Source organism: Platichthys flesus, chromosome 5 (assembly GCF_949316205.1).
Source record: "Platichthys flesus chromosome 5, fPlaFle2.1, whole genome shotgun sequence".
NCBI lineage: Eukaryota > Metazoa > Chordata > Actinopteri > Pleuronectiformes > Pleuronectidae > Platichthys > Platichthys flesus.
This window is the reverse complement of record NC_084949.1, coordinates 10,593,937-10,654,884: the sequence shown is the minus strand read 5'-3', so window position 1 is coordinate 10,654,884 and position 60,948 is coordinate 10,593,937. Positions and strand designations below refer to the sequence as shown.

The 60,948-nt window shown below is 41.1% G+C and overlaps 1 protein-coding gene across 1 annotated transcript; it reads left to right on the top strand.

Annotated features, from left to right (window-relative positions):
• Positions 1-17,089: 17,089 nt before the first annotated feature.
• cxcl12b (chemokine (C-X-C motif) ligand 12b (stromal cell-derived factor 1)) lies at positions 17,090-30,733 on the top strand. The gene is made up of 4 exons (XM_062388738.1): positions 17,090-17,210; positions 19,537-19,654; positions 24,826-24,909; positions 27,354-30,733. Exons 1-4 carry the CDS (start codon positions 17,144-17,146, stop codon positions 27,391-27,393), a joined length of 309 nt encoding a protein of 102 aa, XP_062244722.1. The 5' UTR covers positions 17,090-17,143; the 3' UTR covers positions 27,394-30,733.
• Positions 30,734-60,948: the final 30,215 nt, after the last annotated feature.

Genomic DNA, 60,948 nt, shown 5'->3' with positions numbered 1-60,948 from the left:
TTAGAAGTAGCTGGACCAGAGTACCTGTGGGATGGAAAAGATCGAGGAGCATTATGTGTCGGACAATTTTTGCAGATTCTAAGGGAAACTTGTTGTAAAATATATCCTTATACCTCCCAGCCCCACTGAGTCACACTCCACTCTCCCATATCTTCTTCTCTACATGCTCTAATACACTTTATCTTAACAACACAATCCTTTGTATTTGTCTCCTCAGCTCACAGACACACACACTCACACTCCGGAGGTCACAGGAAGATTTCGTTTCAGTCTTGTCTCAGGGCACTGGATCTTCTGGTTTTTACACGCCTCCTGAAGTCTTGGTAAACTTACAACCCACGATGCAATTCTGTTCTTTTCATCTGCCAATCATTTATTTCACTGGTTTTCCTGCAGACGACGACAAAGTGTTATTTTATTGATCCCCAGAGTCGAGTCATTTTTTCTTACTTGCTCCGACTCAGGGAGGTCGGACCACAGGATGGGCTCTGGACCAGCAACCCTGGAGCTGGTTGCTCAGGAACATTTCAGCAGGGCAGATGGTTAAAATCGAGATGCCAGTGTCATCCAGTCTGCCAGATGACACAGACTGCTGCTCTCACTATTGGTTTTCTGTTATGATAATATAAACATATGGATGATATTTTTAAATGTACAAACATTAGATGATGATTCAGCTGTATTTAAGGATTCTCCTGATCAAGGAGGTCACATCAACCAACCCTGTCTGCTAGAAGTGATATTAAACTAAGTAGAGTTACAAAACAGAGGACATATTCATTTTATTAACATGAACAAAAAAAAGGAGTTTGTAGCCGGTATCTAATCTTGTGTAAATTAACTGCAGCAAAATAATTCCTTTACTGAAAAAACACTTTTTCAATAAAGGAATTATCCATACATATTTCCTTCAGAACATAATTGTCAAAACAATGTCATAAGTGTAATCAAAGAAGTAAAGTTGATTGATTCCAATGCCTGAAAACACATTTTCCAAATTGGAACGTGACCACTGAACCTGAATATAATCAATGAAGCTGATGATGCATTTGATCAATAAATAACTGATCTTGGAACTTGATTTTTTCTATGATTTAACACAGAGATAGTTATATTGTAACCCTCCCACTGTGAACTGCTAAAGTCTCACAAAAGTCTCAGCAACAGGTATTTTGACGCCCGCAATGCAAACACACTTTCAGCTGGAGCGTGTAATCCAGGCAGCTATTTTCTTTGCTCATTCACAAGGTATCTGTGTAAGTGGTGCCTTCGCTGCCACCGGCTCCTGTGTTCCCCTCCGACGTGCTCTCCCTTTGTCTGCCGCTGCACGGTCGATGTGGTGACCTCTCGACCCCTGCGGTGATTGCCTCGCGCGGTTAAGTGCCTCCTGATTGTGGGCAGAGCCGAGCGGTGATAATGCCTACCAGATTCTCCTCCCGTCCCAGACTCTCTGCATACATGCAGCAGCACGTAGGCCACGCAGTTCCACGTGCACCCCCGCACACAGAGGAGACCGCCCCTCGCTCTCCATCCCAACAGTAAACACTCTGGTGATTCATTGATGCCTCAGAATGCTTTCAGATGGCGGAGGAAGCCGTGTCAACACGCAGCCGACGCGCTGACAAGCAGATGTTGAAACATGTCAAGTGTTTTCTGGTGTGTTTGTTTTGGAGGCTGCATGGACCAAACTTCTCCGATGTGCCTCAACTTCTGTAAATGATCATGTTGGTGACATGGACCTCCACTTTGCCTCGGCACCCTCACCGTCTGCAGACATTCATTTAGTGATTGATGGACTGGATGGAGGATGGGGTCGTGTGAGAGTTACAAGCATGTGGTCATCTAGACCTCCACCACATAGAATATACATGTATGCAAACATGCATCCCAGCCACTCAACATCAGCCACTCACCCTGCTCCCTCCCCACACCCCCCGTAACCTCAGCCTTCACTGGAGTGACCTGAGCTGTCAACAGATGGCTGGTCCCACACGCTGAGTGTTGATTCAGTCAAAGATGTGAAAACAAACCAGGTGTCTCCTCTCCTCACCTCTCTGCTCTTTCCTTCCTTTCTGCAGCTTCTCCAGCCTCCCTTTCATGTGGCGATTTCTCTTTCTCAGTGGTGACACTGATTGTATTGAAACTTCTGTAAATGGTGAAGAAACATCACAGGTCGACAACCCACATCTGCATTAGCATCTTCACGGTTTGTTAGGTTCCGAGGCGAGAATGTGTTTTCCTTTGGATACCCCAAATCTACAGAAATAGTTAAATGTTTAAAACTGACACTTTCTATTTTAAATACAAATTAAACTGTTCATATCGAGATCTGATACAGCGTCAGATTTAGAATGCATTTGAACAAGTTTAAATGAGGCCATCATGCTAACATGCTCATAATGCTGATGTTAGCAAGTTTAAAGGATCCATGCTAACATTAAATGAGGACTAAACTCAAAATATTTCACTAAAGACATGGATTCCTTTTGTTAAATAATATCTTAAAATATTTAACCAGGTTTTGCTGATTTTTAAAAAGCAAGAATTTACATTTCATTGAATCTAAAACAGACAAAGAGAATTTTGCTGTTATGAACTGAACTAAAATTGTGAAACCCTTTCCTGACATTCCCAAAGCAATTTACTTTTTTCTCTCTCTTTTTTTTTTTTTTTTAAATAACACCATCTGGAAAGACGAATAAAAAAAATACAAATCCATCAGCTGTAATGAGACCAGTTGACAAATAAAAAGGTAAAAGATTTTCAACAATACAAATACCTCAGCTACCTGGACTTGGGGGGTGCTGCAGAAGCCCCTCTCTGAGTACCTTCTCATGATAGTGGGGCATCTCAGATTTCTAACCTCTGGTACACTATTAGTCTTCCACTGCACCTCTTTGATCCAGATCCTCCTGGTCGGAGCTTTGTAGTCGACCACATGTTACTGATATATAAAAAAGTCACTGTTCACTTCATTGTTCAGTCGGTAATTCCATCTTTACAAGGTGCATCACTGAAAAAGCCAAAGAGCCCATTATTCAAGTTGTGTATTTTTACTCTAACCTCTCTTCACTTCTTTCAGGCCCATGACAAACTGTGTTTTTGAGATTCAGGAACTGACTTGCTCCACTGATGCTTTTTAACTAATTTATGTGGGAACCCATAATCCCCCCTGAGGACTGCCAATGCAATGGAAACTTTCTACCAATAGGCAGATCCAAGGTCAGCCCTTGCCACTATTTTAGGCACATTTTATCATCTGATTCAGATGCGTCGCACTCTGGGAATTAAAAGTTGCAAATCTAATGGAAACTTTGTTTTGGGATCCGTTTATAGAAGCTGCTGAGTACAGGAACAAAGATGGAGCAAGGGAAGGATTTGAATGTCATTTCAGAAGGATTAGTGCAGAAATGATATTTCATATTCACAATACTTCACCTTTGGCTTGCTTATATTTTTCTGTTAATCTGCTTATATGTTATCATCATTTACAGGTGAACCTCCTGATTTCTAGAAAGATGCCCTGTCCACAACAACATTTTAAGTTCTTGTAAATTGTAGATTTTATTTTTCTGTGTATCTACGTGTTCATGTTAATGGAACATTCTGCTTCTCTGTGTTATGAGCATGTGCCAGAAGCATGAACAACAAGGGCAGGTTTGTACCAGTTTCTCCACGTACTCAAACTAGCATTGCAATGTGTAATTAGAAGTTCGCAGCTAATGTAGCGTCTCTGCACCACATCAACACTCACTGGCGCCTGCCTTCCCAAATACTCGGATCACAGATTTCTTCTGTTTTTTGACGGATCATTGAAGTAGACTTTATCGTCACCTACTGGATCGGCATTCTTGTTTGAATATTTGTGGTCATTTTTTTTGTGGCCGTTTGAAATAACCGTTCTAAAAACTATCTGCAGTAGTTTATACAAACTCAGAATCTAATATAAAATCTTGCAAAACAGATTTTCATAGAGGAGCAGCTGCAGATAATCGATAAATAACTCTGTGTGGACGTTCAGTCAAGTCTGTTGCCATGAGTCTGATGACTGTAGATGCAGATGTCAACACAGTATTCCCCTGTAGGGAATCCAGCAGCAGACACGCAACCAGATCTGGATCAGATGTGTGTGTGTGTGTGTGTGTGTGTGTGTGTGTGTGTGTGTGTGTGTGTGGCGGGGCAGTTCATGCATATTGCACAAACACTACAGTATAAGGTTTCATTTAGTAGACTGCTCCTAGATATACAGATACAGACAGAGTGAGATGTTTACAGATACTGACTACTGAGTAGACTATAATGGGCACAAGCACAAGTGAAGACACAAACTTGGAAGGAACCTTCACACACTCAAACACACACCGATGGACGGACACACACACCTGCCCACTCTTACAAGCTTCCTGATCCTGGACGTCCTCCTGAGCTTTTCTTCTCTTCCTTGGACTGTTTTTCTTTTCTTTCTCAGTTTCCATTGAAGCCACCTCTCGACCATCTGCTCCTCTATTCAGAAGGGTCTGCGGCCCCGGGCCTGGCACCGTAGGTCAGAGTGTGTGTGTGTGTGCGAGTGTGTATGTGTCTTGGACAATGACCCGGCCGGACAACCCCCTTCACACACTTCAAACACTGAGACCTTACACCGCGACCAGTCCATAGGCATCTTTCAAGATGGGTGTTAGGTGCATACAGAGGTGAGAGCGAGATGGAACTCATACGAGTGTGTGTGCCCTCCTTCATTTTAAGGGTTTGTGTCTTTCTCTAAATGAGCCCTGCTGCTCACATCCACATATCTATCCATCATTATTTCATACGCGAGAGGATCGGGTCCTTAAAAGCTGCACAGATGAGCTTTTGATCAATATAAACAGTCATCTGCTTGTCTCCTGAGAGTAACTCTATCCCTTACTCTCATTGATTTCTAAAGAAAAGATCATTATGGGTGGCTGAGCTCTAAAACACTTATGGTTTCTTCCTTTTATTTCATGGCTCAGTAGTGGGCAACTCTACCGTTACTGCAGATACACCTTTGAAGGATCAGACACAACAAATAGCTTTTGCGGTGCGTCATTTCACACACCTCATTTGACAAGATTGAAATTGTCTGTATTAACTCTGAAGGTCTTAAAATGCTCACAGGAGATGCTGCATAAATACTATATCTCAGTCTGTTTATTTGAGATTTTTAGACTTAATTCAAATGTCCTCTTCTCTGATTTCTAATGATCACTATCCACTAGTCTTCTTAAGCTTAAGGTACATCTTTGTACATCTTTGTTTTTTGTTCTCAGTGTCAGTGGCGTTTGCACTAAATCACAATGCACACAAAAAACATCATACAGAAGCTATTCTAAATGTTGCCTACAAATGCTAACTTATTTTTATCAAGGTCACGTGACAGACAACAGTTCATTTAATTTTCCATTTTCAAAACCCATAGAATAATGTTGAGCTATTTAAATGAAATCACAATTTCAACATGAGTTTAGAAAACTCATTTATTTAAAGCAGCAGTGGAACTCATGTGTCTTAGTCTGGCCTACTCCAGATGGTTTACAGAACACCTCGACAGTGGCTCACCACACAGTGTGGGCTTTGCTCCTTTAATGGGTTTGTTGAGAGTAAGATTTATTAAGGGCAGATTTATCTCCACACTTGTTGAAAAGCTGATATTATTGCTTCATGTCTTGCTTGATTGATTGCTAATGATTTATGCATTCATGGACATTATACAGTGCATATCTATGCTTTTTCTGTTCAAAATAGATTCATGACTAGTGTGGGACCTTTATGAATAGTGTCACCTTTAAGTTAATAGGATATGTGTATGTGATACAGATACAGACATAAAGATCCACTGGATGTGTGTTCAATGCTTAAATTGGATAATCAAGTCTAGGTTTCCTCCATCTGCAAGAATAACCTCACACTTATCTTTCTTCCCCAGGTATGAGAGTTTAAAAAAAAGAAAAAAGACGCCCAACCTACGTCACCGTTTCAAAGGAAAGGGATGTTGGGTCTCTGTCACGTCACATTTAGCAGGAGGATTTATACCTCTCTTCCATCTGGGAACCATCTTGCTGTTCTTCTGACTGGAGAGATGAAGAAGAAAGAGGAGGAGAGAGAAAGTGCAGTCTTCTTCATGACCCGTCTTTTCGCAGACGGGTCGTGAATCGGCCGCACACAGAGGAGGGGGCTCATATTACCAGTTAACGGGTCTCCACCAACAAAACTGAGTGGACAGAATTGTTTTAGATGCAACAAACTTTTACACTTTAATCCAATGCAAAAATGTGCTGTATTGCATAAAGTGATAAAGATAAACAGTTGATTACAAGAGGGATGTTTACACCAAAGTGTGACATGACTTCCAGTTTTGTATTTATTGCAGAAGGTTTGTTTTGTGGGTCAGGACCTCTTGGACCAGTTTTGTGACATTAATCTTTCTTGTTTTACAGCCCGAAAATACACAGACTCATTCAGAGCATCTGATCAATATCAACTAAGAAATTATATTAACATATCAAAGACTGTGAAAGTTTCATCCATTTTTTTCTGAAACCAAAACTATGAGAGCAAAAATGCAAGGCATGAAGTTGACTGAGTGATTTTTGTTCATACTTAACCAGATTTCCATTACAAACTCTTTTTGCAGAAGAATAATACATTTATTCTGGTGAGATTGAGTGAGATCTGGTGAGATTGTTTTATCAACTACTTTTAAAAAGTAATGAATAAATAAAAAAAATTCATCAGGCCTCATTTTTCTGAAAGGACACTGAAGCTTTTTGGTTCTTGGGTTTACACTTGGAGCCAGAAATAAAAAATTGGTTTGTGTTCAGGCGAAACCATCAGCACGACTTCAACAAAATGTCCTAAAAACCAACAAGTCCTCCAACCTCAATTAAATAGTCGGTTTGTCCCTTTCCTTGGATAATAGGCATACCAGCCTGTTGTCGTCTTATTAACATTAGTAAACATGTGATTGGTTTTAGAGTGGTTTGGTAACGTTTAGGCACAAATATGCAGCTCAAAGTGTTTCACAAAATAAACATAACTGCAGATGTTTACAAAGAATGTTACCACAATAAAGGACATTCAAACAATAAAATGTTAAAATGATGAAAAAATGTAATGTCATGGACATACAGCATGAAGATCTGACACTGGTGAAAACTCATGTTACAGGTAGTTTAGGTTGTGCTTATGAAAAAATAAAATATTGAACTTAATCAAAAGCAAGACCATCAATATTTTGAGTTCCTTCTGTAATATGTTGTTGAGGACTGTTTCAAATCTTTGGTGCATAACGAACGAAAGCTGCTTCACAACTGATTGCAGGTCATGGTGAAAAGAAACATTGGCCTCAACCGGCAAATATCAAGTCAAAGTCACTGACTTCAGTGCTCTGCCCAAACTAACGCTGTGTGTCAGTCAGAGTTTTTCCTTGTAGGAACAAACGAGTGACAATTCGATGCAAACACAGAAGCAGAGAAAGCAAGAAAGACACTTAAAATATAAAAACTCATGATGTAGGGCATGTTTTTGATGCAGAGCAGCTGGACATGTGAAATTGGTTCGATGGTGTGTATAATTGTTCGGTGTACGGACATGTCTGTGACTCCTGTGTATGCATTTCTCTGTGGATGACCAGAGTCTGGCCGGGCCGACCGAGCACACCCTCATCTTTCTCTCTCCAGGATCTGCTGGCAGAGCGGCTCTAAGGTCCTATCATCTGCTGGGTTTCTCTCTGCTGACGGGGAGAAGAAGCTCTAATGATCTGGAAAAAGACGGCTGCTGTGGTCTGTGTGGGGGATAGAATAAATCACTGGTAACATTAGAAGAGGCAGAGAACAGTGGAGAGGCGGACAAACTAAAGAGATTTTAAAAGAGATGGAGAGGTGAAGAGTTAAGTCTGGGAAAAGGACCAAACCAAATGGAAACAGGCGAGGTTTTCTTCAGAGTTGGGCGTGTAAACATCTTCCCAGTCGGCTGCCTCTCACGAATCTGACCATGCTCTTCTAGTTTCATCAAAAACAAGCTGTATGAGCTATTGTTTGACCTGAAGTGTTTCCACACTCCAAGTCCATTGCTTTGCATTTTGTATTGGACCCTTAGTGCTTCCACAACACACATGACCTAAAATGCTTTTAGCCATGCAATGACCTCTGGGTAATCTCAGTAAAGGCTGTATGTGAGTTCACAAATGTCCATGAATATGAGGATCTGTGAATATCTCATCCATTGCGTCTATTTCTGCCTCCATACCAAACAATAAACAATTGATAGATCCATAACTGAATCAATACGTTATGTCCTGCCTCTACACACTGCACCACCCCTCACATTAATGCATCAGGAGATTCCTCTGCTGCGTACTTCATATGTAAAAGGCAAAGGATACTATTGTTTAGAAATATCCTACAGTTCAAAATGGCTCCACCTTCAGGGTCACTGTGCCTCAGTAAGGAAGATGTCAAGTGGCTACAGAGACTTTGGAGTTGTTAAGACATTTTTGACCTTTCCAGCCTGGTCTGAGTCACAAAGTTAACAACCAACAAGCAATGAAACAAATTAGTTTTGATAGTTGTTTTGATTTGAAGTAATGTAATGTGACCACTCTTCATTTACAGTGTATGGACTAAATACAGTTTCCCAAGTATTATTTCCTAAAAAACTGAAAACCTATTCAGTGTCCCCTGACAGCCAGAAGGTTCCAGGTTCTAACCTGCCTGCCAATCCACTGCCTCTCTGTGTGGAGGGCTCATGTTCTCCTTGTGTCTGCATGTGTTCTCCACGGTCTCTCTGGCTTCCTCCCCTTCTCTAAAATGTCCTAAGGTGTGAACGTTAGCATTGATGGTGGTTTGTCTCTATATGTCAACCCTGCGTTGGACTCACATGTTCGATCATTACATGACAACACCTCTGCACATGTGCTCCACCCTCCGTCCTGTGAGAGGGATCTGGCTCGCTGTGGTTTCTATGTTTTTGGTTAGTTTTTCCTCACTCTTGTTGAGGGTTAAGGGCAAAAGACGCGCAACATGTTAAGCCCTATGATACAAACTGATTTGTAAATATGGACTGCACAAATAAAATTGTATCGATTGTCTAGCAGCCAACGTCCGCTAGAATTGGCTCCAGACCCCCATGATCCTCAAAGAGAAGTAGTTATAGATGATGGATGAATACGAGACCCTTTTTGTGCAAAGTGTAGTCTGAATTATCGCTCTGGTCTCCTGTACCGAAGACACACATTCACATGGGTTATTCAGCCACACACAGGTGCATCCAGTGCCAGCGTTCTGTGCCAAGTAGGAAATTGCATGATGTTTATACAGTGTAGTTAAATCCAAGCATGTGGAGAATTGAGAAGCCTCCTCACGCTGCCTCAATTTAACTTCTGTCAAGAAATAACCATGACGACAGTTCAAACAACAAACTAAGCAGCAATGTTCAGTTTGGAACAAGTGGTTTGGTCTTAATCATCTATTCAGAGCAGGCTTCTCTGTTTGACCCAGGATTATGTTGGCTGGTGAAGCACGAACACTGTCAACTTTTGTGCCTTTAACAGTTTTATACTGTTTACCCCCGCGTCTGGCTGAGTTCTGGGAGCCTCAGGGACTCACTCCAACGCTGGGCGTCCAATCTGCTGGAGTCGTGACCTCAGCCCAGTCCCAGCACACCGGGGATCCCCTCCCTGCCCGGCCTCGGCTCTGGCCTCGTTCCACAGAGCCGCTCCGCTCGTTTTTTGTGTCGATCGAGAGGTGCCGAGAAGCCGTCACTGAAATAACGTGGATGTGTGCGGTGTCTGTGTGTGGCGTTTAAATAAAGTTGGCCAGTATGCGCCAAAGCCAACAGATTTGTTCCTGATGTGCCAGGCATACAACCCATTAAGCCTTCAGAGCCCATTAGTAATTTACATCACAAAGACAGCACCCGCTCTCATTTGACTGTGCAGGTTCTACACAGTGAACCGCTTCAGAGCAGAACAAACTGCAGATTGAAAAAAGAGCAAACTCGACAAAACGCTGCTGTTTGTCGAGTTGTGACTATCGAATTTAGAGTTGGAAGATGTGTGCGATCTTTTTCAGCTTTAATTGGCCGTCTCTGAAAAGCTCAGCAGACGAATGTTCTCTAAATCTCTGCCATGTAGCCTGATGTTTTCAATTTATCTCCTTTTCCCGTCCAAGGTCTCCCGGCCTCCACGAGCTAAAGACAGACTCATGGAAATTAAACTTGTCAATTTGAAACGGACCCTCAATCGGGCGTCATCATGGGACGGCTGGAGGAGGAGGGGCAAACCGCCGCCGCCATTAATGTGTCTTTTCTAACGAGAATCTCAGAGGTGATGTCATGAAAACTGTCAGGTCCATGTGAGGGCTGCTACCCGTGGCACGAAATGAGAACACTGAGAACTAAACATGTGCTGTTGTGCATCGGCATCATTTTTTAGATGATTTTAGTGATCTGTAAAATAGAACAAATGCTTTGCAGACCAAAGGTTTCCCTAAGTTTAAATTCCACTTTACATTCTTCTACAAATTGTGCTGTTTCACAATTTGTCCGTCCTCTGACTGAATCCTACAGAGCCAGAGTCCTGACAGGTGACATTTTCTTTTGATCAGAAGCTTGTGGGAACATATCTGCACAGTAAAGGCAGAAACAGAATTGAGAACAGGTGAATATAATATGTAATACTTTCATAGAATCTTAGATTAAAAATAATTTGTTGCTGTTTTGTTTTTTGCTGCTTACAAAACCTTTTTTTGCTTTATTTTTGTTGGGCAAAATCCCCTGGTCGGTATCGTGGGCTCCAAAGAACATCATAATTATACTAAAGGATAAATATTTTTACAAAAAAGATGAAAACAGTGAAATTTAAAATGATGAAGAGCATTTTGATGGAAATCTTATTCTGTCGTCAGTACACATTGGCAATAACCATATAGAAAATGTAAACAAAGTCTCTACATTATATCGTGACTGTAAATGCTCAGGCAGAAGCAAATGCATATATAAAGGATTGTTTTTTTAAGTAAAATAATTATTTACAAACAGTTTTAATTCAATATTTTCAAAATGTTGGGACATTTTATGATCTTCTAAGTGCAGTTTCACCCCCAACTCTTGTTCTTTTCTGTTTTCCAAAGGTCAACCCTTACATACAATAGTCATGCATGCACTCTAATGGAACCCCACCCATGTGATTTGACCACACGCCTGTGGTCACGGAGCGTTAACTGTACATCCCATTCAATTAGAGTTTGAGTTGTGATGACCTTCCCTTCCTGTGGCCTCCTGCTCCCTGCGTTTCCCTGAGAAGAGGAGCCCACCACTAAAAACTCACTCACAGTCTCACACACTTGAATGTGGCACCAAAGGGCACCAGCACTCCAGAACGCCCTCTCTTTTCTCAGCATCCCATAAGATATACAGTAAACACATGTCCTGCCCCATGCAGGGGCTGGAGCCATGGCAACCGGGTCAGGTACGAACCACGCGCTCGACAAATATATGAAAGACGCGACGCATTCAGATTGCTGGTCGAGCAGGAAACCAGAGCGAGGAGGAGGAGGGCAGAGGAGGGGCAGCCACTTCTTTCTTTTTTTTGCTTTTGTCTGGAAAAGCATCTATAGAGTGGCATTTGGTGTCATGCCAGATTCTCTCCTCCACAGACGGGCACAGAGTAAACTGGATTAGTCACTGGGAGGCCTTTCTCCCATAACTGACAGCCAAGGAGAGCAGAAAAACTTCAAACACACTCAGGACGTGTCTACCTAAAGACCAGACACGCATTCAGATGGAAATGCCTTTATCATCGCTCCCCGCTGGCAGCCGCAGCTTTCTGACTGTATGTGCTGTACATGTGAATGGGAAGTGCAGGATTAAAACAGTCAAGAGGCTGAACTCAATGAGGAGCCTTCTGCATCTTTTGTTGAGCCAAGACCTCTGTGGTCTTTAATCATTGTTTCTTCAGGGCTGCTACTCGACTGCTGCCCTCCAAGCGCTCATATAATCCTGCACGGGCTGTTAACGTTACTCATAAAAAGTGTTGTACAGTGTTTCCTGCAATATTTCTTTCGTCAATGAGAGTCTCCCATTTTCAGCACCATGAAAAGTTTCTTAACTAATGAATTGACTTTGTAGATTTGTGTCGGGTTGGCGGAAACATCTTGCTGAAGGACTGAAAGACTGATACTTTTACAGTGATGGTGATTAATGTGTGTTGGCCTAACAAATCAAACATAAAAAAATGTCATTGCAGTCAAAAAACACTCATTGCAGTGTTCAATATCATCAACAGAATGTGCCCCGAATAACTGAATATCCTTATTAGATTCAGGAGGCCTGTTCATTTCAAGTTTCTACTGTAGCTTTAGGAAATTATTTTTAAGTACTTGAGTTAATTGTCACCATGTAAGTTTAGTGCAGTGGTACATGTTGGTGTCAATGCATGCTCATGTAAATCTTGAATAGGATAGTCTTTCTGTAGAGCAACGTACCTCCACCATGGCCCAACACTTCCCGAATGAAACCCCATTTCAATGTTCTACATATTTTGATCTTCAACAAATTACAAACACTCATCAATATCAACCCCTGAGATATCTCTCTTTTAATTCAGAGAAGAGTTATTTCTTGGTCCATATCCCAGCTCTCCCAAAAGTGGTTTGATAAACAATCAAACCACCAACAAGAGAGAAAGCATAACTTCCTGGACGAGGATAATAAGCAGGACCGTGTAACATATTGATTATTCCTCTGTCACAAGGATGTCACAGATAAATCTTTGTGGTGATAAGAAGCATGTCGAAAAAGTCACAATTCCAAACAGGCTTCATGAATAGGTACATTAGTCAGAGTCAAAAGAAACTGGTAAGAGATATACTCGTACACTTTCACATTGGCACCTTATTTTAGCAGCTTCTAAATCCCTTTCAGCTTCTGATAAACTGAGCTGCAGCATTTCTGATCCACCAACAGTTAAACAAATGGCCAAAGACAATATATGCAGATTTACCGATTCATGGACTTAAAGTAATTAACGAAGCATCAAGCTTAATCAATCCTCAGCATGTGTATGTGAGTGTGTGTTCCTCCTTCTTGAGACACCAGCTGCCCTGATAACAGGGACCCCCCAGCCACACCCCCCCACCCAAAGAAACACACATCACACTCACATCACACAGCCAGCCCCCTCTCTACCCCCCCCCCACCACACACACACACACACACACACTTTCAACCCCCGAAACCTCCTGTTTGCAGAGCCCTCACACGCATCCTTCAAATATATCAAGTTAGTAAATCACTCAGCAAGAATTACTAATCCTAATCCAATCCAGAATCACCACACTGTAAATGCATTAACTATAAATAGAAGTTGCTTTTACTTAACACTTTCCCCGTTGATGATACAGCAGCCGATACATTTGTTGTTCTGAGAACTGTTTCCACGTGTTGATTAATGTGTGTTTACACGGCACGTATTGAGCCTCTCATATAGAGGCCTCCATGCCCGGCAGTGGTCGTCAAACTGCTGTTTATCTAAGACCAGTGGAGGGAACCCTTTCATCTGCTCCGCCACCACAAAACTAAATTCAGCACCAGACTCAATCTGCTGGACAAACACAATAAACCCTGCACCGCAAAGCAATTCTCCACACGATAGATCCCAACAGGAACGTGGAGATCTTACCGAGAGATTACTGACGAGATCGGTCTGTGTTTATTTGAGTTCATTTTTACATGGAAGGCAGCGAAACACGCTAATAACGTGTTTGTGTGCGTTTGGTTCGAGTGCTATGACACACCTGCTGATGAAAGATGGTTATTGAAGTGGACAGAGAGCATTAGACTCTTTATTTTCATACTCTTTAGTTCTAGTTTAACATATATACATGTTTTCTTTATCTGAGACTCTTTCATCACTACAAACCGTGAATGGAGGCTTGGCCTGAAAACGGCAGATTTAGTCTAAAACAGTATAAAAATTTGAATTCCTTTCTTCTTTCATTAAAAACCCCATTCATTCCCATTTAACCACATCATTACACATTCAGTTCAGTTTTACAAGAGACAAATAATGTTATAATCATCTGTATTTGGGGCAATTACTTGATTCAGATCAGTTGGTGTGGCAAACGCTGCATGTGTGGACCTGATGTAGACCAAACACCCGTCTGCCCTCCATCATCTCCCTCATCATGGCAACTGTTTGTGCGAGCTCGTCTGTCCGGGCGGGTCCGCAAAACAAAGACCTGGCAGCTCTACTGCCTGTAACCTTATACAGGGACATGAAACGCTGACCTCTGACCCCACGTGTGATACAAGTGGCAGCGGTGTCCCACAGGTCTGCGGTGAACCCGCCAGACGCATTCCCGGCCTGCGTCACAGCAGAGCCTCTGTGGCGTGTTAGCGCCAGAGCAGCTAAAACGCTTGTGACATTTGTTTTTGGTCTCGGTAAATACAAGCCTTCGGTGAAGTGATGATAAGATTGACACTGTTTTGGGTAATTTGGGAATTTGGGGTTTATCTGGGCTATCACGTAAATGTTAGTGTTTGCATGAAACATGATACAGACCTATTTTACACTGCCAGACATCCCATCATTGGAATGTTACATACATGAAGGAAATCCCAGTTGCATGTTGAAGGTTTGAGCTGATGGTTGAGCTTCACTGGGATGGACTGTGTTTAATCAAATCAAACCATATAAAGCCACATCTGTTTCCCAGGCCTGCTCTAGAAAGCCGGTACTGCTCTCCTTCTGTAAAGCTCATACTCTGATACAGGAATGGCTTCTTTTTTTTTTTTTAAATGTACAGACTTAAATCAAAACTTCATAATTCATATGGTGTCAACAGAAATAACTGAAGCAGGTATTTCAATCTCTGTGAAGATAAATATCAATAATCAGATATCTGATTATCACTAGAGGTAAGTCAGACTAAATATGCTTTATAATTTGTCTGATAAAACAAGCTAAATCATCTTTTGGACTTTATGACAATTAGCTGTAATTGAATTGTTGTATTGTTATTTGGGCCATAAATCAAAGTTGTTTCTCTCAAAACAAAAAAGACTACAGATTAAATACTTTCAAGATATTTTGCTGTTTCATCTCCTCCACTGTTAATGGTAGTTAAATGGGATTTATACTGCTGGACTCTGGCTCACAGTAAACACCCTCTCAGGTTTACAGCCGACAGCAGGACTCAGACCTGCGAGGACTCTCTCAGCACGCTGCCATGGTACAGGCCTGTAAACCACAGGGGAGGGGTTTCAGTGTATGACTTGACAGACAGTGTTTAGCGGTGTATGGTTTTATTACAGTGGTGGTGGTGGTAAGGGGCTGCAGATGAGGGTGGGGGTGTTCAGCTCTGAGAGAGAGGGCATCAAGTTCTGGCATGAAGACTAGTTTCAGTTCACCAGCTGCTGGGTTCAGAGCCGCAGAGTCAGAAGACAAAAACATGTACATGTATACCTGCATGCATGTTTTCAAACAAACAAACACACGTACCGACATGTACACACATGTATATTCTAACCACTTAGCCACATCTACCCAACGTGTGTCCTGTTACCTGGACGTTTACTGCTTCTTTTTTCAGTTAATAATCTTTGATTAACTGAAAAATAATAGTATGTAAATTTAAATAATTTTTGCTTCTATAAAGAGAGAAATCATCTTATAGTCATTCATCATTGTATCAGTCTCATCTTCACTTATCGTATAATTTATGTAACTGGTGTATCCAACCTTTAGCATGTATCTGATGCTTTTCCTTAATTGTTTTCCAGCTCAGTTTCTCGTTTGTTTCTGCAATAAAGTCATTATTATAAATTAACACAATTTTGATGGTGCTACATTTAGGTTTCGTTATTGAAACAGTTCTTTTCACTGATTTGTTGATGTGTGAAAAATCACTGTTCACTGTTGTTGTATTGACTCTTTACAGACAGTTTCTATTTATAAACATAAACCTAAGAAAGGAAATGTTTTAATAATCTTTTTTGTATGTCTTAACTTTTGTCATTATATATATTTTATAAAAATATTTCTTATTTTTGCTTTTGAATATATTTTGAAAGATTTCTTTTAAAGCTGTGGAGAAGTGTGACATTATTCAGTTTATTGATTTTGGCAAACATGGCCGCCCGTCACTGAAGCTTCACCTCCACTTGCAGCTTTATGTCAATCATCTTTCACCAACAGTTACATCAGGATCCACGAATGCTCTCATTTTCCGTCAGCACTGCGTTTCCTTGCTCCTGTTATTAGTACAATGGTGAAGCCTTCACTGGCCCCTGATGGTTTCATCACAGAGCAGACAATAAAAGTCCAGTGGGGCCCAATAAAGACATGAACCAGGCGTTAGGGATGAGAGCCGAGACAGATGACTGGAAGACAGTGCGCAGGAAAAGAGACAGCGACATGCATGCAAGTAGAGAGGGTGGGGGGTGGGAGTGACAGTCTGTATCCCAGTCAACAATAACACAACACTCAGCTCGGATATACAACAATATTAGTGCAACCACAGGAGATCTGGCTCTGGAAATAGTGAGTGATTGGTGGGACGTGTTGGAAGCTGCCAGTGTGTGTGTGTGTGTGTGTGTGTGTGTGTGTGTGTGTGTGTGTGTGTGTGTGTGTGTGTGTGTGTGTGTGTGTGTGTGTGCGTGTTTGTGTGTGTCTGGCAGATGGCAAGAGGAGGAGAAGCGAATGAACAGAAAAATGCAAAAAGGAGGAAAGTAACAAAAAATTTGAATTAAACTTAGCAGGAAGAGAGAAAATGAAAGAGACCAACTGGAGAGAAGTGAGAGAAAAAAGAGAATCAGAATTCCACAGACTTTCCTCTTGATTCTCAGCCAACACATTTACAATTGAGGAAGTCTGTACTGACTCGCTGCCGCTCGCCTCCCCTCCCCTCCCCTCCTCTCCCCTACTTTCACCTCCTCTCCTCTCATGCTGGGACCCCCCTCCCTCCTGAGAAAGTGGGACTCCCTCTCCCCTCCCTCTCTCTCTCTCTCTCTCCCATCTGAGGCTTTAACACAGCAAAGAGCAGAGCTGCTGGTCACAGTTGTGCCCTGGATTGTAGCTGAGAGAGAGAGCAGCCCTCCTGCAGCCTGTGAGCCCACCACCACCATGGATGTCAAACTGCTGGCACTGATGGCTCTGCTGGCCGTGGCCACACATACACCAGCCTGCAGCGGTGAGTACAGGAACGGTAGACTGGTTATTACTGGAAGCTGTGGCTGTTTCTTTGGTAACTTTTTAACATGGAGGTTAGTTTAGTTATAAAGATGTGGAAAGGGTTTTGCTTCATCAATCATTTGGATTATTAATACTGGCTCTATGTTTTTATACTATCTATTAAGTAACTGCCTGTATTAGAAAAAACAGTAGAATGTCTCAAATCATATTGAAGATACATTCTGGGTTCATGTTTAATTTCTTGTGAGTTGTCAAAGTTTAACTTCTGGAATCCTCAATGTATCAATGTCGATTTTTATTCCTCTAGATTTAGGTTGATGATGATGATGATGATCTTCACTTGTTGACGTCTAGAAAGACATCTTTTTTAGTGTGGGGAGATGGACTTTTGTTTAAAAATGAATTATTATTTTTCTCTATTAAATGCCTATTGTAGCGCTGTAATGATCGGTGAATTTGTCAAATAAATGCAGCTAAGTTTGGATTGATTAGTTGTTCATGCCATCAATTAAAAAATAACCGATTGACTGACTTTTCAAGGGTTAATTTATGTTGGTTTTTAAAAGATTTCTATCTTCATCAATCTTTTTTTTTTTTTTTCATTATTAAATAAAATAAAAAAGATTCAGAACATTTTATAACAAATATACATCGTTCCAACTCTGGATTAATGGTATAGAAATTGAAATATAACATACTGACTAACTGGTTATCTACGTTACTACTGCAGTGTTTTATAATGTTTAAAAGTTATGTATTTTTCTTATAGCTTTTTTAAATCAGTAAATCAAGGTGAAATTAATTGCTATTTAAACTGAAATCCTTCACATATTAGAGTAGTGTTGCTTTGCTGACCAAGCAGTGATCTTCCTCATGTAAACCTGCGGTACAGAACATGTCAGGGTGTTGGGTGCCCTGCGTTTATTCTCAGCTTGTGGTTTCGGCCCCAGTCAGACCCCCGGCAGCACATTAAAGAGTCGGCTCTAAATGTGTGTGTTTGTCTTTTCTCTTTGCTTTCTTTTAATTAGTTTCTAATTAGGGATAAACAATGTGCTGGTGATAGCGCTGGGTGCTCGCTGCCGGCCCTGGTGCTGCGTGCTGCATAATGATCCCTTACTTTGCATGAGAAAAGAGCCTGAATGGCTGAGAGTCATTAGGGTGATATTACTGAGGATTTAGCCATTTGTGGCGGCACATTTGGTGTTGCATTATAAACATGCATATCAATGGGAATTTGCTGAACCTTGAAACAAAAGTCTGTTAGATCCACTTAATTTTGTTGCTTTGTGTGTTTTTCTGAGCAGGAAACGACTCTTGTACAAAGAATGAGTTGTTTAAACTTTCTAAACATCCCCCCCAAAAAATCTGCATCTGTTCTGTGTCCCTCTATAATTTCTTGACTCCCAGTCCAGATTTGTCAAAGCTTTTTCCCCCCTTTTCAAACCCAGTCTATTAAGACTAAAGTCCGGGCCATTAGATGGTTTCTTAACTCATTTAAGTTTTTATTGCTCTTTGCTTTCATCCTCAGTACTGACATTTTCACAACCACAATTCCTTTTTCTTTAGATTTTTAAGAGGACAAACAATTACAAAACTACAATAATCGCCTGCATTTGGAAGTTTCCGCATCTGTGGTCCTCTGGGCCCCCGCAAAGCCTCCATGGAGGCGCGGGGTGATTTGTAATCATTTTAAGAATGTACTTGAGGTGATTTCCACTGAGGCCGTTGATGCCGCCTGAGCCGCAGAGGGCCCTTTCATAAAAGAGGAGGAATATTGCAAATTGAATGTCGAGGGCCCTTCTCCTTCAGGGAGGCCGCGCTAAATGCTCTGGGAGTGAAAAGTTGAGATTCTGCATGTGTGTGTGTGTGTGTGTGTGAGTGGTCAGAAAGCGCTAATCTCTTTTTAATGAACGTGTTGGTCAGAGCTGTAGCAGGTAAACCCATGTGTTCCCATACGATTGAAGACTTGTTACAGTACACTGAACATGTTTTTCCATTTGTCTTCCGAGGGAAGTGATCCATTTAATTACAACTGAAATGGAGTCAAAGCTACTTTCATTTAGATTTAGATTTTATGTTAATAATTAAATCCTTGTGTGGATCTTAACGATCCCTTCTGTGTACGACATTTAAATTAAACATTTAAGCAACATCTCCATCCTCTCCAGTAGCCGCCTCATCTGCTACTGGACTGCAAAACACATTCAACCGATTTATTTCAAATCCTGTCGACGCTTGTGTCAACTTATTACCCTGTAATCCTATTGAATTTCTCTGCTATAATATATAATGCTAATTTGGGCTTTTCCTGTGTGTGCTTGCAGCGAAGCCCATCAGTCTGGTGGAGCGGTGTTGGTGTCGTTCCACCCTCAACACGGTTCCCCAGCGCTCCATCAAAGAGCTCAAGTTCCTCCACACGCCCAACTGCCCCTTCCAAGTCATGTAAGTAAATACGTATAAAGTTACTCCACTGAGTAAAGCTTGATGAAACATTTTTCCTGAGTGGGTCCTTTAAATGATCCTGTCACCGATGGAGCTTGTTGAAGTTCATTCTTAAGGATGTGGGTGAGATTAGGTGAATGTTAATGACTGTGATGGTTAGTGTCAAGCTTCTGGTCTCCTGCAGTCTTCTGGCATGTTTCAGACAATGTCGCCCTTTCCATGTGCACGAGGTTAAAACTCCAGCTCCAGCTCAGTGACTATTCATCTTTAGAGGCTTTAAGGTCTCTGTTTGTACTGGACGTTCATGCACTGGAATAGAGTAGCTGGGTGGTCGGTGACAGGACCATTGTTGGGTCCATGTGCTCATTGAATGAAACATGATGCTCCTTGGATATGTTGCAACACGCGGTGGAGCAACATGTCGGAATGATTTTATATCTGTTCTTAAGGAGCAGCACTAGTGTAAATATTACAACGTAGCTTTATATGTTTTCATTAATTTTAAAATTTCAAACTCAACCCACATATCTATATTGTTACTGCCAAGAGTAAAAGGTCGATTTAGCAGCATTTCAGTGCAGAAAAGCTTTAGAAACACATGTATGAGCCATTGCACCAAATAATGAGAATTAAAAAGAGGTTACCTTTTACCATATTTATTCAGCCAATGAAATCTGTATTAAAGATGATTAAATCTAAATATAATGTAAAAAGTGCCATTTTATTCTTAAATAATTTAATATATTGAAATATATACCCACTACACCCCATCCAATGAAAATCAAATTGTTTATATAGTGAACCCTTTATAAAAATATATATATATATGGGGAAAAATATGCACCCAAACAAATTCACCCATATATTGTACAATACAATATATGTAAAATGTGCTGAAAGCAGTGAGCTATTTGAAGCTTTCATCTGCCACTTAGATAAAACCAAAGAGATGGTAAAAATAATGAAAGTTGACCAAGTATATTGTTGACAACACAGTTCAGACTTTTCACTATTTCACCATCTTGGATTGTTGATAGCTGCACAGTTTTATTTTATAAGCCCTAATCGCTCGGACTATAGAAGGCAGGAGTGTTTCATTATCCCTATGTAATTATCCTGTCAGTCATTTTTCTTTTACTCTATTTAGTTTTCACTGTAATTTGGTTAGTAAAATAAAATCCAAACCTAACAAAAGATACATTAAATTAAATCCAGTGTCGATTAAAAGCGGATGTGTGAAGCATGGTGTTAAAATCTCTCTTCCTTCCTGAGTGAGAGACCTGAGTTTAAAACAACACGATCCACTCAGAGAGGAAAGCAGCGACGGCCCGAGCTCTGGGGGCCATTTATGTTTTGCAAAGGAAGCAATAATTGAGGGTCAAAGCGATTACCTTTGTATTTGTGCTGACCCCCTCTGTGTCCCTTATACACTTTTTCTTTTATTTCCCGACTGCATTGAGAATAATGTCAGTGGTCTGGAACACATTAAGGAAAATCGGCCCCATTCATTTGTTCGCTATAGAAAACTTGACGGCAGAAGAATCACCGCCAAAAGGCTACAGGTCTGTGGTGTTTCTACCAAAAGAGGGGGGGGGGGACGTCGGGTTGAGTGAGTGGCGAAAGGTCAGCGAGGACATGTGATGCTCCGGCCGGGGGCCACACACACGCCCTCGGACTTCCCTCCGCAAACCGGCCCGAGGAGTCAAGAAGTCATTCAGTCGCAGAGCACTGCGCTCAATCTCCACTCAGACAGATGAAAGAAAGCCAGTAACACTATAGCCTCACCCCCCAAAACCTCCGTCCCCTCCGCCCCTTACGTCCCACTGTGCGCCCTCCTCCTACCCCCCCCTGCATGCTGTTGGTATTAACTTGCTGTGAAGTAATTACTACCTGCTGCTTGTGGAACTCCGCTCCTCCAATTCCAGCCAAGTCAATTAGGGTTTAGGCCCTCGGTTGGTCATCCAGACAAGCAGACAGATAAACAGGATGGAGGGAGACACATGAAAACAGCGGTGAGCTCCCCGAGTGGATGAGCCGGGCCATCCCTAATAAAATAAAGTGGAGGGGGAAGAAGGGGACATCCCTGGAGGAAAAGCAAACACAGATCCAGTTACTGAGCTGTTTGGCCTCCCGACTCACATGTTAGTTTGAGGGATTTGAGGCCTGATGCTCAGATTGATGCTCCTGAACCGCTCTTTTAAGTTGAGGAGCCATTTGCTCATTTGCACGTGTGCGTGCGCATCTAAATGGGGGTGAAGAATAGGGGAGGTGGCACTTTAAAGGGGGCAGCAGAGGTGGTGGGGAGGGGGGCACAAATTCAATCAGCCGGCAGTTCGAGGCGGAGAGGAATGCGTTTAATTTGCAGAGTTGTGTGATGGAGCGATGGAGGGCGGAGAAAGAGGAGCAGCGAGGTAATACACCTCTGAGTTGTTAAGTGTCATACACAACCTTTTGCCACCGAGGTGTGAGACCCACATGTTGGGAGGGAGCGAGACCCCGGCCGCCCGCCCCTCCTGCTCAGCCCAGTGGATCCTCTTCTAAATATTTGACTCAATTCTTCATCAACAGGCCAGAACACACACTCTCTGTCACCGCAGAGCTTTAAATCACAAAGACGGATTAAGCCCTTTTATTTTTTAGCTATTTAACCTTTATTTCACCAGGAAAGTGTCAATGAGATTCAAAAAATAATCATGTTTACAAGTGTGTCCTGGACAATAAAGGTCAGAGAGACAGATAACACAACAATAAATAGAAATGGAACCAGAGGGACACACAGAGGGAGCATATGCCTCCATTGAGGCTGATCAATTCCTTGATGAAACCACATTTCACTAAATCCAGGGTAAGTGTTATTGGTCAATCTAAACATTTTTATTTGGATTGAACACACTCAAAAATATCAGTCCCCTGAACAGGTCAGATTAGTTTCCCCTTAACGTCCTATCACACAATGTTATAGACAATAAAAAAGGTTCATGGATTTCCCCCCATGGTCCAGATTCAGTGGGTTCTTCCCTGACTCATACCATATCCCTCCAAGCAGTTTCTGTGTAATGCTGCTAACTAACAAACAAACAAAACAACCTCTTTGGTGGAAGCAATAAAATCTCTAAAACAACAATTCTTTTGGGTAATTTACTTAGTCAGAGACTTGGATTCCTGCAGCGATGCACTTACTTCCACACTCTCATAAAGCGCTATTCTCCCTTCAAGATGGAACGGTTTTTGCTTTAGCTGTTTTATAGTGTCCTAAAATGAATGTGGCAGGAGAAGAAAGGCCTCAGTAAATGACTAAAAATGCACCTTTTGATGTGCGACGTGAGACTTTTCCACCAGTTTGGACCAACAACACCGTTAAATTGCTTCTTTCAAGACGTGAAAGTCAAAAAAACGAGCCTGACCAAACTCCTTTGTCCGCGTCAGGCTACGTGTTGCGATGTGTGTGTGCAGCGCAGGGACAGTTTTACGAGGGGCCATACAGTGGAGTGCGACCTGTGCTGGAAGCCTGCCTCCCGGCTCTGCCTGAGTGGAAACAGAGAGCTGTGATTTTTCACCACCTAGCTGCTCTGTGCAGTAATCCTCGGCCATCCAGCTGTGACGTGTGGCAGGAGGCTCGGAGGTTTTCCGGAGCTTAGTTGAGGTGTCGCTGAGCTCGGCCTTCATCAGCCTCATCGGACGTGATCCCGACGCATTGTGCTCATTTCCACAGTGAGGTCTTCCTTATCAGAACGTGAAATGAGGATGGTATTTGGATTTCATGTTATGATTGGTTCTAACAAAGGGATCCGTGTTCTCTTCAGGGTTGAAAAACATTGCAGGTTATCTGATGTTACATTTGGCAGCAAACTCTTGACGGAAAGGTGACAGGTGGTCAGAGATTCTAATCCTCTGGTTTGAACTGGGAAGTGTTGTGAGATGTTTTGGGGTTTTCAGAGATTAAAGTTAAGCATTTGGTGAACTGGGTTCTTTAAAAAAAAAAGAGATAAATTTAAAGACATATTAGTGTGCAGCATCTTTAGACATTATGTCTGCAACTTTACCATTATTACCATCTCAGATATTTATTGTAATAATAATTTATTGTATATAACAATAATAATACCTTTAAAATCGCTTTAAGAGAATACCAATTTATGATTGTCTTAAAGTCCTTTTGGAAATGATAAATGTTGTTTTAAATTTAAAAGACTAGAGATTTTGTGTATTCAACTTTAATAACTGAAATGTGCCTACATTGTATATTTCTGACAATTAATACAATAATTATAGCCTTCAATGTTTGTTTTTTGCTAATCTTTCTAGTTTGAAAAATTCCAGTATTTTCCATATGTTTCTGCACAAGCTCGCTCCATGTTCTGATATTGCCGATCTGCAACACTTCAATGGCAACACACAATCTGCATCTCACAACAACCACCGTTATTCTGTTGTTGAACACCACCACTTTACTCCCATCAGCTTAATCTGCAGTACAAATTGCCAAACTCTTACTTAGAAAGGGGGAGAGGTGATAGATGATCGGTCCTGATGGATCACTCCTCCCAGGCCAGTGTTTACAAGTTGATTCATTGAGACCTGACTTAAATCAAAACTGCTGACTCTCTAAAATGTGGGAAATCCACTGAAGTCTTAGATGTAGCCGTTAGAAGGTCATTTGTCTCATCAACACAGATACAGTCTCTGCACTTTGCACCGTCAGCAGATGTTCAGCTTCAGAGGAAGCCAAGAGGTGACGGTGTTCACATCAGTGTCCAAGTTTCAGACTAAAATACACACCCTCCTCTTTATCTGTGCTGCCTCCGTATAGCAACACATGTAAGAGTAGACATTGTAAGAGCGGCTGTTTATCCAGTGGTGGAGGAAGGATTCAAACATTCTGGGGGTCTGAGGCGGGGTCTAATGTCACCTGCCCTCTCTGATTGGATCAATGGATCGATTCCCCTCTCGTTATTGAATATCTTCAAAGATGTAGTGAAGTAGAAAGTCGAGATATTCGCAGTTGAATAAAAGTGAACAGTGCCGAATAATGCATCTACCCAAGTAAAGTACAGATACATAAAAAATGCACTCAAGTAGAGTAACAAATTAAAAGTACTTTTTACATCCCACCACTGCACATAAGAACAGAGAGCATGTGGAGTCTGATCTTTGTGTTTTTTCTCCTGCAGTGCCAAACTGAAGAATAACAGGGAAGTCTGCATCAACCCAGAGACCAAGTGGCTGCAGCAGTACCTGAAGAACGCCATCAACAAGTAAGAGATTCTTCTTCTCTCGCTTACAGGGACAGACATGACACACGGCTCCTCTCCGAGTTTGGAGAACAGCAAAGAAGAAATTAACCGTGTTTAGAAAACGGCCATTTCTCAGTTTCCTGCCATCAATTACTCTCCCAAATCACTGACACGGTTGATGTAAGCATCTGAGTTATTATCTGTGACATAATTAGAGTCGAGTAAGAGTGGAAATAAATCTGCTGCTGGGGTTTCATGCTCCCTTCTTTCTCAAGCATCTGAGGCTGTAGCAAAAACTCTACCCGAATCAAATCTTCATAATTTTTACCCCATTTGTTTATGAGTTTTAAAACTACTTCCCTTTTTCTTGTTGATAGCAAAAGCTTCTGCGCCCATTCAATTTTGAATGAGCTGCATAGTTAAAAAGTTCGCCAATATATCTGGAGGTGATTATCACCAGGCTGCAAGTCTGATAGAGTCTTATTAAAACACCATAAACACTTGAGGTGCACAATGTGAAAATTAACAATAAAGTAATTTCTGAGGAATTATAGGATATTGTTTTTTAAACAATGTAGTTCACTGAAACTGGCGTGAGGCCAAGCACCAACCTTGCCTGCCAGGAATGAATGTTTTTATACAACTGATTTAGTGAGAAACTCAGGCTGGATTGTGTTTGGAGGCAATCAATGGAAGAATGAATGAAGCTTTCAATTTATTAACAGCAGCAGGGTTGCCAGGAGCTGTTTATGGTGGGAGAATAAGTCTGTTCAGGCCCGGTATTAACATATAGCCTTAGTCCCACTTGTGATCAGATCTCAACTACCTGCTCTAAATGCAAACAAACATGCATGTCATTTCTGTTCCTGAGACCAAATTTTGATTGGTCTCAGGAACAAACAAAAGTTTACAAGTGTCCGGAGTCTGTGTTTGTGAGTCATTGAGAGAAGGAGAGATAAAGAGAGAGCAGAGCCAGTGAAAGGCTGATTTTGTGAGTAGGTTTACGATGAAGCAATTTTTCGGGAAAAAAAATCTAAAAGAGGCAGTCAGTGTTAATATTCCGCTGTTGGTCACAAATAAGGCAATGTATGGTAATTGCAGAAAAGTATAAAAAACACTTTGGTTCATTGTGAAACTGTAGTGGCTGTCAGCTGAGTAGGTGGTCCTTCACATGTGGCCCAGGACACCTATGTGGCCCTGTGCGTCACAAACCACCTCTGAATGTGGTCTGAGTGATCTGATCTCAAATGCGTCCTCAATGTGTCTTGTGAGCCTTCACACCCGTACTTAAAAGCTGACCGTTTGTGATTGGATCACTCAGGAGGTTAATACCAGGACTGAACGGGGTCCAAGTGTTAGGGTCCCATCTGAGGAGAAAGGGCTTCAATATCAGGTAATGATCATGGTTTTTGTCTGAGGTCAGTGGGAACTCGCCTGCACCAAGTGCTCTATAGTGTCCCAAGGTGCTGAGACACGACTAAATGCAGAGATGAAATATTCATATTCCAAGGTTATAACTACACTCATTGTACAGGTCCTGACACACAACAGATTTTTTTTTAGCCTATTTTATGTTTTAAAGGATTTTTTTGTAGTGTGGCTGATCATAGAAATGACATTAATATGCTGTTTTGTTGATTTTTGCCAAAACGTGAGGCCTCAACATGTCCATGAGTGCTCTCCAGAGCGCCATGTTATATTCACAAGTGCCCTGTTAGAAGAAACGTGCACATTTTTAACAGGAATGCCTGGACTCTGTTCCCCAACAGCATGTTTATTATTGTAGGAAGTAATATAAGTCACCGTTAGTAAGTAAATGATGTTCAGATTCTTTACTTACACAAAAGTACAAAATACTCAAACCCTGTGACTGACGCAGTATCAGAGACATTACTGTTTCAATCCTTATCTATCATCAGCAGCAGTTCACCGTCGTAGCTGATTGAGCCATTTAACCTCATTACTGTCAGTACTTCAGTGAGTCCCAACCTGTAGCTCAGCAGACACATCTGAGGGATATAAGACGATAAACTGGGTAGGCATCAAACTGACTATGAATTGAGTCTGCACTCGTTTTCTGAAATATTATATAATTTTATACAATCAGATTAGTAATAAACGAAATCCCTTTTGCCAAAAAGTTGGGGAACACCTGGTTTAACATTGAGAAATCTGTATAAAATTATAAGTTTATCTTTCATAGAAATTCAATGCAAAGTGTAATCGAGCAGTGTGAAGTCAAATGCAATAGAAATCTTACTCTCCACCTGGTCGTTGGCCAGATTCACCATCTTCTACCGACATGTTGGCTTTTAATAAGCTCCTCTAACAGCAGGTCATCCACATGGTTTATTTCATTATCATCATGATCTACTAGGATCATATTTAGCAAATCTATAACTGTTCATTTCAGAAGTTTAGCCGTTTTCACTCATACATTCTCCTCTTTCTGAATCTCTCTCCAGGGTGAAGAAATCCAGGAGACGCAACAACAAGAAGAACTAAACACAAGGGAAGACGTGTGCGTCGCCAGGCCTGTGCCGAACCTGCAGTATACACCTCCCTGCTACGGATGCATGTAAACACGCTGTATGTACCCGTCCACCTCCCTGGACCACTCGCAGAAACCAGCACTTCACCACCAAACCGTGCCGTCCCCATGCAGCACCACCACCGACCCCTCCGGACGCTCTGTGTCAGCACCGAATGCAAATACACCTCGGAATGACGGGATGCATGTTAATGTCAGATATACAGTATGAGTGTGTGTATGTTTGTATGCTGGGCTAATGGCATGAGAGTGTGTGTGTCTGTGTGTGTGAGAATGTGCTTCACATGAACTAACTCTGACTGTGTGTGTATTGTATTTTGTAACTTCACACGCCTATAAAGGAACAAACTGAGCTTTCTGTCGCACACGCAGGGTTTTGTGGGTAATGTTACCTTCATGGTCCAGATCTGGTTTGGCAAACAGGAGAAGTGTTTCATTTAGGGAAATCTGCCAAGTGAAAACAATCGGTTTTATTTACAACAATACAATTACCTCAACTTTTGACTGGTGACGGTGGCATTACTCCAAGACCAAGGGGTCATGTGGCAGACTGAGACGCTGGCCCGTGGGGTTTCCCTCCCCAAAGTGGCGACCAATCAGAGCTGGTCGTGCTACCACATGGTCTTGCGTTGTCTTTGAGCTTGCTGCATGAACGAAACAGAGATGGAGCTCAGGCAAACTGTTTATGAAACAAGCACTGATCTTATGGTGCTATATATATATGTATCCAGTATAGAGGGTCAGAGCCTTTGATATACTGAAAGTGTAGTTCACTGTTTATCTTATGCAAGATTTGAGGCGGGATGCTGTGACTTCAATGTCTTATAGGAAACCTGTCACAGGAAAGTTAAAGCGCTGTTGATGGAGTGAGAAGTGAAAAGGGAAATGGGGAGGTGATGCATAACGAAGGCCATGTTGTACCGATTAAGATGACACTTATCACAAGAACATGAACATATGAGAAAACAAAAGCCAAATATTGATTCATTTAAATATGAATCATGAAGAAACAGGTGAAAGTGTAACTTTCTATTTCATTTATTTCTAGATTCAGGTAGAAGAGCTACATCCACATTACTATACATTTTAGTTGCAGCGATCTTCGTCCGCAAGAGGGTTTTGGCTCCGTATCAGTATTAGTCCCGGTCCATCCTAACACGCCTGCAAAAGCATATCACGTGACCACTAACGAACACTGGACAGGCGCATCCTGCTCAAGTCCAAAGAAAACGGGAATTGTCGCAGATTGCTCGTAACAACTCGTCTTCTGCACGTGTATCGTTATATGGTCAGCAACACTCACACCAATGCTAAAGCTGGTCGTTTTCTTCATGCAATGGGAGCCTGACGAATCAGCCATGGCTATACATCGTGACTGAAAAGATCCAATCAGCAAGCGCTTGTGAGTGACTCCGTCAATGTTCCCAATCATTCGGTTTCTGCTCGTCTAAACTGAAACGCAGCCCTGGAGTTTTCAAACTAAATTGAGGCCGGCAGCGTTATATATCTCGATTGTAGCCGCTCTAAAATTCTGGAGTAATTTGTCCATATCACAGTTGATGTGTTTCCAATTGAAATCATAGTAATGTGGATGTAGCCTGATCTGAAGACTTTTTTTTACACCTTATCAAAGGGGCAGGAGTAAATGTCCTGACAACATTTAATGCCAGTATTTTCGTACCAACACCTGTCCTGGGTAGGAATGGAAAGCTAAATTATCATAAAGAACGTAAAGCTGAATGATAAATGTCACAAAGGGAATTCTCACGGTGGCAAAGTAGTGAAAGCTGTTTTTTTAATCATCCTTTCTTATATATATTTAAGCCACTTTATTATCAGATGTGTCTTTTATATGTAATGCTTTTATTTTTATATTGTGTATAATTTTACTAAATGTTTTTTAATGCAATGTAAAGTAGGCAGTTACTACTAAATGAAGGCGATTCCATAAAATGCAAAACAAAAGAAACGGCATTAAACTTCATTTTCAAGATTTCATGAAATATTTCACTCATGTGTAATGGTCTGTTTGCAATATGGTAAACACAGAGTACAATGCATTCAAGCTCCAAAGGATACAAATGCCATCTAATAACTTTTTTTTAATACAAAGATCAAACAACATATAAAATATTGTCTTTCTGGTTTTGTTTTCAACCGAATAAAATCTGCTCCGGCCAACACGCAGTGCTAGAAAACAAAAAGGCAGCTGTCAGTGAGTTACAGGAGGAACCATTCAGCTCGGCCGTGCCCCTCCGACACTTGATTCGATTTTTTGCTGCCTTACTGAGGTTGATGTATGATGTGTCAATAGAGCCACTGAGCCAAAACAGAACAAAACCTTTGAGCGGAGCCGACATGTGCTTCCAATCTGGACACTCCCAGCGTCCCACAGGCCTTCTTCCAATCTCACTCAGCTGCTGCCACTACACAAAATTAGGGCCCAATTTTCTTCCCATAAAAATTGTGATCGAAGTCCTGATGCGTGTCGTAATGGTTCTTGTTTAGATTCCCTTTGTTTTTTTGTGGCCAATTTTGAAATCTTTTTCAGTTGATGGTTCAATGGTCATCCAAGTGTAACTTATTTCTCATTCATGCGATGGAAGTTAATGGACATTGATTTTATATCATTTCACTCATTTGTTGACGTCCATTGCCACAGTTACATCTAGAAAAAGATTGGATGGTCATTTCTGTAAAGCTCCACTTTTCTAATATATATGTGATTATTATCTCAATTAGAAGAAATTACATCATTGAAGTAGTAAACATTTCATTTATGATTTATGTGATTAGACACGACAAGTAATTAGTTGTACTAAACGACAAGTGTTTTTTTCATAGTTGTGTGGTCCCATTTAACCCCTGCATTGTCAGAGCCAACTTCATCAAACATCCACTGTGCAAAGTGTTCACTACCATTAAACTACTGTATCAGCCAAACATACAGAAAACTTTACTAACATGCACATTTACCAGCGAATTGAATTTATATAGAAAATATATGTATGAGTGTAAATTTTTGACCAAATGTTCACCACAGTTTTACACGACAAAACGTTTAATCGGCATTAGTGTGTGGATAAATGACCAGAGTGGGAGCATGTGTTCTGCTTCGGAGCCCGAGACAATGTGAAATAACTTCTCCCTCTTTTGAGGCAGCTTCTGACACATATTCTTCATATACCTGAGATGTACTGAGACATTACCCTGTGTATTTTTAGTGATTATAAACCAAGAGGCAATGTTTTTAGCTTTGATACTCAAGCCCTTTTTCAATAAAGTCATATGAAATAAAAATCTGTTTGTCTTTACTTCAGAAAAGCCTTTTGTATACAAAGTCTTTCATGTCATAGCATTGAGTTGTGTAGTTTTATAAATTTAAAGCTACATTGAGTGATATGTGAAACGGCATTAGTTTTCTCTCTTGGAAGAACAGAATAATGTGACCGTGGTAATTATGATCTAATTGATAGTGTTATAAATGCAATTTAACTTCCAGTGTATGTACAGATGTAAACCCACCTGTGTGACATAGGACATACACATTTCCAGTAAGAGAAGCACCTACCCTCAGCTGTGTGATTGGATAACTTTCGTCCAATCAGAGTCAGATGAACAGATATGTATTTGGAACTTCAGGGTCACACACAGTGTGGGAACTTTGAGTGCGGATGTAGTCTTTTTCTCACAATGTAACCACATCTGATATCACGTGTTCACAGACTTCCTTCACACAGTCTAATTTCATTATACAAATACAAACTTCTCTACAATAAATATCACTTTAAAGGCTTAAAATCGCATTGACCCCATATCAGTCTATATATGTGGAGAACTGAAAACCAATTGTTGACCTTAAACCAGGTTAAAGATGCTCATATGTAAAGTAAATAATTTTAAACTGTCGTGAGGAGTTACTTACTCATGATGATGGATATAGAAACTTACAGTGCCACACCTCAGAGAGGTAGAATAACCCAGACTAGACCAGGCAGCCTCTCTCGACCAGACTTCCTGCTGCAGGTTCAGCAGATTATAGATCTGCATCGCCGAGTTTAAATCTCACGCAAACAGCCTGGTATGGTGTACGAACACTTCAAGACTCTGAATAATTCTGTGGGACTATCACTTGACACTTTTCAACCTTAGAAGTGAAACCGATATAGCAAATATTTATTCCAGTAAAGGTGTAAAGAGGAAAGACACATTTAATGCCCATTTACAAAACCTGTCTGATATTTTGCCACCTGAGATTCCAAAAATATTTATTTGTGCTGGTTCATTACTCACGAAGGGAGCTCGGGTGCCTCTGTGAAGCTGTCAGCTCTAATAAAGTAGAAGCATGTAGAGTGGATTAATTTCATGGTGCAGCTCTGTCCTCTGACCTCTGCAAAAATCCATACGGGGAACGTGAGATATGGTTTGGACCCGGACCAAGTGGTTTAGAGGGTCAGGGTTGTGTGTTTGGGCCTTTTTGGAAACAGCCAGGAATAATTATGGGATTTCTATACTGTGCTTACTCAGCTGAGATTCGGCCGCGGTGGAGTTGTGCGACATATGTACAGAATGTGTATTAATATGTATATTTTACTGACACATTGCCGTGATCCAATTCAGCTGCTGAGAAAAAAAAGAATCCAAACCAAACCCAAAGAGGTGGCGGCTCAGCATGTGAAAATCCTTTTAATACAAACAGATAAAACATTACAAGCCAGTGGTGACCTATAAAATGAGACCTGTGGGCTAATTAGAGTCTGAATGAGAGACACTGTTCAGCAGAGAATAATAAAAACACCCACTGATGAAGAGACACAGTATCAATAGATGAAGCAGCACAGTCATGTTGACAAAAAGAAACAAATTGTAGTGTACACATGACACACATATTGTATTAAAGAGTATGATGGTTAATTTATTCAGTCAGCACAACATTATGCAAACATGCAAACTGTCTGTCAGGTCCATTGTTGAACATTAAAAGGGTTATTTTCAAAGTGATGGACTTTTACCATTTTTGACTCCGATATTTCAGAACAAAGAGAAATAATGGGGAATTTATCAGATGTGAGTGAAGTTAAAAAATGTGGTTGTGGGCCTGTGGAGGTTTAAAGTGGCACAATGCAGCAAAGTAGAACCGATCTTTACATAAAGTGTATGTTGCTCATTTACAAATTAGATGAAACACATCAGTGAAAACATCACTAGGATTATTTGATATTCAATTTCTGCCATTCTGCTATAGCTCTGCTGTGATAATATGTCCGTGTGTGGGTTGTGATATTAAGAGTGGATCGGCTGTTAAGAAAAAGGAGGTTATGAAAGCTCTGCAGTAAAGTGACATCCTGTCACAGCTGTGTTATATTTGGGGGGAAAAACTGGAAAAATAAGAACCTATTTCCAAAAAACTTAAAGTTGACAAAGCAAATGCTCAAGGCCAAACCAGAAATAACTAAAATCCCTGGCAAACTAAGTTAGACTCAGTCTGTGGTCCAGATCTTCAGTTCCAAAAGCACTGAATGAGGCCGAGGGGTTCACCGGTGAACTGCCTGAGCCGACAAACGGACGCAGTACCTGCTCCTGAACAGATACAGGTTCATTTCTGGCGAGCAGGTAGGTTGCAAATAAAGATTTGAAATGCAAACAAGAAAAGGTCTCGATAATGGCTAAAGCGTAACTACCACAAGGTTTTTTTAAAATATGACAGGATTTGTTGTCTTATCTGTTGAACCCACAAGAAAATTATCAGGTGATATTCCAGGCAGGTGCAGATGAGAAGGTAAGATGTCATTCTCAATTCAGCGAGTGGGTGGCAAAAGGAGTCTGCATACATGGTTTTTGATTAAGTTTCCTGTGTTTGTTAATATTTTCTTTGTTTCATGAATACTTTCAATAATATATAACTCCAGCCCACTGACCTCCTAAAAAGCAGAGATTATTTCCACGGGCAACAAAAAAGCTGATTAAAAGCTTGTGTAAAATGTTCCATTGCTCCACAAATAAGTTCTCACCACTCCTTCTCAAGTCATTGGTTTATGTCATTTTTTATAAAGGTAGAAAAAGCCAAGGAAAAGTCAATTTGTGATAAGTGGTTGTGGTGTTGGTGTTAAGCCCTAAACTCTAGTGTTTGCTTCTGTTAGTGCTGATCAAAAGAGCTTTTCTACTTTTTCATTTGCTGTGGGGGCTGTTCAGTAAAACACCTACGATTTAAAGAGTGATATATATTCCATAATCGAATCGTCTGTTGCTGTGAATCAAACAGTAACCACATGAAAAGAACATGTGTCTGCTCAGCACACAGCAGCCTTCAACTCGAATCACCTGAGACAGACAACATAACCAGTTCGGACAACAAATTGCTCGGCTGATTTGGTCCTGGAGGTTGTCGGTAATCCGGCGTGATTTGAGGCTCTCGACTGTACATCTTTGAACAACTTAATACCCGGCCAGGACGTTAATAGGAAACATGTTGGCTGTAAAACCACACAGGAAAGTGTGTGTGTGTGTGTGTGTGTAGTGAAATTCCTTGGTTTCCTGAAGAAAGTCTCTGTGTAAAAAGAAAGCAAGGGGAAAGGTAGATACTAATGGGATGTTTCCTGCTCAGGTTTCAAGAAGATCAACCTGATGCTGAGATCAACAGCACATACACACAACTACTATGAAACCACATTTAAATTGCACAAACTCATAAATATTGGTCCCCTAAATACGACGGGTTTTATGTTTGTTTTTTAAACCGAAACTCATGAATTATCCGGGAAATCAATGGAAATGTTGATAAAGCTCTATATCACAATGTTAATTGAGAAGGAATTTTAACTGGAAGTAATTTTTACATCCAGTGTGGAAACTGCACATGTCGTCAAACCTTAATTTGTCACTTTGTGTTCATATAAGTCAGTGCAGGCTTGCATGTGTGTTTCATTACCGCCACCAAGGAGGTTATGTTTCCACCCCTGTGTCCAATTGTTTGATTTCCAGCTGGATTACGCAAAAAACTACTGAACACATTTCAGCGAAACTTGGTGGAGGGATGGTTCATAGGCCAATAAAGAACCTATAACATTCTGGCACACACAAAGGGGGAGATCCACAATTCTTCCTTTAATATTCAGATATTTTTTGTTTTCTGACATTTTTACTGATATCCAGGGATTCCATTAAAATAAAATAAGTCAGGCATATTCCAAATTAAACATCCAAATAAAAGTCCAGATCTAGTGAATGTGAATGTGGTTTCATGAGGGGACTGTTGGGCGCTGGTGGAGGTGACTGAGTGGTGACCCCTCCACATACATGCAGACCCTGGTTACCCCCCGCAGACGACTCACCCTCGGCCTAAACACTATCAACAATCAGCATCAGCAAACAAAGAGTCAAAAAGACAGTCGTGGTTAGAGCTGCCTCCAGCGCTCACTCTTCTCATCTGACAGAGTCAAAGGCAGTGCCATTGTAGAGGGGGAGAAATGAGGATGAAAAGAGTTCACAGTTCTGGCCGCCACAGAAACCACATATCCCACAACACACTTCTTCTCCATCAAATCCATAGGCATTAGTGCAAACAGCTCCGGGGGGTTTTGGAATGTCCTCAGATCCATCACGACAGAGTGGTGGATGTTTCCCAATCTCTGGGCCGGAGAGGAGGGATCACTTTTTCCATCCAGGGACATCCCTTTTGTTTGAACAAAAGAAAAAGGCAGAGAAAGGGGGGTGACCAAAATACAAAATGTAAGCATCCCAGTTGTTCCATAGCAGGGAAAGGGATGTGATACATCTGTTTATTAGCATTTTCTGAGAAACAGGTCTGAGGGAGAAAAACAGGAATGTCATCATTCACGGCTCGTTTTGGGAGACGTCACGTACAAAAGACTCGCAATGATCCCCATTTAATGAGTCATTCCAGTGAGATGCAGGCCCAAGCAGACTGTGTCTTTGTTGCCTGGTTTTCAGGCTCCTCCACTGGCATTCAACAGACAAGCATCATTAACAAAGTGGAGAGTTGACTTCCCAGCTATTTCCTTTTATGCAGCGGACATGGCCTGCAGGCAGTTACCACTGGGCCACTCTGATGCAGTGTGAGATTTACATTCAATATTTTGGCGGTTTGATAACAGTTGCACATGAATTAACAACAAAACAAATTTTTCTATCGTGTACATTTGTTTCTGATCCATTTGGGAGCAAAAATCTCTTCAGCCTGTTCAGCCACAGCGAGAAATGATGAACAGATTCTGATTTCTATCAAACGGCAACAAATAACAAAGCAGCACTTATTTCTCATGCAACAAATAACGCTTTACAAGCAGGCCAGTATACCAGTGTGGGATGTACCAAACTAAATTGTAGTCAGGCACAAATTTGATGTGCTTGTAATTGACTTCTCTTACAACCCCTCCAAAAAAAACTAAACCTGATACACAGAGGCTTCTGTTGGGGAATCTAACAAAACACTTAACTCTATTGAAACGATAGAATAACAGAAGAATTGGACCTAAACCAAAAAGATAGTGGGAGTCACAGAGAAAAAAGGAGGTGTAAATAAAAACAGGCACATGACGAACTCTTAGAATAAGCAAAACCAACAACAACACAAAGCAAGCAACCCAAACTCAGAGAAGCAACTGAAGGTGTTGACCCTCTGACAGCAAACAAGAAACTGAACAAGGAAATGAAACCTCCTTATAACCCCCCCCCCCCCCCCCCCAGTCTCAGGTGACGGCCGCAGCTGAGAGAGATCCCAGGAGCATCCCACTACTGCTGATGAGCTGGTGAACCTGTTACCTGGATTCAGATCTCCACATGATCTCCACGGCCAAAACACCTTTGTGCTACTTTTCACTGTATTTCTACTACACAGAAAAATAACTTTAATTATGGTAACATACAGGAGAATACAGTTTGGTCAACTTAAAGTTAACAAGCTATATAAACAAAATAGGCAATTTAGAAGAAAAAAATTCAAATAATGTTTGGGAAAACTCTTAACTTAACCGACTTACAAGGAGAGATTATGAATATTTACTTGTGAAAATATGACGTCAGCACGAGCTGAACCAGACGCCACCCAGAATTTAGATCCCGTTCGTATTTTAATATCTGATGAAAAAGAACAACTGAGAGTAATTAGCTTTGCCTTAAATCAAGAAGAAGATAAAAAATCTGCCTGAGGCCATGACTGAAGATTAGAAAATTAGATTTTACTTCTAAAAACCGTTGTTTTTTATTGTGAAATTCCAAACGCAAGGACTTTGAAAGTTACAATTCTCTGAAGTCTGATGAACCACAGAGAGCAGAGTTCAGGCAAATCCGCCAGCATTTCTCTGAAGCACACCATAACGTGCTCTTGGTTCTGAAACAAACACTCATTACAGCTTCTGCTCTCTCTCGTCCCGTCACTGTTTACCACTCTTCTCTGTATATTATTGCATTCACCAGCTGCTGCTGTGTCTTCTGCTGAGCTTCTGACACGTTTGAAACGCTTCCTGATGACGGGAGATGCTTTGAAGCTTTGTCTTTGTGCTTTAGGAAACTCTCCATCACACACAAGTTGTCCTGAAATCTTCTGGTCCCAGGCAGTTGCATTGGACGCTTTCCTGAACTTTTCCTGCCAGCCTCCATGTAAAATGTCGGGAAATGTCTACGTGGTTCATGTCTGATCCAATTTTCCACACAATTTCTGGAGTTCATGCCTGAAAACACTCAGAGTATATATGCACATATTTTATATTTAGCAAGATAGAGAAATATACTTTTGACATTCTCTTCAAACAAAGAGGTCAGTCCCTAAGATATTCCACCATTTCCATACTAAATCTGGCTAAAATAAATCTGCGATGGGAACATATGTTTTCTATATTTCATTTAATATTTTGAAGAGAATTAATAAAAGCTTTAGTACAACATTAAAATGCAGTCTGCCAATTCCAAATCCCCTCTAAAAATATCCTCAGGTTCTATTTATTCAATTTGTATTTTATTTTGAAACATAAGGTAAAGGTTGTTTTTGTTTTTGAGTTACATTTGGTTTGATGCCGAGGTACATGAGTGATAATGTGACCAAATGTGTACGTCCCTGTAAAACCAGCAATCTGGGCAAGGTAATGACCAGTTTGGGTTGTTTTTTTTGGCCTTGGCCCAAAGCAGAACGCAAACAAGCTCCCAATATTTTCCTTCCAGTGGTTATTGCAGTGAGACATCACAGTATATCAAACTGGACTTTCCTGGCTGACCCTCGAGAGGTTACGCTTTTTTCTCAGACCGAGTGCGGAGTCCAGATTGTAAACTCGCTTTACTTGGGGGAAAAGGGACATCGTGAAATCCTCATATGTGTTTCATAAGTTTCTGTCTCACAGGGCCTCATTTTGTAGGTGTGATGTTGAAAACACGGTGTCGACACAAACTCCAGAGAAGTGACCGACACACAAAGCAAACCTCCACTGGAGAGAAGAAGCAGCAGAACAGTTTAATCAAATCTAAGCCATTAAAAGGCGTGAAATTCATCAATACAGAGATTTTCTCATGGCTCAAAGTTCAATGTAAAATTAAACCACATGATGTAAACGTCAATGCGATGTAAATGTCTCACATTTATATCGATTCCTCATTTATCACAGCTTTATTCTGGGTTCGTCCAAGCAGGGCAACAGCAGCATCTACGTCTACAGATCCAGGCTCGTAAATGGGGGGTCGCCAGTTCAAATCCGCAGACTGGCCCGAGACATGTGGATGGAAAACACTCTGACACGTTTCCATTCCCTCATCAACAATGCTCCTAACACACATCTATTACAACACATCTGGTCAGCAGCCAATATGTGGCAGGTTCCAGGTATGTGCTGACATGAATGATGTGACGGGTTCACAGATTGTTTATCAATCATTTTTAGAGCGACTTATTTATGGCTGTTGTTGTGTTGTATTTATCATCAGTCGTCAGTCACAAAACACTGAGCAAAATCATACACTCTCTGGCTAGGGAATTGTCCGGTAAAGGTTTAACATTTAATTTGGGTTTAATGACCATTCCAGTCTTCATCATTTACAGAAGCTAAAAAGTCAAACTTTGTCCAGTGTGGTATTGGGCCAATGTGATTTAAAAAAAAATAGTTTTCAAGGAAATCACCCCAAATGGACATGGGTGAGGACATAATATGAGAAAGCAATAACGTGACCCTGTGAAGTAGCTCAAGTTTGTTTTTGTGACATTGATACTGTACATGGTCAGTGTACAATGGTCTGTGAGGCTACAGGGCGGAGCCACACAGGGTTCAAACTCCATCTAAATGTTCACTGGCAACACTGTCTATACAGCAACAATGTAGAGGCACCTCCTTACATGGTATCCAGGACATGTTCGCTATAAATAAGAACAGAGCTTTCCCCCTCCATCAGTCATGAGAAGTTTTCTAACAACAAGTAAATATCGGAGATTTTCTGGAAGTTTTCTCAGGACTGATGGTTTGACAGTTTTATTAAGTAAAATACATTCAAACTTGATTAACAACACCTCTCATGAGAAATTTTAGCTGACCACAAGGACACATTAAAAAATGGAAAAATACTGTTTCTATACTGTGCGTACACACACCAATGCATGGTGTAAGCTTCAGGAGCTGAGTTTATCAATATGCAACAATCGTAGACAAATAATTCAAAGTATTCACCACGGATGGGAAAGCGCAATAAAACGCCACATTGGATTTGAACCGAGCCGTGACTCCCTCCTGGAGAGAGACAGGTCACAGGATTTGACAGCCATAGAGCGATGTCACATAGGCCAGAGGTCCTGGAACCACCTTGGGTGGCATGGTTTAGCTTTCCCCTGCAAAACCGTCCCTGGGGGAGCCGTGAGCAGACTTATAATAGATGTGAACATGAACAAACGCAGGCTGATCTCTCAGTATCCTGCTGAGACTTCAAATCCACAGACTATTCCCCTGCTAAACATCAGGCTCCACTGGGAACGAGCTGGCGAGAGGTTTGGATGAGGAGTGTATGGATTTAAAGCAACAGGAAGACAGCGGCCCAGCAAGGTTATTGTTGGCAAAAGTGACCAATGTCAATGTGATGTTCTAAACCCATCTGTGTGATTTACACATTTTCTTTATCTCAGTTTTCAAACAGTCATCATTGCACTTGTTGAAACTATGTTTTACAGTCCAGGATCAAACTAGGACTTTTAAATTAGTCCTTAATAAAAATCGGAGATAACGCCCTGATGAGAGGAACTTTAGGCATCATTCTCCAGCATCTTTAATTTCACATGGTTTTTATAAGAAGAAAGAAGAAAATTAGCTAAATTAAAGCAGGTGTAAATGTTTTCTGATCCAATGCCACGATCAACAGAACAATATTTTGGTTAAACAAATTATCATGCTGTTATGTTACGGTAATGGAGGACTGGGGGACCTTCATTGTCACAGTGAAAATAATAACCATGTGGTTAAATCTAATTAATTGGACTGTCAATAACAAACACAAAGCCACTATGTTCAGAAGGATTTCTTTCATTATGAATATTCTTATAATTTTTGTTTGTTGACCAATTAGCAAATTCAAGTCAAACTGGTGCATCTATTAACCTACAATAACACATGGTCAAAAATGGCACACAGGCAAAAAAAACTGAATCTGTGGCGCAAAAACAGATCAATGTCAGAATGTGAAGAGAGGAACACGTGTTTTTGTTTGTTCCCTTAGGCACCAGTGTGCAGACACACGGCCACTTTCATAATCTCCGGTTCCATCAAGTAATTTTTCACTCTGCCACCTACTGATGGAGATTTTATGAAAGTCCTAAACGATCAGTTTAGTTAGTTAAGTAAATATATATATATATCTACTGTATATATTTCAGGTTTATATTTCAGATCTGAAATATATATATTTATATTTCAGAGGTCTCGTTAGCAACCGACACAATCTTCAGACCTAAATTAAAAACCTCTCTAAATAAATTAACGACATGAAGCTTTATAGAAACGAAACGAACATTGTGCTTTTACAGAAAGTGATTCTCTGTATGTTGTTGTATCATGAGATCAGTATCTGCTGCATGTGTGTGTGTGTGTGTGTGTGTGTGTGTGAGTGTGTGTGTGTGTGTGAGTGTGAGTATGAGTGTGTGTACGTGAACATAAACCGATTCACCTCAAATGTATTTATAAAATGCTCTCAACAATACAGGTTTTACAACAAAGTACCTTTTGGTACACAGGACATAAACAGAGAAATTATCAGACAATCTCTCAGATATTGAATGGACGTGAGGGGAGGGGTCAGGTTGGTCTGAAGGGGATTTCATTCGGCCACAGGAGGCCATTAAACCAAAATAAAGATCGCTGGTGCTTCCCCCGGTGCTCTCTCAGTCCTCAGCGGACGCCTTGAGAGCCACTTGCAAACAGCTGGTAGATCCATAAGTCTGAGCACAAGCCGTCACTGGGACTAGACGGCAGACAGCGTTAGACGTGGCCTGCTGCTACCACACATAAAGCACGTTGATGAATTGGAGGGCGGGCCAGATTAGGCTGGGACCAGTGGACGGAGATGTCAATCTGAATGAGAAGTTAGTGTCATGGCTACAGTCACTACAACAGTGCATTCTTTGTTGGAGAAATATGCAGTTTTTGAAGTCCAGAGATGCATCGCGGTCACTTGTGAGTCTGGTGCATGTGCAGAGACAGCGATGTGTGTGTGTGGTAAATACGTAATGGAGTATCGATCTCATAAATCTGCCACTTTCATGCAATCACTCAAGATTTATCGTTCAACCTTTTCTGAAGATTCCGTCATTTTGTGCTGCCATGCCTGAATATGGCATCTTGACGGCATCATTCATTAATCCAGAGCTAGTTTGTATTGGCAGAAGGTGAAGATGGGGATGTGGGAGACGGAGGATTCACAACACAGGGAAGTTATTCACATTTTGGGGGATTTTTGTTGTTATAGAGGGAGATTCTTTGAGTTCATTGGCACAATCATTAATCAAACTGCATGACATGGTGAAAACTAAAACAAATGTTGAGTCGAAAAACAGCAGCATGTTGAACGAATGTGAACCCTGGGTTTATCTACGTTGTACAGAAGCACATTTTTCTGTTGTTTGTTCAAGTGTTCATTTTTCGGATAAATCTGGTTTTAATGACTTACTTGATGCTCTCGCTATACATGCTGTCAACAAGGCCTCGCTACCGTGGCTCCAGCCCCGATTGCTACTGCACAGACTCTGGTTCCACATTCTGAATATGGCAGCGTTCGTATTCAGGAAATATTGGCTTCATTTCTGGATAGTGGGAGGAAATGGAGACGCGTTGTCCGTCTGTATAGACAGTTGGTGTGGACAATAATCAAATACGGATGTTTAGCAGGTCAAATTATGCATGACACTTGATAAGTATCACAAGATATTGTTATTACACTGGCTGCAAATTATTCAAAAAAACACATCTAAGTCATATGTGGCGATGTGGTTTGAACCCTGACCAATCGGCGATCAGCTCGCCCCAGTATTGCAATGTTTTTGGCCACTCCTTCGCTGCTTCCCAGGCCAATTACACAGTGATTAACACGTCCCGGTGTGCTCACTATAAATGAGGGGTCTTCATGTTTGCATGTGTGTGTGTGTTAAGCATTTCATCACCAGCATGTCAGGGCCTTTAGCCATATGTTGGCTGTCTACCCAGGCCCTGATAGTGTCTCTGTCGACAGCTCTGTCAACAGGCCATGACCGTTCACGCCGCATTTTTATCTGTTGACTGAGGAGGGAGTGATCTCCTCCTCTGAAGAAGAACACTCATGTGTTAAAAAGTCATTAGTCTTGATTAGCTATCTTTTTTTTAATTATTCCATTCAAAGGACCAAATTCCGCCATCTTGTCGGGCAAATGCTGAGTCTACAAGTTAACAAAGCCCCCGAAACAGAACAAACTGCACAGACACTGGCCAAGACATGATGCAGTTTGTGTAAAGTCTACAAAAAACTACTTTTTACCCACGGGAGCCTGCATGTTGCTGTGGCTGTGCCAAAGTAAGTTTGCACTGCTGACACGGGCCTTTCAAATAAATGTTTGAGGAAGCCAATTCAAACCAATAAACATGTTAGCAAGACAAGATAAATGAGTTTATCACCACTACGTATCACAGGATAAACATTGAAATATATTCCGTTGGTTTCTTGTTTCCATTACATGTTTGTGCAGCATCGAACAGGAGAGTCAAAGTTATGGGATAATTGCTGAACAAACTTAGGTTGTGACATAATTAGATGGGTTTTCTCATGCATAAAGACTCCCAGTGGTGAGGTCAGGAACTAAAACAGACATCCACTGGCACCCTTCAAGGGATTTATAGTCTGTTATGGTATAGCAATTATCATAATAGTTTATTTAAATTATTTACTTAACCTAACTTTGGATACTTTGTTGGTTTGTCAGCAAATTTAGCCAAAAAATGCATTTTCACGAAACTTGGTGGGATAAAATATTACTCAGGGAAGATCCCGCTAAATTCAGTACAGATCCAGGAATCTTTATTTTTTCTTTTAGGGTGTTTGTCAACATTTTGCTGCAGCTTGGTTGAATTCAAGGGGACTGTAGGGCCCTGGCGAGGGATACGCTCTTGGCACTGATGACGCTTCTAATACGCAACAGAAGCAAAAAGGAATAAAACAACAGAAAGAATACAAATATCTCCGTGTTGAAAAAGTGCTGTCATTCACGTAGAAGGCTGATGAAGAGTTTGTGGTGAAAAGAGACGACACCAGTGTCTGTGTCCACAGCGGAGTTAATACGTCACTTCCTGCCTGTTGCAAACACATCCGTGCAGAAAATCTCCCGCTGCATTGTGCATGTGTGAAAGTCGGGAGCCAATTCCTCGGATTTTGACCGGAGGTCATGTCTAAAGTAAAAACCCTACTCTTCAACACAAGGGTGTAACATGCACAATCTAAAGTAGTTACATTGTGCACTTAGTCTAAAATATGATGAGCACCACCTTAACTGTCCTCTCCATGATCTGGAAACAGCTGGGTTCACACAAACCCACACAGCAGCCTTTGTTCCCACATCTCTCAGGAGTGCTGCACCCTGCTGTCAATGCAGAACCAATTTATTCAAACAAAAGCTAAAATCCACCAACAGCAGATACACTATGTCCAGGTCCCTGTCGGCCGACAGAAGAGATTTCAGGACTTAGAGAGTCTAGCTGTAACAAATTAAACTGGAGCGCAATTACAGAGGCTTGTTGAGGGGAAATGGGTTCATTCTTCTGACAGTATGCACTGCTGATATGTATATACAGTATGTTTTCATGTACTATGAGTGCTGTGGTGATTCATCATGTCTGCTGTATTTGTGATTTTTCCTGATGGAGCGCACTGATGTGAGGTCTCCGGAGGCTGGAGGGCTGGAGGGCGTGGGGCCTCAGGAGCAAGTCAATGTTCACTGTCAGATTCAGGAGGCAGCAAGGTGCTTCACAGCCAAGAACAGGCCTGTGGTGGTACTATTAGAGTGGCCCAACAGGGAGATGAAGAATGGGAAGTTTAATGGTTGTTAATGGAGTGTAGGATTGACTTAAGGGATGGCAAATTCAGTTTGTTTTGTTTGAACTTCTCAACCCCCTTAGGATGAATCCTGCTGAAATAGTTGGTCTCTGACTTTTTTTCCCAGCAGAACCTGTACCTTTAAACCACTATTAGCAGGTTGGCATTGTGGTTTTGGGGGAAAGTGTCTCGATCGCTGGGGGATGGTTGGAAATATATTACTAGCAATATGTGCAATACCTTGGTTTATGACAAAATAAGCACGTAGATGGAGGACAACCAGACAGAGCTGCTAGCATGGCTGTTGACCACTGTTCCCTGTTGTTGTAAAATGTGGGAGGGATTTAGCTCTGGTTTTTCTTTATCTTGAAATTTGTTTCAGCCATTTTCAACACAGTGCTCACAAGCTTGTTTGTGTCTAACACAGTTGCATAGTGACGGCTTAGCTCATTGTCATGTTCAAGACGCAAATAAAGCGGTATTTGATCTCAAAATTATGGATCAATATTCACTGTTCGCTTTTGATGCAATCCACTGTATGTATTCTGTTACTGACTGCATTTCAAAGTAATCCGACAATTGCAGTTGATAATCCAATGAGCATTATCAGATCCTGTGTGTTTGAGGAGTGTTCACATGAACAATAATGTCCCCTGAAGATCAGAGGCTTCAGAAGAGTGACATGTTGGTGCTCTCGTCTGCTTTGAGGTCGACAGGAGATTGCTAATGTCGTGGGGAAAACCAATCTCCTTATCGTGACTTGAATCTATCACAAACACGTTGCTTCTCTGTTTGGACAAACTCAAAACCCCGCGAACAGGGAAATGGCTGACTTCTTTTTTACGTCAGGCTCGCAGAGTGTTTCCTTTGCTCATCAGGACCAGATGGCATCAGCCATTAGGTAAGAACTTGAGCTCAACTGGAAAATGTAGGATTTCATAGTCAAATCTGATGCCTTATGTGACTTAGCTACCTGAAGTTGAGAAAAATGCAACACAGATGCTCTTGAACCCATTTCTAAAAGCCCTATATTAAAAAGCTGAGAAGATAACATGCCCTGCAGTATTTATTAAAGTGTTGTTAATCCGATTTTTCCCTGAAGCTACCTGACCTCGCAGCCTGAACTGTTTATTTAGCTATGCTGAATATACACATTAGGTGCAGTGAAATGAGCCTAATGTGTGTTGGGAGGTGTAAAAGAAAATATGACGCAGGCTTTGGTTGGAGGACAGAAAAGAGCTTTTCAGATGTCGATCACTTTTCCACGTGGAGTCAAAGAGGACCTGAGTGTGTCTGAGTAGCTTTAGAGTCCGGCCGCCTGCTGCCAGCTGAGCAAATAACTCCACAGGACAGAAAGTGGAGGGATGTGGAGGGAGATAAAGGACAGCTCTAGTCACCGTTTGTTTGCCTTAGAGGAGATATACAGTTGAATGGATGGAGGACTGGGTGGGTCTGATCCCTGCAGTGTAGTGATCATGTAGGTTACATGGACACCTGAACGTTACACTCATATAGGATTGTTGGACGACTCACTCCCAAACTATGTCCATTAGCCACGAGAGCATTACAGGGGTTACTGCAGCACTGATGCAGTGAGTGATAAGGTCGAGCTCGCAGTTTCCATTCCAGCCGCGATCATGTGAGGGAGACATATTATCTGAATGTGCACATGAGCATTGGCATGTTTGAAGAGGTCAGACACAAACCTGTTGCCTCTAATGACATTGTATAATGCTGTACATTGTCCACATACTTTTGGCCTTAGGGCTACAGCGTGGGTAATCTCTATAAACAGATTCAGCACGTGAATATGCCGAATCTGTAGGTGAGAGAAGAGATTTTGGGGTTGGACATTTTCTGACCAATCCCTTCTGAGCAGGCTGTGGAGGGCCTGTAGGGAAACTGTCCACGTGGAGAGCAAAAGAGGCAAAACACATTTACAGGAATGCATTGGCTGTAAGCTTTTGCATTCATGTGCAGACAGCTGTTACCTTAAACACCACAACTCATTATTTAACCCAAAACATGGGTTTTCTTTACAGCCTGTGGAAAATCTTTTAAATGAATGTGCTGAACTAATTGTTGAAATGCATTATTGCTTTTCAGCAGCTGCCAGACGTTTTCTTGACCCAGCCACGGAATTCAAATGTGCCGGTGACACTGCCTGCTCCGTGGCCACCATAAACTACTCCAATAATAATTTGTGTACATTGTAATTTAACACACATAATAAAGTATTGCACTGTGTGAAAGTCCACAGGTCAGTGTCACTGCTGTCAGGTTGTTACAAAGCAGAGATGAGTTTAGCAATAATGATAGACCCTTAACCCTCAATTAACATGTTTTCTTTAAAAACAATCATACATGACTAAAAATACGACCACACTGAATATATATGGAGAGGATGATGAGAGTACCGCATGCATATGCCAGTGCAAATATCTTGGTGTGTGTAAATTACCCCAATCTACGCTCTCTGTGAGGTGGGAAAACTGTATAAACATGTCACTCTGAATCCTGCAGAGCTGCCAGGACACAGCAGCTCACTACAACCTGTTTTTATTGAAATATCAGAGCTCCATTTTACTGTGACCAGATCCAATCCTTTGCATATTTATTTGACAAGGAAACCAGAAAACTGTGTTGAGCAACATCTGTTCGGACGAGAAGGATGGACAACAACTGGCATTTCAAGGACGATGATGATGGAGGAGATGGCAGAGTGCCCGTCCACAATTTAATGGAATTGTTCTGTAAAAAAAATAAATAACTAGGTTAAAACTACCAAGTGGATACCTTCGCGAAGGTCCAGCAGTCCCCTTATGAAACCAAATTTGTATTCACTAGATCTAGAATATTTTAATGCACCAAATTACACACACTTATAAATCTCAGTCCCCTAAACATGGCTGATTATTTTGATCAAGGTCCAAGAACCGTTCTCTAAGAAATTAGGGAAAATGTTAAGTTTTAAAGAAAAAAACACCCCCTGATCCAGAACAACACCAATATGTAACGGTTTCTGCCTTGACTCATATTGCATCCTCCCACCTTGACTGTATTTACACTGTTTATTTTCAGAATGGGTGCAGCCCTCTTGTTGTTGGAAACTGGATTTGAGACAAATCTAAATGCTGTAGTTAGAGGAGAGGAGACCATATAAAACAAAAAGAGCTGTCATGGTGATAACAGACATTCTGCACTCACTTAACTTAACTGCACATTCTTAACCTACCAGTAGGTTAATAGGCCCCTACAAGCGCATGCAAAGATGTGTGTTGATAACATCTATTTAATGGCTTCAAAACACTAGATCACATGTGAGAAGAGACAAGTAAAAACTGAAAAGCAGTGAAGAATTTAGAACGGGGATTGCGGGATGAGTCACTGCTAAAAGTGATGTATACAGCTCTGGCCAAAGAACAGGAGCCAAGTAAATGTTTCTGAATCAAACAAAGTACAAATGAGTGCAACAGAGTAGAGTAAAAGCAACTTCTATTCTCAGTGTGCCAGACACAGAGTCTGTTTACCTGCCGTGTTTACAAGAAAACCTGGAATCCCCCTGCTGCACAACAAAAGGTGGACGTGTGCATGTGCTAGTGAGCAGTGTGTGTTTGTGTGTGTGTGTGTGTGTGTGTGTGTGTGTGTGTGGCAACAGTGCAGGCTGTTCTCCAACTTTATCTCTAATTGTTTTAGGTGAGACGGGCCCTGTTTGTGTGGAGCCTCGCCTCCTGCTCTCTCCCAGCTCTCCTCCCTTGCTTATGGTAGCAAGGCCGAGGGAATGAGAGAGAGGGAGGGCGAGAGAGCATGAGCAAACGAGGGAGCAGTCCTGACCTCCGGCGCTAAATGAGGAAACAATGGCGACGCGCCTCAGGGTGACAGCGGGAGACAGGAACAGGCACAAACACCGGAACTGTCCATTCTGCCACGGAGACAGACCTGCAGAGGCCTGAGAATCTGGAGGAGGAACTCTCTCTCTCTTTCTCTCTCTCTTTCTCTCCAGTGCTCTCGCTCTCTCTTCCTAGATATGCCCAAATATGACAAAAAAAGTGACACACTTACTGATTGTACGCGGTGGTCCCACAGGGAGAAGCTCCAAGCGCCACAGAGTCGTAGGGAATCATGGAAGGATATTTTAGGACACAATGATGGTGTCTTTGAGCCGATGCCTTGTAGAAGTCCTCAGAAGCTCCATTTCAAAACAAGACAAACACCACAAGTAGTCAGTCAAGATCTTTTGACTCATGGTGGTTCTAAAGCAAAAGTCACCAAATCACCAACACTAGGTTCCGATTGACAGGCGTCCTAATGAGGGACACAAAAAACAGGGGTAGCATGAGTGTGTGTGTGTGTGTGTGTGGGCCCTCCGCTTGTACAGTACACGTTTCTGTACATGTGTGTGTGGGTGTAGATGGAAATAACAGGCAATACGCTGCAGGTTCATGGCAGGAATAATGAATAACTGGCTGGAGCTGATGGGTCTAACAGGGTGAAGACTGTTCAGGATAAATGTGCTTTGAGTTTGAAGATTTGTATCTGATCCCTTGAAAATCGATCAGTCACGGCAAACCAACTCTTTCAGGGTTTTCCTGACCTGAATCGAGGAAAATGTGTTAACAATGAAGTGATTTATTTATTCAGTTGTTTGTATCATAGATTGTTTGAGACCAGGTTATCACCTCTGCAATAAAATGATGTTAGTGCTATTGGTGCATCTATTTCACAATCTTGTTTTTAGCCAAGAACACGTGCTACACAAATAGTTTCTGTGCAGTGGTAAAAAAGAGTAAATGAAAAAATAAAGCTGTACTTTTGATTTTAAAATGATGAAAGACTGTTGAATGTTTGGGTAATTACCTGAACATTGTGACCATATGAAAACACACTTTACTTTAAATGAGCTATAGCCAAACCATTCCTAATTCATCTGACGCACCTCTTTATGAAGAGGGAGTAAAGACTGGTATTAATCACTGCTGTATAATCTCCTTTACTTCGATTTGACCTCTTCCCCAAGACCACAGTTGTTTCTGGGAGATGATGTTGAGAAATTAACGTGCTCTGAGCTCATTTGTCAACAGCCATTTTCTTATTATAATGGGAATAGGAATTCAAAAGTGTCTGTGATTTTACTGCTGTCAAATGTTAGGTATTAATTTACACATGATTTTTCCATCTGGTCCTCTCAGAAATCATTTGCGCTGTCTCGTTAACAGAGGGTTCTGGGAAAGGAATTATTTTCTGGCAGAGATTTCAATTTTTTCTCCGATACGTGGATCTGTCAAACGACTAACAGTAAGCAGAGTGTAAAACTATGGCTGCTCTGATACTTGACCTCGCCGCTGTGTAAAACAGAAGTCAACACAACCAAATGAGGGCTTCACATGTATTGCAAGGAATTACTCTGCTGCGGAATAAGTGCTGGAGCTAATGTAGCTTGAGGTCTATTTGTTAGTTCCAGTCATATATGTGTGTCTAGTCTAAACTAATAAACAATTGTAGTGGCATTAAATAAATAAATGTAGGAGAGGTTATCTAGGAAGGGTTGCTTTTACCTTGTTGTATGTTTCAATTAACTATGATCATGATATGATGATGATAATAATAACAATAAAAATTTAGAAACAACTTAATGTATTTACAGATTTATATTGATATAAAAGAGACAGTACTGGAGGGCAGGGCTCTATTGTTGTGAGTCTGCTGTGTGACAGGAGTTGGATTAAGGGAAAAGGGGGTGTGAGAACGGGGCATTGGTGTTATGGTCAATAGAAGAGGGAGCTCATCATATGTGTGAGGTATTTCTGCATGTCTGTATGTGTAGTGATCTCAATAGCATCAGATTGTAAGAGGTGTGAATGAATGGGGTCCAGTGTGCGTTAAATGAGTCCATTCATTTTTTATTGTGATCTGCCAATCTCTGGATATGTGTTCAGAAGGCAGATGGTGCCATTGGGTGTCTGGGAGTTGCTTTTGTTTTTCCAGTTGAGCGGTACTGTCCTCTTGTCAAGATGGGTTGTTCTGGTTGACGGATCTTCTCTAAAACCTGGTTGTGAGCTCAGTCGGTGAACACACACACACACACCACAGCATGCTCCGAAATACACAGGCACACAGAGAGAGGGGCCACTGAAGAGACTGACAGATAAAAACTTTATGGATTTTTTTGATGGTCCACCACCCTGCAGACATGGTGGCCCACCAGGATGTGTCCCAGTATTCCCAATGGCCAGTCTGTAACCGGCTGTAAAACCAAACAACAAGCTGAAAAAAGTTAAGAAACATATCTCGATGTGGATACCTACAAATTTAGAAAGCACTTTCAAAAAGCACTGAACTGCAGAAATGTTCCTGAAATTATGTGAGAACATAAATGTCAACTGCTCTGGACATTTGCTGGAACTTTTCCGGCCAGAAAATGTCCAGAAAATGTCAGAGTGAGCACAAATGAGATGACATTAGGAAAATGTTGAAAAAAAGAAAAATACAATTATCTGAGGATGTAAAAGAGTTGTCACATTGAAGTCACCAACTTAGACTTGAACTTTAAAAGAAAGGAGATTTTAGAGATTTAAAGAGCCGACGTTTGTGTTGATGTATGGTAAATAAAAACTTGTGACCTCACCTGTTCCAGGATTCCAGACTTTTTCTGAGACAAACTCGTGCTTCGTTCTTCGTATGTGAAAGGCAAAGTCCTCTTAATGACTGGACCCACTTATCTGGACATTTTCCTGAGTTTGTGTTTTAACAATCCTTATTAGTGATCCCTTTGACATTGATCTATATGTTTGTATTAAGACTTATATTGGGTGCAGCTTTAAATGACATTTTCATCATGTAGTTAACCTGATGTACAAATAAAACATGAAAAAAATTAACGGAAATTGCAGAACGCTGTGAACACAGAGGAGGAGTGTTGTGCAAAAACTGTGAATGAAAACAAAATACAAAATAAAAGTATAACAGTGCAACGATTAAATTCAATGTTGTTCTGTGTGCATGCCTTAAGGGGCTGTAATGAAAAATTAGACCATTGTAAGTTATTTCAGAAGTCTCAACAGGTCAAATTTCCATCACAGGGTCAAGCTGTTAGTCAGTGTACTGTATGTTACAATCCAAACTGTTTGCGTTCCCAGTGAACTGTACTGGGCTATCCCCTGGAATCTCCAGACTCATTACTCAGTTAGAATAACTCAGTAATCACTCTCACTGTATTTGCATTGTGTAGACTGCATACACACAATGGTGATGCAGATAACGGTGCGATTAAGCCTTAAACCTGCCAACAGTTGATATACACCAAAAAACAGACTTCCTCTCTTGCTTATTGTGCTTTATTCCAGGTAAGTACTTGAAGCCTCGAGGGGCAGCGCTACAATAGATGACCAGAATACATCACTCTGCACCCGGAGGGCACCTTCCACTGCAGCCCACCCTCCTGCCACCTCCCTCCCTCACCCTGTTGTTCAGTATTGTTCGGTATTGATGAGATTGACCTTGAGGAAATCCCCCGCAGTGCTAAAGAGGAGACTGATAGTCTGAGGAGTGGAGCCAAGGTAAACACATTTAATCAGCCAGTCAGTCGCCTCCGTGCCCACATGACACCTCGCTAATGTCAAACCGGGTTGTTCTCACCTCTCAGCAGTCAGGATTGTCAAACTGGATTGGGAATGGCACTGGGGACGCCGGGCACATAATGTTGGGAGCGGAGCAGTCCTCCTCCCTCCATCCTGTACTAGTCTCCGAGGCTGAGCCGCACTTCTCCTTTCAGCAGGAACTCCCCGCTGGGTGAGGCATCGCTCCCAAAGAATTCAAATGTGCAGCATGGCCAGCAAGGCTTTTTTTCTATATAGGTCGGGTGTGTGAAGCCGTTCCTGCGTGCTGGCTTCAATGCCTTGTTTTAGGGAGGGAAATTCTATAACAAAGATTCGGCCCAAGCGGAGGAAGTATGCTCAGCATGTCAAATTGGTGCAAAGGCTGCACAAATTAACCCATGAACTTAACTGGCCTTCCCATTGAGGTTGCTAATGTAACATGTTGCATACAGGTTCCTAACTTGATGTATGTAGAGCACTTAATTAACCTTATAAGGATAAATTAAGCATATTTATCTTGTGTCATCTGGGAATATCTTTGTACATATTTCTTCTTTCCTTAAAAGAAATGCATTTTTAAATGTCCCCTCTGTGCTGCCTTAGTGCCCAGACACAAAAATAGAACGTTTTTGTTGGTGGTTCCCTGGTGAAAGACATTTGTGCTGTCTACAGAAAAACTAAAAGCTGAAAAAAATGGGTCTGATTCAAAATAAGCGAATATTTGGGCTCTGCGAATCAAACTGGGAGACATTGCAGCGGAGAAAACAATGGATGTTGTGATGCAGCTTATCAATTGTCTATTGTGAGCTTCTCTCAGCCTCGCCCTGTGTAACCCCACAACACATCCCCTCTACTATTACTGGGAAAAACACAGGGCGAACCAGTGAATCCCTCACTCGTCATGTTTTCAAACATATCCCACTATGGAGCAGTTTTTCTGGCCCTGGCCTGCAGTGCCAGGGAGGTGGGACGAGACACTTTGTGAAAACAATGGGTGAAACAGAAGATGGTGTGAATCATGTCCAAAAACATGGCGTCCCAAAGTAGTGGGGTCAAACAAAGATATTTATTTGATAATTAAAAATGATAATCCCTTACATTTCATTAGCCCTGCAGATTGACTGGATCCCATAAAACTCTTAGGTCCTCTCTCCCAAAGCAGCCATAACCATCCAGCTTTGCAAAAAGGCAGGAAGGAGCAGCAGCAGGGTTAATTTAAACTACTCATATTTGTGTGGTTCAGGATCCAACAGAAAGGTTTGATGTGCCATGTAAAAAAAATGGATGTATTGAGCTAAGTGTATTTTGTGTTAGCGAGGATCAGCTGGATTTCCTTTCTTTTGTGGCTTTCGACCAATTGTGACTGAAATAGGATTTCCCAACACTAATATATAATGTTTCTAATCAGACTCAGGGTTTGTCCCAACTCCATATGTTATGGATTTCCTTGGAGACATAGTGGATCACAGATCAAGTACAAGGGGATCAGTGAACGTCGGGGATGAAAAAAAAGCAAATACCCTTCATGGCTGAGCTCAGCAGAGTAAAATCATCTTGGTTCTAACAAAACAATTTATACGCTCAGTAGCAGAAGCACACGTGTTGTGTCATGATTAAAGAACATACTGCTGCAGGCCATGTCAGGCCTTGACACATAAATAAAAAACATTTAAATCAAAAGGTGAAATTACATCAACAAATGGAGCTAGCCTTTCATCAAAAGCAAGGCATCCCTGATAAATACTAATCTAAATCTTTCATTTATAACATATAGAGAAAGTTATGTTGACGTGTGTTTGTTCGATTTGACTGAGCACTGTATGAAAATACAAAACTTACAAAACGGGTTCCAAAAGGTAACGGTTCCCAACCGTCACCTGCTAAATCTATCAAGACTACAGAATAACAGAATAATTTTACTTAAACCAAAAGATGGAAAAATCATATTTTTTCTAAACTAAAAAAAATTGAAATGATGGAGTAAGTTGTGTGTCTCAGAGATGTCTGAGTAAAAGTAAAATAGTGCAAACCAAGACGAGGACAGGTCTCAAACACTTCTGCAACGTTCTAGCAGGAGAATAAAATAAAGATGTAACCTCTAAATACAATTAAAAAATTGTAATGACAATGTAAAAATAAATCTATGGAAAACCGATATCAAACTTGACCCCACATAAGGCATGGATAAAATCTTAAATTGGATGATCTCAAAGCCAAAAGTTAGAACTAAATGGAAAAACTCAACTTTTGTGGGTGTTTAAAAAAAGGCCTTGATATACATTATATTATGTATATGTAACTGTACTATATAGCCTACACATGGTAACAGGCAAATCCCATTGTTCCAAGACTATGAGTCAAGCTGCAGACCTCTGTCTGTAGCTCACTGAGGTCTAATTGAAACATACAGTATGACTATTGGTTTCCCATGTCTCATTACCTCGTGACATAGCTTCTCTCCATCCTGCCCTCTCTTCCACCTGCACATTCTAACGAGGTGACTGTGGCGCTCAAATACCAGACTGTGATCAAATCGCATGCCTGCCCCATGTGCACTCTTTCCTCTTTTTGTTCGCCTATAGCCTCACACACACTCGGAGGCCCCGGCTGTTTCCTGCCCGAGAACGCGGCGAGGTATGTTTCTAATTATAAACCTGATGCAGGGTTAAGCACACTCTCTGCAGGGCCACCACGGCCATCAGGATTTATGGTGCCAGGGTCCGGGCTCCCACCCTTGACACCAACCAGAGACTCAGGGCCACTCACTTTCTGTGGCTGTAAATCAGAGAATTATGGCTGGTAGCTTCCATTGTGTCGCAAACTGATAGTGTTGTGTTCTGCAAGAGGTGAGGGAGCAGGTCTGCTGCTTGCACTCTTGTTGGATACACATGTCACTTTAATGCCTTTTTCCTGGTTGGCTTCTTAAATATTAAAAACCTCTCTAAAGTAATCCATCTCACATAATGTCAGGTCCTGCACAGAGTGAAAAAGTATGAACAAGAATCCCAATCGGCAGGTTAATAAATGTTCTTCACTGGCTTCGTAATAATAATGATAATAATGATAAACGTTATTTGTATAGCAGCTTTTCATACAAGAAACTGCAACTCAAAGTGCTTTACACACAATAAAGATAAAAATAAAAACATGTTTAAATGTAATTCAAATGTGAAGAGAACAGATTATAAGAAGAACATTTAAAGAAAAGAATACTGAAAAGAAAGTGACAAAAACTAAAAGAGCGCAGGACTGCGGGCAAGTTCAAATCTAGAGAGAGATTTTTTTGTTCACATGGGAACACGTCTTCAAAGTAACGAGGCTGTTAGTTGTGTGTTTCTTGGTTGCCCTTTCCAGACAAATATTTACAGCACATTTTATACCCACAAAAAGAGAAAGCATCATCCACACACACTAAAAGATTTAAAACCCAGTGTATTTGCATTTGTTGCAAGGTTCAGATACCTCTGATAATGGGACAGCTGGCTATTCTGCTGATGTATTATATGGTGATGTTGAAACTGAGTCAGTGACAGAAAGTGATGAAGGTGTTGTTGAAAATTTGCCCGAACTAATTGAGCGGAAAAAAGCAGCAATATTATTAAGATTGGAAAATATATTTCATATTCCAGCAAAAGACGTAGATGGATTATTGGAAGAGCTATTTGTTAAGTTCAGCTAGTGTGCCTGTGTACGTCATACAGAAGGTGGGTGCGGAGCCTGAAGATGAGCCAGAGGACATTGGTGTCATGATTGAGGGTGAGGAGGTCCTCAGTGGTTTGGGTAACATTGTGATTGCCTGTGCTCTGCTCTTTGGACTGATATACTGTCTGAACCTGAGCTACCCACCAGAGCTAAAATGCACTTTTGAAGTCGTGCAGAAGATTCTGCTGAACCTGGATGGGCAGAGGTTGACGTCCAAGGCACAGTTCCTGAAGAACAAGCTTCTGCAGTGAATGAGCTCAAAGTAGATTGAAAGAAGCTGTTACGTCCAGTCCTGATTTCTAAGGTTAAGTTGGCCTGATATTTATCGTTTATTCTTCTGTTCTGTGTTGTTATTGTTTACTCACCTCTCCTCTCGTTTCAGACTTCTCACTCCCTCCCTTGTGTGTGCTCCACCTGGTTGATTATCTGCTCCTCCCCGATTGTTTGCACCTGTTCCTCATCACCTAATGTATTTAGTCTGTGTGTTCCTGTGTCGCTTTGGAAGTTCATCTTTGTTTCCCCCGTGTCTCAAGGGTTCCAGCGACTTCCATGATTTGTAAGCTTCCAGTGATTCTTGTCTACCTGTGTACTGAACCTGGACTGGATCTCCTTCGACTTCTGCTACTGTCCGACCCTTATTGGAATTGTGTTGTTACTGGACTGCCACTCCGCGTACCACAATCTTCCAGTAAAAGTGATTCCTTATCATCTCTGTCTCCGAGTCGAGCATTTGAATCCAACACATCCCATTACATTACAGAAGCCTGGTATTTGTATATATATATATATATATATATATGATTTCTTGCTTTTTTTGTTTTGAAATTTCAAAATTTGAAGTCAATTTTTTTCAAAGAGACTATTTAATTTAGTTTGCGCAATGGACTGAGACTGTTGTTGAAGATTGTTGTCTCAGGTTGAAAAGTCTCCTACCTTTGTGTGTGGGTGGAGCAGACAGACAGCATTGTTTTTTAACTACACTGATTTTACTACATGGACAATTGTGGCTTTTCTGTGAGTGGAGCAGTTTTTCTCGCTTACGAACACACAACGAAGGCCTTCTCTTAAATGTTCAATAGAATAAAAACACCCGTAATGTTTACAGGCTCCTTTACAATTTAGTATTTGTATTTCCAAAGATTTTTTGTAAAGATTTTTTAATCTTACCGTAGTTTTAACAACTAATTTATTTAAAAAAGATTTGGCAGTGCACAACACGTGTTGTAATAATTCAGTGTTTAAAATGGTGTTAAAATGCTAATTGTTGTTGTCATGCACCCAATTGTATTATGGGCAGATAATATTTGGTGGATTTCAATGTCTATTTTATTGCATTTTCATAAATGGGTTGAAAAAGTTGAATTGTTGCACTTAAAGTTTTAAAACTTGAGAACAGGATCATGGCAATTTTAAAAGCCAAATATTTAATAAAATATCAAATCGTTTTGCATGATGTCCTTTTTTATGTATGTTAGTGAATATGTGGTAATTTAATTAAAATTAATAATTACACTAGCAATGGAAACAACACTAATTAAAACAACAAGATTGACATTAGTATAGCAGACAAAACCTACATTTGTTCATTCAACAAGACTGAATTCTGTTGCACTAAAGTATTTGACCAATGTAAACTAAGCTTAAATGAATTAGACTAGAGTAAGTAGCTACAAACATTTTAATTCAATTTAAAGCACATTAGTTGAATGAACATATTCAAATGACATTCCACCCACACATCTATGTGGTGTTCAGGTAACACAAAGATAGACTGATATAACTTGATTTGTTTAGATGGAATATAAGTGGCAATATAAAATTACGTTCACTCAAACAATTCTTTTTTTGAGTGTGTGTAAATCATGATGGTTGACAAAGATTCACATTAAAGAATCATGATGAAAAGAAAAGAAAGAAAATTCACATAAAATAAAGGAAATCACTACAAAGGCATGGAGTTTATACAATCTGACAGATTTAATTAGACATTAAAGGTGTCTCATGATCTGTCTTTAAAGTGTCTATGATGTAAAGCATTACTTTTAGAACTTATAGAGTTTTAAGATTACCTGTACTGAGCTTGATGGTGTGTTAACTCTCATGCTACTTACCTGGCTGATAGGAACTGGCAATCAGGATTTGTGAGAGCATACTTGGCTGCATCTAACTTCCTTCTTTTCTATTCTCCTGACAAGTGAGAAATATCAACAAAATAACTACTCTGTCACCATGTCTCAAAACAGTGAGTTTAATATCAGTGAAGGAGACCTGATCCCGTCCCCCACTACATATTACCTTGCACAGAAGTACCTTGGCAGGGGTTCTTATGGTATGGTCATTCAATGCAGGAATGTGACCACCGGTGAAACGGTGGCTTTAAAAATCATTCAAAGCCTCGAAAACATTGACTGTGCACAAGAAGAGGAGGTCATCCTTCAAAACATGAAGAAGCTCCATTCAGACAGGTTTAACATCGTCAACTTGTACGAGTCATTCTTCTACAAGGAGCATTACTGTCTTGTGTTTGAGCTCCTTGATATGGATCTGCAGAAATTCAGACAGATCAGCCCGGGTCAACACCTTCAGCTGAAGCAGATCCGCCCCATTCTGCAGCAGGTTTGTTTTTTAAACTCAAGCTCTTACACTTACTGCTTTGTAGCTGAAGGGTAAACTTGGTCTCTAAAAAGTTACTGTTACAGTGTTTGTTGATGAAATGAACTCTGAAGCTCATGATTTTTATTATTATGCTTTTCATGATTTCAGCTAGCTACAACCTTGGACTTTCTGAACAGTGCAGGGATCATTCATGCAGATTTGAAGCCAGATAACATCATGCTGGTGGATCATGTCAGGCAGCCACTCAAAGTGAAGGTCATTGACTTTGGCATATCCTGCGATGATCCTGAGGAAATGATCGGTGAAACCCTCCAGACCTTGTGGTACAGGTAAGTAACTGACAGCACATCTGTATACCTGAGACAGCTGTGTTTACTGTAAATAAAGTCCTCACTGCTGGCATGTCAGGTTTATATCTCAGAAACTAACAGTAACAAGGAGTTTAGCAAATGTTTAACCTCAGTAATATGTTTGTGTTTCTTATCCTAAGGTCTCCTGAGATTCTGTATGAAGATCCTTTCAGCGGGAACATCGATGTGTGGTCTCTCGGCTGCATTGCTGCTGAGCTTTCAATGGGCACACCGCTGTTCCCTGCCAATGATGAGAATGATTTGGTCAGTATCTGCACTTAAACACAACAAACACACACAGTTCTGCTCTGATGTTTGTGTTTTTTCAAATCCATACACTTGATTATTATAGTGAAAGAGTTTCCAGTAGAAGTTCACTTATTTTTACTATTCTTCTAATGAGACAAACCAGAGACCCTTCATCCATATGTCTCAGTAATAGAAGTGAACCTGATGTACATGATCAACAATGTAAACTTGAAGTTAAATAACTTTGACAATGTTGTGTTTTTTCCACAGATGAGGCAAATTGCATTTGCAATTAAGGATCCACAGCATGAAGGACACCTCCTGCCACATGCGTTCTGGCCCAGATATTGGATGGAAGGCAGATTTATGGTATCAAACTAGTTTACAACCCTTTAGCTGGCTCCACTAGCTCACTTATTAAGGTGTCTTTCCTTCAGTCTGTGTTTCTTTCCCCTGTGCCATCCACTGCCTTTTGAGCAATCTATCTCAAAAACAATTCTTCATTTCAGTCAATAGATTCAATTCTAGTTTGAGATCATCAGCCTGGATGAATTTATAACAGCACAACGTCTTTATAATCCAAACACGAGGACATCTAACATATTGGTTTTCCTCATCTTGTTAAAGGGGAATCATCCTGTCTGGACAGAAGAAGCCAAAGCTGAATATTGTGACCTGCAGTGTTTTATGGACCTAATGAAACAGATGCTGATGATGAGTCAGTATGAAAGAATTACCCCCGGCAGAATTCTCCAGCATCCATTCATCACGATGAGCCACCTTCAAGGTTCATTCAAAAACAGCCTCTAGTAAGTGTGTGCTTAGATGGTCTGTGTAAGTCTGTGCTGTTGGACATGGGTGCAAGATATAAGAGATATAAGGTGATTAAGGTGTTGATCACCGTTTCATTTGTCTTCCAGTGTGAAGTCATGTCATGTGATCGTGCAAAGGTCCCTGAACGGGGAATCCTCCAGCAGCAGTGCCAGGCCAGCCAAGGAGGGCAGCAAAGTGAATGTGAAGTCTGGCAAAAGGTGAGTGTTTGAAATATCTTTCTGTTGGATCATTTTATATTGTAGAAGAATAGTTCAACATTTTGCTCAGAGTTCAATGCGAAGAATGATACAACTCTCATTAACTAATGGATCTGGAGCCAAGTGCATTTTAGAATGTGAATTTTGAGAAATGTCCAATAGCTGATTTAAGATCAAGAGTTAAATAATTTTCTTATCCACATATCAGACCAGAAGACTCCCAAGCCAAGGTCAGAAGGAGTGAACGACTGGCAGCCGCTCGAAAAGCCACAAGTGGGAAAACAGGCCCGAACCAGTCCAAGAGGATGAGAGAGAGGCATGATCCCTCATCCAATTGCAAGCCCTCAAGAAAGAAGAGACACATGGGCCCTGCTGGAATGAGAGAATCCCAAGCCAAGGTCAGAAGGAGTGAGCGACTTGCAGCCATTCGAAACGGTGCAAGTGGGCAAACTGGCCCAATCCGCCTCAAGAGGATGAGAGAGAGAAATGATCGTGTTGGACAAAACCGGTTCGTGGCGAGAAGGTGGATGGAACTTGCCCTTTAAAATTCGACAGTTTAAAAGAGGCTGACTAGAAGGAGGAGACTGAACTGGACTTTCAAGATCTTAATTTGTGTTTTGTCTGCTCTTTTTAATTGATGTGTTCTTTTTGAAATGTCCCCTTATTGTGACGACCCTCTCATGCTACCTGCCTGTATGTCTTGCTCTGCGCTGGTGAGTGGATCCTCAGCCACTTACCTGCCCACCTGGGTGGGCCTTCCCAGAATGCATAAAGGACTGCTCTTCTGGGAGTGTCTCTCTCTCTCTCTCTCTCTCTCTCTCTCTCAGCAGGGCCTGCTGCACCAGCCTGATCCTTGAGCCTTTGTTTCCGTAAAATAAATAACGTTTGATTGAAAGCTCTGTGTGTGGATCTCCCTTTTTGTTGCCAGCCTTGAACCAGGGGGTAACAGCTTGATTGTGAATTAAAACATATGAAATAAAGAGTTCGTCTGATGTGGGGATTTTCCACATCAAAAACTGAGGTATTATTGGATGAAACTGAATTTGCTTTCACCTAAGTGTTCCCTTCTTGTTCCTCCCTTATACCGTAATTGCCAATTTAGTTTGCGATTTCTCTTAGTCGGGTCAATGTTGACATTGGGTCATGTCAAATCACATGATTTCGAGTGGGGGATACCAGAAAGGGGCGGGGCAAGTGGCATAAGATTAATGTTAACGATATAAATCTATCCTAAATAAGACAATATTTCTAGTTGTTATCAAATAATGCATATGATTCTTTGTGAAGTTCCATCACCAATGACGAGTTGCACAACTTCACACAGCAGGGAACTACAGTCAGGTTCATCACTTTTTTGGGGCTCCAGGCAAGATTTCCGGTGTTGTTTGCTTTATTTGCAGCGCTTTTCTATATTTACGTGCTTTGGGACTTTC

Coding starts and splice junctions, on each gene's coding strand:
- cxcl12b (XM_062388738.1), top strand. CDS start 17,144: ATGGATGTCAAACTGCTGGCACTGATGGCTCTGCTGGCCGTGGCCACA. Junction 17,211..19,536: donor ACATACACCAGCCTGCAGCG/GTGAGTACAGGA, acceptor GTGTGCTTGCAG/CGAAGCCCATCAGTCTGGTG. Junction 24,910..27,353: donor CTGAAGAACGCCATCAACAA/GTAAGAGATTCT, acceptor ATCTCTCTCCAG/GGTGAAGAAATCCAGGAGAC.